General features: G+C 45.7%; 5 protein-coding genes across 5 annotated transcripts; 2 read left to right on the forward strand and 3 right to left on the reverse strand.

Annotated features, from left to right (window-relative positions):
- Window positions 1–35,757: 35,757 nt before the first annotated feature.
- On the forward strand, window positions 35,758–39,490 carry LOC123425208. Its single transcript, XM_045108883.1, has 3 exons — window positions 35,758–35,935; window positions 36,531–36,978; window positions 38,870–39,490. Exons 2-3 carry the CDS (start codon window positions 36,616–36,618, stop codon window positions 39,128–39,130), a joined length of 624 nt encoding a protein of 207 aa, XP_044964818.1. The 5' UTR covers window positions 35,758–35,935; window positions 36,531–36,615; the 3' UTR covers window positions 39,131–39,490.
- A 1,273-nt stretch (window positions 39,491–40,763) lies between these two features.
- LOC123425606 (glutathione S-transferase T3-like) lies at window positions 40,764–41,841 on the forward strand. The gene is made up of 2 exons (XM_045109300.1): window positions 40,764–41,174; window positions 41,252–41,841. The coding sequence occupies exons 1-2, from the start codon at window positions 40,764–40,766 to the stop codon at window positions 41,828–41,830; spliced, it is 990 nt and encodes a 329-aa protein (XP_044965235.1). The 3' UTR covers window positions 41,831–41,841.
- Window positions 41,842–41,923: 82 nt separating this feature from the next.
- LOC123429660 lies at window positions 41,924–43,507 on the reverse strand. Its single transcript, XM_045113671.1, has 2 exons — window positions 43,109–43,507; window positions 41,924–43,036 (listed from the first exon to the last, which is right to left on the reverse strand). The coding sequence occupies exons 1-2, from the start codon at window positions 43,342–43,344 to the stop codon at window positions 41,995–41,997; spliced, it is 1,278 nt and encodes a 425-aa protein (XP_044969606.1). The 5' UTR covers window positions 43,345–43,507; the 3' UTR covers window positions 41,924–41,994.
- Window positions 43,508–43,678: 171 nt separating this feature from the next.
- LOC123429661 lies at window positions 43,679–44,837 on the reverse strand. Its single transcript, XM_045113672.1, has 2 exons — window positions 44,139–44,837; window positions 43,679–44,048 (listed from the first exon to the last, which is right to left on the reverse strand). The coding sequence occupies exons 1-2, from the start codon at window positions 44,408–44,410 to the stop codon at window positions 43,865–43,867; spliced, it is 456 nt and encodes a 151-aa protein (XP_044969607.1). The 5' UTR covers window positions 44,411–44,837; the 3' UTR covers window positions 43,679–43,864.
- A 1,804-nt stretch (window positions 44,838–46,641) lies between these two features.
- On the reverse strand, window positions 46,642–48,229 carry LOC123429662 (protein FAR1-RELATED SEQUENCE 8-like). Its single transcript, XM_045113673.1, has one exon. The coding sequence runs from the start codon at window positions 48,215–48,217 to the stop codon at window positions 46,871–46,873; it is 1,347 nt and encodes a 448-aa protein (XP_044969608.1). The 5' UTR covers window positions 48,218–48,229; the 3' UTR covers window positions 46,642–46,870.
- Between the last annotated feature and the right edge of the window lie 23,407 nt (window positions 48,230–71,636).

Genomic DNA, 71,636 nt, shown 5'->3' on the forward strand with positions numbered 1-71,636 from the left:
GCCTCACTAGTCAGGCGGGGAGCCTCCCCGGTGGGAGTTGATACGTCCATTTTGCATCATGTTTTCATGTTGATATTTATCGCTTCTTTGGCTGTTATTTCACTTCACGATACTATCCTTATGCCTTTTCTCTCTTATTTTGCAAGGTTTACATGAAGAGGGAGAATACCGGCAACTGGAATTCTGGCCTGAAAGTGGAGCAAAGTTGAGATACTTATTCTGCGCAACTCCAAACGCCGTGAACATCGACGGAGATTTTTTTCCCAATATATAAAAAATACTGGGCCGAAGAAGCGCCAGAGGGGTGTCAGGGGGTGGCCACAAGCCTGCACGGCGCGGCCACCCCCAGGTCGCGCCATGGGGGCTTGTGGGCACCCTGCTGGCCCACTTGCCCCCCTCTTTTGCTATATGGAGGGTTTCGTCCAGAAAAAAATCACACAGGAGCTTTTTCATGGTTTCGCCGCCGCCACGAGGCAGAACTTGAGCAGAACCAATCTAGAGCTCCGGCAGGACGATCCTGCCGGGGAAACTTCCCTCCCGGAGGGGGAAATCGTCGCCATCGTCATCACCAACACTCCTCTCATCGGAGAGGACTCTTCACCGTCAACATCTTCATCAGCACCATCTCATCTCCAAACCCTAGTTCATCTCTTGTAACCAATCTCCGTCTCGCGACTCCGATTGGTACTTGTAAGGTTGCTAGTAGTGTTGCTTACTCTTTGTAGTTGATGCTAGTTGGATTACTTGGTGGAAGAGTTTATGTTCAGATCCTTGATGCTACTCAATACACCTCTGGTCATGATTATGATTATGCTTCGTCAGTAGTTACTTTTGTTCCTGAGGACATGGGATAAGTCATGCTAATAATAGTCATGTGAATTTTGTATGCATTCGGTATTTTGATATGTTGTATGTTGTTTTTCCTCTAGTGGTGTTATGTGCACGTCGGCTACATAACACTTCACCATTATTTGGGCCTAGAGGAAGGCATTGGAAAGTAGTAAGTAGATGATGGGTTGCTAGAGTGACAGAAGCTTAAACCCTGGTTTATGCGTTACTTCGTAAGGGGCTGATTTGGATCCACTAGTTTAATGCTATGGTTAGACTTTGTCTTAATTCTTCTTTCGTAGTTGCGGATGCTTGCGAGAGGGGTTAATCATAAGTGGGATGCTTGTCCAAGTAAGGGCAGTACCCAAGCGCCGGTCCACCCACATATCAAACTATCAAAGTAACGAACGCGAATCATATGAACATGATGAAACTAGCATGACAGAAATTCCCATTTGTCCTCGGGAGCGTTTTTCCTCCTAGAAGACTTTGTCCAGGCTTGTCCCTTGCTACAAAAGGGATTGGGCCACTTTGCTGCACCGTTGCTACTTTTGTTACTTGTTGCTTGCTACAAATCATCTCACCACACAATCACTTGTTACCGACAATTTGAGTGCTTGCAGATATTTCCTTGCTGAAAACCACTTGACAGATACTTCTGCTTATCGTTGGGTTCGACACTCTTACTTATCAAAAGGACTACGATTGATCCCCTTTACTTGTGGGTCATCAGGAGCCCCTAGTCCTGACCCAAGGGGGGCACCGAGCATGCCTTCCTATGCGATGGGTGGCAAGACCCCATCCCCGGGCATGGAGCCCGAAGTCCCAGGGCGCTCCATGGGGAGGAGCTGCTTCTCCTTCTTGTGTGGGTCCCCGTGAGGTGGCTCGTATTCTTCGCCGTCCGAGCGTTCCGCCGCCGTAGCGCGGTAGGCGCGCTCTAGAGTACAAACAACATCCTTCTCGTCGTAGGCGATGGTGATGACAGCGCCGCTCCGTGGCATCTTGAGGATGTTGTAGCCATGGTGGGTCAGTGCCATGAACTTGCCGAGAGCCGGGTACCCAAGGATCTCGTTGTACGGCATGTGGATGTGCGCGACATCAAAGTCGATGATCTCAGTGTGGTAGTTTTTGCACTCGCCGAAGGTGACTGGTAGACGCACCTGCCCGATGGGCATGGTGGACCCTTCAGTGACTCCTGAGAAGGGCTTGGTCGGCATGAGATGTTCCTAAGATAGCTGGAGTGTCTCGAAGGTCTCGACCAAGAGGAGCCTCGCTCCACTGTCAATAAGGGTCTTGGTGACGAGGACGTTGTTGACGGTGGGGGTGCACATCATGCGGAGCTTGACGGCCATGAATGAGCACCTGAGATGATCACTTGGGTCGAAGGTGATGGTGGTCTGGGACCAGTTGAGGGGGTGCATTGCTTCAGGCTTCGGGAGAGCAGCATTCACCTCCCAGGAGAACTGCTTGAAGGCGCGGTTCGAGGCCGTGGTCTGGGCGCCGCCCAGGATATATGCCACCGCCCTGACCTCCTGGAAGTCCCCAGCCCCATCATTCTGTCCGTGTTCATCCCTCCTTCTGGGGAGCGGAGGTAGCCCAGCCTCCCGAGGGCGAACCTCACAAGGCTGACCACGTCGTTGCCCCTCCTGAAGGTCGTCGCGCCAGCGGTCCTCGTGAGGCTGGCCGCGCCAGCGGTCTTCCTAAGGCTGGCCACGCCAACGGTCTACATGAGGCTGTTCATGCCACCCCTGGCCCAGCTCCCGGTCATCCCAGCAGCCTCCACTGCAACCACCGCCGCGTGCGGGGCCTCTGCCTCCCCGTCCAGGGCGCGTGCTGAAGTGCTCGTCACAGACCAGTCAGAGCTCGTGGCACTCGGAGGTATCATGGCCGCTGGTGCCATGGAATATGCACGTTGGCCCCTGCTGACGGAAGCTCTCCCCCTCGGTCGTACTTCACCTCAGGCTCAGCTGTGAGCACCACCGGAGCCTTGTGCTTCACCTCCTTGGCCTTGATCTTCTTCTCTTCTGGTTCCGCCGCCTGAGTCCCGAGGAGAGACACGCGAACTTCTTCAGCCCTGGCGCACTTGTTTGCCAGGTTGAATATCTCCAGTGTCGTGCTCATTTCATCACTCATGACGGGCTCCTCCTTCATCTTGAGTTCGGTGACTCCATCGGAGAAGGCCGAGATGACGGCCTCATTCAATGCCTTGGAGATCTTGAGGCACATGGCCGTGAAGCGCTGTATGAACTTGTGTACGGTCTCCCCCACCTGCTGCTTGATGTCGTTCACGGTGGGAGCACGGTCGCTGGTGCCCTGGAATTGATGATGAAGCATTCGCGTAGATCATCCCAGGAGGTGATGGACGCCCTTGGGAGGTTGAGGAGCCAAGAGAGCGCGCCGCCCTTGAGCGCCATAGGGAGCGAGCATGCCATGACCTTGTCCTCCCCCTCCTGCCGCCCTGATACTTGGCGTGTAGAGTTGCAGAACTCAGCCAGGTCCAGGGTGCCGTCGTAGCGCAGGGGTAGGTTAGGCTTGAACTTACAGGGCCATGCAGTTGGGTAGAGCTCAGGGGCGATGGCGAGGCACCCCACCGGCCCAACGGGTGCATCGCGCGCGGGGGCGACCTGGTCCTCGTGATCTCCACTGGGTCTGCTTCGAGTGGGGCACACTCAAGGCGTGGGATTTGCAGCGCCGGGAGCGCGCACGTCGGTGCGCGACCGAGGAACCACCTGACAACTTGCTTCCTCTCCTAGCCCCACCCTGGGTTTGCGAGGCCGGTCGCGGGGACGCGCTTCCTGTGTGGGCTCAGGGTGCGCGCCACACCGCGGAGGTGGGGGTGGCGCGTCTTGCTCCTCGTCGTTCGCCAGGGACGGTTGGGGTCAAAACAGGTAAGAGAACATAGCGGAATCACCGGCAGCGGCAACGAGCTCCTCGGTGCGCTGGAGCCAGTCGTTGTGGCGGTCAGGGGCGGGCCGGTAACGGAGCAGCTTGGTGGCCATGGAAAGCATGCGTCGGCCATGCGGCATCTCCGGCGAGGCGCGTGAGGCCGACCCGGAAGCCCGGACGAGCGACGGAGTGGCAGTGTGGCCATCGGGCTGCTCGGTAGCCGGCTGGGAGGAACCTTGCTGTTCTTGAGTGTTGGGGACCATGGCGGCATTCGCCATGGGTGATGGTTAGCGGCGCACGCCGGCGGGGCCCACGGGCACCTTCTGAGCAATAGGGGTGGCGTGGCGCTCGACGCTCGCCCGACGAGCGTCAGCCATCGGAGCGGCGAAGCTTGGTGAAGGTGGAGCTTGGAGGAAACCTTGACACGCCCCCTACCTGGCGTGCCAAATGTCGGATTTCGGGCTCTGCAAAACCCTGAAGATTCGAACTCAGGGGCGTGTATGAAGATCTCTCGGAGGCTTGCATCACCTAACTCGCTACTCGCTAGGGGTGGCAGGGAACTCACTCGATGGTGAGGAAGACACATAACATGACAGTTTACCCAGGTTCAGGCCGGTGAGAAGCATAATACCCTACTCCTGCTTTGGTGGATTGCCTCTCATGGAGGTTAGTGGATGAACTAGTATAGTGCTCGAGGGCCTCCGGAGGATGGGTGGCCTTTGTGTGATGTCGGTGGGCGAATGAATGAATCGGGGATCCCCTATGAAGTAACCTATCCTCTATATATAGCGGCGTCCCGGGTCGACTTCCCCTATCGCAAGGGCAGGAAGGGATCCCACAATGGCCAATTTTGAAGGGGGACAGGGGAACATGCTCCCCTGCCCAAAGGTGGTCTTCGCCTACAAAGTGGCTGCCAACGCTGCAGGGACGGGTCCAGGGATGACGTGTGTTCTGCTTGCGAGCGGCGATGGCCTCGTTGCGCCATAAACGAAACTTTGGAAGATGCCTTCGGAACCCCGGTCTGCCCTTGCCCCCTTTGCACTAAAGGGGAAACTACTCCGCCCTGCAATCCGTTGCTCGCCTATTCTTTCCCCACGTCATCCTTGACTCCTGAGGCCGGGTCTTGCCTCAGAACCTCCACCGCTCCGGAGGGGTCCTGAGGAGACCCCCTGCAGGTCTTGGTGATGCTCCTCCTAGCGAGGCTCGCGCCCTCACAAGGGCCTTGCCCTGAGTGGTGTCGCGCCCGATCTTGTTTGCTTGATGAAGTGGGCCATCCCTAGGCCACAAGCAGGCAGGTCCAGGTACCCCCATTCCCAGAATGTCGACACTCGCTGCCCATCTTGTTTGCACTGCCCTCTAGGTTGTCAAAGGCTAGCACATAGTCTTCCTTCGGGAGCGGCGTGCCATCGGCGGCCCAACTCGAGGACGTACGTGTCCCATATGGCGTAGGACACAAGATCGCTCGCCCACGCCACCAAGGGCTTGGTGACCGCCATCAGCGCCACCTTTGTGCCCACATGTCGGGTGGCCAACAACCATAGATCAAAGTCCAGGTGCCAAGACATCAAGAAGTTGAGTGACACCTCCACACCGGCTCGCGCGGTGGAGGCTCTTTAGGTGTTGATACACGCCGACCCTACCTCCACCAATTGCGTCAGTTGGATCACGGTGCTGGGACACACAGCGTCATGCCAAAGGGTGTGCACCAGACCGAGGCCAACGATCTGGAGCCGGTGCATGAGACTCACCACCCTCTGCAGACGGGCCTCGACGGTGATGCCAACCTCTTGCACGGTCTACCCGGCAAGCAACCCAATGTGGACCCCCTCGACGTGTTGCTCCTTTCGATGGGCCTTTATGGCCGCATCCACCTATCACTGCGTCTGGGGGAATAACCCTAGGGAAAGAAGGAAAAAGAAGTAAGGACAAAAGGCAGAAGTCCAAAACCAAGGCAATACGAATAAGGAGGAAGGACTCACGGGCGAGGAGCTGGTCGATCTAGTGCGTCTCCTGCATCATGCCCTGCTCCTTGACCGACCAAGCGTAGGCTCGCATGTCGTAGTCCACCCTTGCCACACACTCCTCCTTGAGGGTCCTATCCAACACTGTCTCCTTGTCTTCCATCGCCTGATGATGAGCTTGGGCGAGGCGGTCCAACTCCCCCTAGTGGACTGCCTCGAGCTTCCTACTCTCCTCAACCGGCGGGCCGCCTCCTCGTGCAACCGACCGCACTCTGCGGATAGGTAGTCGCGCTGCTGGCCGGCTACAATCAGCCAGCGCCAAAGGGCGTCTGACTCAAGGGCAGAGGATTCACAAAGCCAACGCTCCATGGTAGGCTCCCTAGAAGAAAACAAAGGAAGAAAGATGCAAGCAACCACATACCTTGCGCTCACTCCAGGTCCACCTCCTTGGTGGCCAACCAATCCTCGGCCTCCCAATGTAGGGCCAACAACTTGTTGAAGGCAACCATCCCACGGTCGTGAAGGCCCTGCAGATGAAAAACGGTAAAGGACGCCTCATAAAGACTCGACCCGGCTACCTCACAGTCGGCCCAAGGCTTCGGGGCTACATGTAGTGGGTGCACTAGTGGGCCCCAAGTGAAAAGCGTCCGGAAGAAAGCAAAAACAAAGAAAACACGCGATGGCACTTACCGCCACCGATTGCTCGAGGTGTATCATCCGGCTCTGTGCCTCCCAAGCGGCTTGCCTCGTCTTCACTTTGCAGTCGGCAAACTCGGCCTTAACCACGATCATCGCGGCCGTGAGCGAACCTTGGGCACCCCCGCTGGTGGCGTCGCTCGCCACAGGCCACGACACCTGTGGCTGGGTGTGGGAGCCGGTGATGGCGCCGTTCCGGGCCGACCGCCTCGGCACCACCATAAGGGATCCGGATCGTGCCGAGGTCCCCCGCATGGTCACCTTCTGGCTCTAGGGGTGCTTTCACCTCCGGCGCATTGTCATTGGGGGTCATCTCCATGTCAACGCCCGCGTGCACCTCCTGCGTGGCTCGAGGGGCGGCTTCAGGCCATCGTTGTGTGTTGTCCACCCACTTTGAGCGCCTCTCCTAGCGCGATGGCTATGCAGGCAGGCTATCTTTCCATGACGCCGATTCGTCTGCCCTCTCTTCGACACGACCTACCACGGGCTTGCTTTCTCTCGCCACGTCCTCCCAACGGCAGCACTCCTCCGCTGTCAACTCCCGCTCGACGATCTCCAGCTCCTGCCACACGACACACTCATGTTCCCCCTCGGCGCTCGCGTTCCTCCCTGGTGTGTTGATGCCTCCGCCAGCGGTCTCCCCCTCCTTGAACACCCTTCCAAGGTCACGGAGGGCCCTGCGCGGAACAGAAGGTGGGTTAAGAAAAGGAAGGAAGGAAAAAGAGCCAAACCACCAAGAAAACAAAATTAACTCACCCGACGGTCATAAGGACCACATGCCTCGGCGCTGGGCCTGTGGGGGAGACGCTCACCCTTTTTTCACCTCCTCCCCAGCCGCGCGCTTTGCGGCTGGCCGAGAGCTAACCGACTGTTTCCCCTATGTGCGCACGATTGCCTCCCACTTGCTGGGCATTGATACGGGGCCGTTCCACCGGGTCCACCTTGTAGGTGTGGTGGCGTCGTCCTCCGCGGCCTCCAAGTCCGCTACGTCGTGCGCCTCTTCAAACTCAGAGTCGTCATCATCCATCCAGTCTCGCAAGGGACAAGAGAAGGGGAATTCATCGGCTAGCTTAGAACTGTCGACTCCCGTTCCGCTGGCTGGAGCTTCCTCGTCCGTCGGCTTCAACCCCTCAAAATCCTCCATCTCCTGAGGGTCTGAGTCCGCCCTGTCAGCCGGTCGTACCCCCGTAGTCCTGCAGGTTTGTCAACAATTGTGTCCAAGCTGGGTTGTGGGTCATTCGAAGCCGGTCGCAGGTAAAGAAAATCAAGGGAGATGGTGTGTTGCATACCTGGGGAGGCGTTGCCCCATTTCCACCCCACCTCCGGCAGCTTGGCGATGGTGATCAGGTTCACCCGCCTCGCAATGGCAACCGAGTTCAGCTCCTTCGTGGAGAGCCGGCATGGGTCGAACCACCCTCCCCATTATGTAGATGCGGTGCAGGCGATGCTGCAGCGGAAACACCCTACACACTATCATGGTGGTGATGAGCTCGACGGCCTTAAGGCCGTCCGGCTCGGTCAGCTCCGTGAGTCATACGGACACCTGGTTCACGAACGCGACGGTTTGCCGCATATCCATCCCCGAGTTCAGTTGCATAGTTGGTGGTCTGTTGATGAAGGGGGGCGAGTTGATGTAGTCCAACCCCGAGTCCATGTTTTTGATGTAGAAGAACGAGCGCTGCCAGTTCTTCACCCGCTCATGGAGCGGAAGTTTTGGGCCACCGGCTCCGGGCCAATTGTAGACGAGGGCCACCCCGTAGGCGGTCATCTTCTTTGTCCCTCTCGCCTTGTCCTCTACCTTCTGCTTCTTGAGTTAGAAGAGCCAGCACCATAGGTCAAGCCTCGGCTCGATCCCGAGGAACCCCTCGCATAGCGTGACGTAGGCAGCGAGCTGCATGACGGAGTTGGCCCCAAGGTAGTGGGGCTTCAGTCCGAACTAGGTGAGGAACCGGCGGAAGAGCTGCTCACCGGCAACTCAAACCTAAGGGCGAAATGCTCGGTGAAGCCGACCACCTCGCCGTCCTTGGGCACAGGGACGCATTCCGCTCCGGGGATGCACACCTTCGCGAGACCCGCTGATACGTCTCCAACGTATCTATAATTTTTTATGATTCCATGCTATTATCTTGTCAAACTTAGGATGTATTGTATGCTTTTTCTATCTTTTTTTGGACTAACTTATTAACTCAGTGCCAAGTGCCAGTTCCTGGTTTTTCCGTGTTTTTGACACTTTTCAGAGGAGGATTTTAAACGGTGTCCAAACGGACTAAAACTTCCGAAAAGATTTTTTCCGGAACAGAAGATACGCGTAAAACTTGAGAACCAAGGCAGGGGCCAGCAGGGGACACCACAAACCCCCTAGGCGCGGCCAGGGGGCCGCGCCTAGCAGGCTTGTGGGCCCCCTATGGCACGTTTGCCCTACCTCTTCTACCCATAAATTCAGAAAAAATCCAAAACTAAAGAAGGGAGCCACGAAAATACTTTTCCGCTGCCACAAGATTCTGTCTCCGCAAGATCCCATCTGGGCACGTTCTGGTGCTCTGTCGGAGGGGGGATTCGGATACGAAGGGCTTCTTCATCAACACCATGACCTCTCCGAGGATGCGTGAGTAGTTCAACATAGACCTTCGGGTCCATAGCTAGTAGCTAGATGGCTTCTTCTCTCTCTTGGATCTTCAATACAAAGTTCTCCATGATCTTCATGGAGATCTATACGATGTAATCTTCTTTTGCGGTGTGTTTGTCGAGATCCGATGAATTGTGGATTTATGATCAGATTATCTATGAATCTTATTTGAGTTTCTTCTGATCTCTCTTATGCATGATTTCGTATCCTTGTAATTCTCTTCGAGTTGTGGGTTTTTTTGGCCAACTTGATCTATGATTCTTGCAATGGGAGAAGTGCTTGGTTTTGGGTTCATACCGTGCGGTGACCTCTCCCAGTGACAGAAGGGGCAGCGAAGCACGCATCATGTTGTTGCCATCAAGGGTAAAAAGATGGGGTTTTCATCATTGGTTTGAGTTTATCCCTCTACATCATGTCATCTTGCTGAAAGCGTTACTCTGTTCGTCATGAACTCAATACACTAGATGCACGCCGGATAGCGGTCGATGTGTTGAGTAATAGTAGTAGATGCAGAAAGTATCGGTCTACTTGTCTCGGACGTGATGCCTATATGTATGATCATTGCCTTAGATATCGTCATGACTTTGCGCCGTTCTATCAATTGCTCGACAGTAATTTGTTCACCCACCGTATTATTTGCTATTTTGAGAGAAGCCTCTAGTGAACACTATGGCCCCCGAGTCTACTTCACACCATATTTTCAGCCTTGCAATTTTACTTTGTTGCACTTTCCGCCTTCATATCTCACTTTGCAATCAATCTTGAAGGGATTGACAACCCCTTTATAGCGTTGGGTGCAAGCTCTTTTGTGTTTGCGCAGGTACCTTGGACTTGGCGCGATTCTTCTACTGGATTGATACCTTGGTTCTCAAACTGAGGGAAATACTTACTGCTCCTGTGCTGCACCACCCTTTCCTCTTCAAGAAAAAAACCGACGCAAGCTCAAGAGGCAACAGAAGGATTTTTGTCGCCGTAGCAGAAGGATTTCTGGCGCCATTGCTGGGGAGGAGGATCAAGTCAAGAATAGTCTCCCGTCAACGTGCCAATTTCTGGCGCCGTTACCGGGGAGGATCAAGCCAAGAACTCATCCAAGTAAGTGTCACAAACTCATCTCTTGCATTTATTTTTTTGCCTCTCGTTTTCCTCTCCCCCACTTCTGAAAAACAAAAATTTACAAAAATATTTGTCTTTTTTCGTTTGCCTTTCCTTTGCTTGTGAGATATGTGCCTTCAATATGCTTGCATCTTTGCTTGCTGAAAATCTATTGATATGGATCCTTATCCACTTCCTAATCTCTTTAAGAGATCCAATTATGTTGATCAAATTGCTAGTGAGTTGAGTGCACTTGACTATCTTTATGGAGTTTTGCTTGAGATGCGTGAATCTGAAAATCGTGATGAAGAAATTTATGAAGTGATTCATGAGGGCTACTTGAATGAAAAGCATGATTGCAATGGTTTCACTATAAATCCTATTAGTGTCAATCATGCTAAAAATATGCAAAAACATAAGCTTGGGGATGCTAGTTTTGCTATGTCCACTACTTGTTGCAATGATCGTGATTGGGGTGATAATTTTTCTTATGATCTTGAAAATTTGTTTAACCTTTGTGATGATTATGATATTTGCAATAATACTGAAAGTGGGTTTTGAGAAGTCATGACTTTAGTTGATGATAATCCCAATATTTTTGAAGAGCGTCAACTTTGCATGCATGTGGATCATGAAAAGAATATCCTTTGTGATAGCTATATTGTTGAATTTTATTATGGTCCCACATGTAATTGCTATGAGAGAGGAAAATATTGTGGTAGAAACTTTCATGTTACCAAATTACCTCTCGTTATGTTGAGATTACTATTGTCTCTTTCTTCTTCCTTGCATTTGGTAAGTATTGGTTGTCTTGCCAATTTGTTTTCCTATTAAATGCCTATGCATCGGAAGTATGTTAGACTTAGATAAGTTTGTCACATGTTTCATGATGCTCTCTTCGTGTCCGATTGCTATCTTTTATGTGAGCATCATTGAATTATCAATGCCTAGCTAAGGGCGTTAAACAATAGCGCTTGTTGGGAGGCAACCCAATGAATTTATCTTTTTCTTTCTGTTTTGTTGCGTCCACACCAACATAATTCTGTTATGATTGTGTATTTTGTGTTTGAGCCAAGCAAAACCTTCATGACTAGTCTTGGTAATGGTTGTTTGATCCTGCTAGAAAAAGACAGAAACTTTTTGCTCACGAGATTATTTTGCATTTTTATTCAGAAAGATCTTTTGAGTTGATTCTTTTTTTTGCTGGTTGATATGCCTTTTGCCCAGGCAGTCGTAATTTTTTAGAATTTCTGAGGTACGAGAAGTAATTTCTCACTTATATCTTTTAGAGCACGGCGGTGCGTGACTTGGTAGTTGCTTTGTGCTATGAAAGTAGTCCCAAAGGTGATAGGTACCCAAAGAGGATACAATAAAACTTCCACCTTCATGTGCATTGAGTAGAAAGAGAAGTTTGATTCCTATCAATTAGTTTTGAGACGTGGATTTGGTAATATTAAGAGTTATGTTAGTAGGTGATAACCCACAAGTATAGGGGATCGCAACAATTTTTGAGGGTAGTGTATTCAACCCAAATTTATTGATTCGACTCAAGGGGAAGCCAAAAAATATTCTCAAGTATTAGCAGTTGAGTTGTCAATTCAACCACACCTGAAAGATTTAGTATCTGCAGCAAAGTATCAGTAGCAGAGTAGTATGATAGCAGCAGTAGCAACAATAACCAGTAGTAGCAACAGAGTAACAGTAGCAGCAGTGACAGCAGTAGCAGCAAAGTAATGTAGCAAGGACGAGTAGTAAAAGACTCGTAGGCATTGGATCGGTGATGGATGATTATGCCGGATGCTAATCATCATGCAACAGTTGCAACACGGAGAGATACGTAACTAGCTCCAGTTCGTCAATGTAATGTAGGCATGTATTCCGTATGTAGTCATACGTGCTTAGGGAAAAGAACTTGCATGAAAGCTATTGTCCATCCCTCCCGTGGCAGCGGGGTCCTAATGGAAACTACGGGATATTAAGGTTCTCCTTTTAATAGAGAACCGAAACAAAGCATTAGAACTTAGTGAATACATGAACTCCTCATACTATGATCATCTCCGGGAGTGGTTCCGGCTATTGTCACTCCGGGGTTGCCGGGTCATAACACATAGTAGGTGACTACAACTTGCAAGATAGGATCAAGAACACACATATATTGGCGACAACATAATAGGTTCAGATGTGAAATCATGGCACTCTGGCCCTAGTGACAAGCATTAAGCATGGCAAAGTAGTAGCAACATCAATCTCAGAACATAGTGGATACTAGGGATCAATTCCCGTCAAAACTAACTCGATTACATGATAGATCTCATCCAACCCATCATCGTCTAGCAAGCACGATGAGATTACTCATGAACGATGAAGAGCATCATGGAATTGGCAATGAAGGAAGGTTGATGATGACGATGGCGACGATCTCCCCTCTCCGGAGCCCAAAACGGACTCCAAATCTGCCCTCGGATGAAGAACAGGAGGTGGCGGCGCCTCCGTATCGTAAAACGCGATGAACTCTTCTCCTTGATTTTTTTCCGGGCGAGACGGACTAAATAGAGCTGGATTTGGAGGCGGTGGAGCGTTGTGGGCCCCACAAGCCTGCCAGGCACGGCCAGGGGGCCCGCGCGTGGTGGGCTTCTGGGCTCCATGCTCCACATCCTCCGCTGATTCTTGCGCCAGTATTTTTTATATATTCCAGAAAAATTCTCCGTAAATTTTCAGGTCATTCCGAGAACTTTTATTTCTGCGCAAAAACAACACCATGGCAATTCTGCTGAAAACAGCGTTAGTCCGGGTTAGTTCCATTCAAATCATGAAAATTAGAGTCCAAAACAAGGGCAAAAGAGTTCGGAAAAGTAGATACGAAGGAGACGTATCAACTCCCCCAAGCTTAAAGCCTTGCTTGTCCTGAAGCAATTCAGTTGACAAACTGAAAGAGACAAAAGAAAAACTTTTACGAACTCTGTTTGATCTTGTTGTTGCAATTATGCCTAACTCATATCCAGAATTTCAGCAAGATCACAAGCAAACCACATAAGCAAATGCCATCTAGGTCTCACAGTAAACTCATATCAATGGCATAATCAACTAGCGAGCAAATAATAATAAGTCTCAAACATCAACACTTCAATCAAAACAATCATGAAGCAGTACGAACAGATGGTATCTCGCTAGCTCTTTCTGAGACCGCAAAAAAATAAATGCAGAGCACCTTCAAAGACCAAGGGCTGACTAAACATTGTAAATCATGGCAAAGAAGATCCAGTCACAGTCATACTCAATCATAGTTAAAAGCAAAGCATAAAAATGACAGAGGTGCTCTCTAATTGGTGCTTTTATAAGAAGAGGATGACTCAACAGGAACATAAATAGACATGCCCTTCGCAGAGGGAAGCATTGATTTGCAGAGGTGCCAGAGCTCAAGCTTTGAAAACAGAGATAACAATTTTGGGTGGCATGCTTTCATTGTCAATGCAATGACTAAGAGTTCTCACCATCTTCCACGCTACACATGTTATAGGCAGTTCCCAAACAGAAAAGCGAAGTTTTGACTCCCCCACCACCGATCAATCACACTCCACGACTAGCCGAATACTCGGGTGCCGTCCATACCAACATCAATCCAGGGGGAGTTTTGTTTGCAATTATATTTTCGATTTGAGCATGGAACTGGGCATTCTAATTACCGGCCCCTTTCTCATGAATGATAGTGAATAAATACATATCGAGGGTAACATTCCTAGCACGGAAGATACTGATAGCACCCTGTCACCGCATGAGCGGTTCGGGCATGCAAAACAGATTATTTCTTGAAGGTTTAGAGAGTGGCACATGCAAATTTACTTGGAACGGCAGGTAGATACCGCATATAGGTAGGTATGGTGGACTCATATGGAACAACTTTGGGTTTATGGAAGTGGATGCACAAGCAGTATTCCCCCTTAGTACAAGTGATGGCTAGCAAAAGACTGGGAAGCGACCAACTAGAGAGCGACAACAGTCATCAAAATGCATTGAGATTAACCAACATTGAGTGCAAGCATGAGTAGGACATAAACCACCATGAACATGAATATCATAGAGGCTATGTTGATTTTGTTTCAACTATATGTGTGAACATGCGCCAAGTCAATCCACTTGAATCATTCAAAGCAGGATATCATCCTATCATAGTACATCATAGTCATCTCAAAATTCACGTTGACATCCAAGACAAACCATTATAAGCTCCTAGCTAATTAAGCATGGCATCAGAAACTATGATCTCTAAGTTGTCAATGCAAACATGTTTCTCTCACAACAAAGCTGAATCAGGAAGGATGAGCTAGTCATATTTACAAAAACAAAATAGATCGAGTTCATACCTACTTTTCCAAGCTCAGTCACATCATCATATATCATCATTATTGCCTTTCACTTGCACGACCGAATGATGTGAACAATAATAAGCGTGCTCGTGCATTGGACTAAGCTGGAATCTGCAGGCAAACACAAAGGAGAAGACAAAGTAATATGGCTCTTTAATAGATAAACAGATATGCATGCGAGAGCCACTAAACATTGTAACCATGGTCTTCTACCTTGACCCAAAGAAAAAGAAAAACTATTTACACGGGAAAGCTCCCAACAAGCAAAAGAAGAAAAAGAAAATCTTTTTGGGTTTTCTCAAACTAGACAGACACACGAAAAGAAAAAAAGGAAAAAGAAAATAAACTAGCATCGATGATACAGTGGCAAAGTGTGAACACCGACGAACAAAGTGAAAGCATAAGCAAGAATGTAAAGTCGGTGAGAAACACGTACTCCCCCCAAGCTTAGGCTTTTGGCCTAAGTTGGTCTACTCCCAAGGAGGGAAATAACCACCTCTGGGGTACTCCGGAGTGGACTGAGGATGCCACTGGTGTGTGAGCTCCTTTGGCTCCCACTGATAAACTAGCGTCTGGTACTCGACTGGTGGCTCGGGCACGGGCACCTGTGGTTGGGCTATGCCCCAATATGCGTAGATGTCCGAGGGCATGATAATGTACCTGCATGCATGAAGATTGAACAAAGAAGGAGCAGGCAAAGTAATAGTCTCATGAGTACCCTAACAAAATACCAGGTTATAAATCATCCTTCTATTTATATTTCTATCAAGAAAGTCATGGCGAACCATGCTATAATAATCTAGATATCTCTCGGGAAGAAGAAACTCTTCTTCCTTGTCAAGTCTAATAGGTATCTCAAAATGTCTAGCAAGACGAGTAGCATAGATACCTCCATAGATAGCGCCTTTAGAACGGTTCGTGTTCAACCGTTGAGCTACTATAGCGCCCAAGATATAAGTTTTGTCATTATAAAGGGCTTCGTGCAAGACCGCGAGATCTGGGGAGCTAAGGGACCCAGCTTTCGCATGGCCAATCAAACATTTTCCCACTAATAATGAGAAGTACCGAAGCACGGGAAAATGTATGCTTGCAGCTCTAGCACAAGACACTCCTCTCTCCTCTCCTACAACAATTGTATCAATGAAAGCCTCCAAGTCCCGTGGACGAGGTTCATGAATATCCCCAACATAAGGTAATTTGCAAACATTGCAAAAATCCTAGAGTGACATGCGCTAGGGGATATCATATAATTTGAACTCAACCATAGGAGGATTCTTCCTTGGATAGAAATTAAAGCTTTGCACGAAAATATTAGTAAGGAGGAGGTATTGCGGACACTTATCTTCAACGAAGGCGGTAAGGCCTGCGTTCTCCACCAAGTAATAAAACTCCTCATAAAGTCCGACGGCGAGTAAGAACACATCGCTTGGCCATTCGCACGCTCGAACTTCTCCAAATCGAGGGACCGGATACTTGGGGTCATGGCTTGAAGAGCCTCTTAAGAACCTCCTCATCTTTTCCCTTTTCTATCTCTGAAAATTTCTGAAATTTTTAGTGAGTGTAAGGAAAAGTGAACAAGGCTCAACAAAACTCATAGCAACTACTCCCACAAGTGCCTAGAGGCCATATTACGCATCAAAACTACTTGGGGCCAGCTAAAATTAGCATGCAAAGCTCAAGAACAGGGTCACCAAGGCAGCAAAAATACGCGAAGTATAAGGCATTAACTAATTGGACCAATGGAGGAGTCACTTACCAAGGAGCAATTTCCCCAAAACAGTTCAGAGAATGGTGCTTTGAGCAAGGAGATCGAAAATCCCAGGAAGAAGAGCAAGAACACGGGTTTGAGCTGTGAAACGATTTTTTCTGGAGCTAGGATAAGCAGATGGGACCTAGAATGAGTGGAGGGGTGCACGTGGGCCCCACAAGCCAGGTAGGCGCGGCCAGGGGGTTGCCCGCGCCTCCAGGGCTTGTGGCCCACTGGTGCAACCCCCAAACTAGCTCTTTGTCTCAGTATTTTTCAAAAATTCCAGAAAAAATCATACTTGATTTTTAGGACGTTCGGAGAACTGTTATTTTCAGGGTACTTTTCTATGGGACGCTAAAAGCAGAAAACAGGGAGAACTAAACTAAATCTATCATTTTTCTTCTAAGCAACCGAAGGTGAAAGCTTGGAACAGAGGTTTGTGACTCCTCGATTCATCCATCTCATGGTCATCGGAAGAAATCCGTCAATGAGGTTGATCAAGTCTCCTTGACAAACTTTTTCGAATTGCAAAAGAGAACGGAGAATTTTCGAATAGTCACTAGGTTACCTCAATGGGGATGTGTATCTCCCCAACAAGAAAATCATACTTCATCTTAACAAGAGGAATGGGGCATTCAAAGCTCCCAATAAGAATCGATGAAGTTTTTTCGATAGCATTGATGCAATGTACTCGATATTGTTTCTTCGGAAAGTGCACCGTATGCTCATTACCGTTGACATGGAAAGTGAATTGCCTTTGTTGCAATCTATAACAGCCCCTGTAGTGTTTAAAAAGGGTCTTCCAAGGAGGACCGCCATGGCATCATCCTCGGGAATATCCAGGATAACAAAGTCCGTCAAGATAGTTACGTTCGCAACCACAATAGGCACATCCTCGCAAATGCCGATAGGGAAAGAAGTTGATTTGTCGGCCATTCGCAGAGAGATTTCAGTGGGTGTCAACTTATCTAGTTCAAGCCTACGATAAAGAGAGAGAGGCATAACACTAACACCAGCTCCAAGGTCGCATAAAGCAGTTCTATCGTAGTTGCCTTTAATGGAGCAAGGTATAGTGGGCACACCAGGATCACCTAGTTTCTTAGGAGTTCCACCCTTGAAGGTATAGTTAGCAAGCATGGTGGAAATCTCAACCTCAGGTATGCTCCTCTTATTAGTCACAATACCTTTCATGTACTTAGCATACAGAGACATTTTGAGCATATCTGTCAAACGCATTTGCAGAAAGACATGTCTGATCATTTCAACAAAGCGCTCAAAATCTTCATCATTCTTTTTCTTGGATGGTTTGGGAGGAAAGGGCATGGGTTTGTGAACCCATGGTTCCCTTTCTTTACCATGCTTCCTAGCAGCGAAGTCATTCTTATCGTATCTTCTATTCTTAGGCTGTGGGTCATCAAGATCAACAGGTTCAATCTCCACATCCTTATCATTGCTAGGTTGAGCATCATCATGAACATCACTATCGATATCATCATTAGGCTCATGTTCATCACGAGATTGTGTTTCAGCATCAGAGACAGAGACATCGTTTGGATTCTCGGGTGTAACAGCAACAGGGTTGCTAGCGTGCCAATTCCTATCATCTTTCTTCTTCTATCTAGGATGACTAGGTACATCAGTGCTAAATTCTTGACAATATTGTTCAATTCTCTTAGGATGACCCTCAGGATACAAAGGTTCCTGGGTCATTCTACCGCCTCTAGTGACGACTCTGACAAAATTGTCATTCAACTCATTGAGCAAGTCATTCTGAGCCTTAAGTACTTGTTCTACCTGAGTAGTAACCACAGAGGCATGTTTACTCAAATGTTTAAGATCATTGACATTTCTGTCCACACAAGCACTTAAATGACTAAGCATACGAGCATTCTATTCCAATTGTCTGCTAACATAATCATTGAAACTTTGTTGTTTGGCAACAAAGTTATCAAATTCATCCAGGCATAAGCTAGCAGGTTTATCAAAAGGAATATCACTCTCATCGAATCTACGCAGATAATTTACTTCTACTACCTGTATCGGGTTATCAAGACCATGGATCTCTTTGATAGGTGGTAGATTTTTGACATCTTCAGATTTAATGCATTTCTCTTTCATAGATTTCTTAGCTTCTTGCATATCTTCAGGACTGAGGAATAGAATACCTCTTTTCTTCGGAGTTCGCTTAGGAGGTGGTTCGGGAATATTCCAAGCATTCTCATTGCACAAGATGTTATTCAATAGGATCTCAGCTTGTTCTACAGTTTGTTCCCTAAAAACACAACCGGCACAACTATCTAGGTGGTCCTTAGAAGCATCGGTTAGTCCATTATAGAAGATATCAAGTATTTCATTCTTCTCAAGAGGGTGATCAGGCAAAGCATTCAGTAGCTGGACGAGCCTCCCCCAAGCTTGTGGGAGACTCTCTTCTTCAACTTGTGCAAAGTTGTATATTTCCTGCAAGGCAGCTTGCTTCTTATGGGAGGGAAATATTTTTCAGAGAAGTAGTAGACCATATCCTGGGGGCTACGCACACAACCAGGGGCAAGATAAGTGAACCAAGTCTTAGCATCATCCTTTAGCGAGAAAGGAAACAGCTTGAGGATATAGTAGTGGCGGATCTTTTCCTCACTAGTGAATAGGGTGGCTATATCGTGTAGTTTGGTAAGATGGGCTACAACCATTTCAGACTCATAACCGTGAAAAGGATCCGATTCGACCAGAGTGATTAACTCAGGGTCGACAGAGAATTCATAATCCTTATCGGTCACAAAGATAGGCGAAGTAGCAAACTTCGGGTCGTATTTCATCCTAGCATTCAGAGATTTTTCTTTCCACTTGCACAGTAAATTCTCAACATCATAGCTATCCTTACATGCAAGAAAATCCTCAACTATCTCTCCCTCCATAACATAACGCTCAGGCATATTGGGCAATTCACATCTAGGAGAGCTAGTTCTAACAGGCAAAATAGCAGGTTCTACTTCAATAGTATCAGCAGTTTCAGAAGTACCATCACATCTAGCAGCAACTCTAGCAATTTGTGCGTCAAGGAATGCACCAAGTGGCAAATCAGTATCAAGCATAGCATCATCAGGCAAAGCAGTATCAATCATAGCATCATCATAAGTATCATGGGCGGCAGAAGTAGCATCATCAAGCACATGCGACATATCAAGATTTCTAGCAGGAGGTGGTGTCGCAAACTTACTCATAACTGGAGGTGAATCAAGTGCAGAGCTAGATGGCAGTTCCTTACCTGTCCTCGTAGTTGAGGGCAAGACTTTGGTTCTTGGATCTATCGGATTCCTCATAGTGACAAGCAGACGTAAATGCCAAGTGACTCAGGGAATAGAGTTATGCCTCCCCGGCAATGGCGCCAGAAAATAGTCTTGATAACCCACAAGTATAGGGGATCGCAACAGTTTTCGAGGGTAGAGTATTCAACCCAAATTTATTGATTCGACTCAAGGGGAAGCCAAAAAATATTCTCAAGTATTAGCATTTGAGTTGTCAATTCAACCACACCTGAAAGATTTAGTATCTGCAGCAAAGTATCTATAGCAGAGTAGTATGATAGCAGCAGTAGCAACAGTAACCAGTAGTAGCAACAGAGTAACAGTAGCAGCAGTGACAGCAGTAGCAGCAAAGTAACGTAGCAAGGACCAGTAGTAAAAGACTCGTAGGCATTGGATCGGTGATGGATGATTATGTCGGATGCTATTCATCATGCAACATTTATAACACGGAGAGATATGTCACTAGCTCGAGTTCGTCAATGTAATGTAGGCATGTATTCCGTATGTAGTCATACATGCTTAGGGAAAAGAACTTGCATGACATCTGTTGTCCATTCCTCCTGTGGCAGCTGGGTCCTAATGGAAACTACGGGATATTAAGTTTCTCCTTTTAATAGAGAACCGGAACAAAGCATTAGCACTTAGTGAATACATGAACTCCTCATACTATGGTCATCTCCGGGAGTGGTTCCGGCTATTGTCACTCCGGGGTTGCCGGGTCATAACACATAGTAGGTGACTACAACTTGCAACATAGGATCAAGAACACACATATATTGGCGACAACATAATAGGTTCAGATCTGAAATCATGGCACTCGGGACCTAGTGACAAGCATTAAGCATGGCAAAGTAGTAGCAACATCAATCTGAGAACATAGTGGATACTAGGGATCAATCCCCGTCAAAACTAACTCGGTTACATGATAGATCTCATCCAACCCATCACCGTCCAACAAGCCTATGATGAGATTACTCACGAACGGTGAAGAGCATCATGGAATTGGCGATGAAGGAAGGTTGATGATGACGATGGCGACGATCTCCCCTCTCCAGAGCCCAAAACGAACTCCGGATCTGCCCTCCGGATGAAGAACAGGAGGTGGCGGTGCCTCCGTATCGTAAAACGTGATGAACTCTTCTCCTTGATTTTTTTCCGGGCGAGACGGACTAAATAGAGCTGGATTTGGACGCGGTGGAGCGTTATGGGCCCCACAAGCCTGCTAGGCGCGGCCAGGGGGCCCATGCTTTGTGGGCTCCACGCTCCACATCCTCCGCTGATTCTTGCGCCAGTATTTTTTATATATTCCAGAAAAATTCTCCGTAAATTTTCAGGTCATTGCGAGAACTTTTATTTCTGTGCAAAAACAACACCATGGCAATTCTACTGAAAACAACGTTAGTCCGGGTTAGTTCCATTCAAATCATGCAAATTAGAGTCCAAAACAAGGGCAAAAGAGTTCGGAAAAGTAGATACGACGGAGACGTATCAGTAGGGTGTGGTGAACCTAGAAATACTTGTGTTGAAGTTAGTGATTCCCATAACATGCACGTATGGTGAACCGCTATGTTAGGAAGTCGGAGCATAGTTGATCTATTGATTGTCATCCTTTGTGTTGCGGTCGGGATCGCGCGATGGTTTACACCTACCAACCCTTCCCCTAGGAGTATGCGTTTATCACTTTGTTTTGATTACTAATAAAAACTTTCGCAACAAGTATGTGAGTTCTTCATGACTAATGTGAGTCCATGATATATATGCACTTTCACCTTCCACCACTGCAAGCCTCTCTAGTACCGCGCATTTTTCGCCGGTGCACAAACCCACCATATGCCTTCCTCAAAACAGCCACCATACCTACCTACTATGGCATTTTCATAGCCATTCTGAGATATATCGCCATGCAACTCCCACCATTCCGTCTCATGACTTGTGCCATCACTCTCATATTGCCTTTGCATGATCATATCCCGGTACACTGCCGGAGACATTTCCTATAGAGTCATCATTGTTCTAAGCTTTGAGCTGTGAGTAAATAAAAAGTGTGATGATTATCATTATTAGAGCATTGTCCCATGTGAGGAAATTAAAAAAAGAGGCCAAAGAGCGCAAATAAAAATAAATAAATAAAAGGCCAAAGATCCCAAATAAAAAAAAAGAGAGAAAAAGAGAGAAGGGACAATGCTACTATCTTCTTCCACACTTGTGCTTCATAATAGCACCATGTTCTTCATGATTGAGAGCCTCTTGTTTTGTCACCACCATATGCTAGTGGGAATTTTCATTATATAACTTGGCTTGTATATTCCAAGGATGGGCTTCCTCAAATTGCCCTAGGTCTTCGTGAGCAAGCAAGTTGGATGCGCACCCACTAGTTCTCCTTTTGAGATTTCACATACTTATAGCTCTAGTGCATCCTTTTGTATGGCAATCCCAGCACATTCATACTGATATTTATTAATGGGCATCTCCATAGCCCTTTAATACGCCGAGTCAATGTGACCATCTCCTCCTTTTGGTCTCACAACCACCACCACACTCTATTCCACGTATAGTGCTATATCCATGGCTCACGCTCATGTATTGCGTGATAGTTAAAAAAGGTTTGAGAAAGTAAGAGTGCGAAAAAAAATACTTGGCCAATACCAGGGTTGTGCATGATTTAAATTAGTTGTGTGGGGGATGATGGAGCATAGCCAGACTATATGATTTTGTAGGGATAACTTTCTTTGGCCTTGTTATTTCGAAAGTTAATGATTACCTTGCTAGTTTGCTTGAAGTATTATTGTTTTCATGTCAATAGCAAGCTATTGTTTTGAATCTTATGGATCTGAACATTCATGTCACATGAAAGAAGTTACAATGGACAACTATGCTAGGTAGCATTCCACATCAAAAATTCAGTCTTTATCACTTCCCTACTCGAGGACGAGCAGGAGTTAAGCTTGGGGACGCTTGATACGTCTCCAACGTATCTATAATTTTTGATGGTTCCATGCTATTATCTTTTCAAACTTTGGATGTTTTGTATGCCTTTCATATCTTTTATTGGGACTAACTTATTAACTCAGTCCCAAGTGCCAATTCCTGTTTTTTCTGTGTTTTTGACCCTTTTCAGAGGAGGATTTTAAACGATGTCCAAACGGAATAAAACTTCCGAAAAGATTTTTTCGAAATAGAAGATATGCGTCAAACTTGAGAACGAAGGCAGGGCCAGCAGGGGACCCCACAAGCCCCTAGGCGCGGCCCTACCTCTTCCGCCTATAAATTCAGAAAAATTCCAAAACTGAAGAAGAGAGCCATGAAAATACTTTTCCGCCGCCGCAAGCTTCTGCCTCCGCAAGATCCCATCTGGGGAACGTTCTTGTGCCCTGTCGGAGGGGGGGTTCGGATACGGAGGGCTTCTTCATCAACACCATGACCTCACCGATGATGCGTGAGTAGTTCACCATAGACCTTCGGGTCCATAGCTAGTGGCTAGATGGCTTCTTCTCTCTCTTGGATCTTCAATACAAAGTTCTCCATGATCTTCATGGAGATCTATCCGATGTAATCTTCTTTTGCGGTGTGTTTGTCGAGATCCGATGAATTGTGGATTTATGATCAGATTATCTATGAATCTTATTTGAGTTTCTTCTAATCTCTCTTATGCATGATTTCATATCCTTGTAATTCTCTTCGAGTTGTGGTTTTTGTCTGGCCAACTTGATCTATGATTCTTGCAATGGGAGAAGTGCTTGGTTTTGGGTTCATACCATGCGGTGACCTCTCCCAGTGACAGGAGGGACAGCGAGGCACGCATCGTGTTGTTGCCATCAAGGGTAAAAAGATGGGGTTTTCATCATTGGTTTGAGTTTATCCCTCTACATCATGTCATCTTGCTTAAAGCGTTACTATGTTCGTCATGAACTCAATACACTACATGCATGTTGGATAGCGGTCGATGTGTGGAGTAATAGTAGTAGATGCAGAAAGTATCGGTCTACTTGTCTCGGGCGTGATGCCTATATGTATGATCATTGCCTTAGATATCGTCGTGACTTTGCACGGTTCTATTAATTGCTCGACAGTAATTTGTTCACCCACCGTATTATTTGCTATTTTGAGAGAAGCCTCTAGTGAACACTATGGCCCCCGGGTGTACTTCACAACATATTTTCAGCCTTACAATTTTACTTCGTTGCACTTTCCGCCTTCAGATCTCACTTTGCAATCAATCTTGAAGGGATTGACAACCCCTTTATAGCGTTGGGTGCAAGCTCTTTTGTTTTTGCGCAGGTACTCTGGACTTGGCGCGATTCTCCTACTAGATTGATACCTTGGTTCTCAAACTGAGGGAAATACTTACTGCTCCTGTGTTGCACCACCCTTTCCTCTTCAAGGGAAAAACGGACGCAAGTTCAAGAGGCCACAGAAGGATTTCTGTCGCCGTAGCAGCGTACGACCAAGATTAGGGACTCACGGGAGGATATCACAACACAACTCTAGACACAAATAAAACATACAAGCTTCATTACAAGCCAAGGGCCTCGAGGGCTCGAATATATAAGCTCGAGAACACACGAGTCAACGGAAGCAACAATATGTGAGTATAGACGTAGAAACAAGTTTTGCCTTAGCAAAGGCTTGCACAAGGATACATAGATCGAAAGAGGCGAGGCCTCCTATCTGGGAACCTCCTAAACTACTCCTCGTATTCAGCAACCTCCACATAGTAGTAGGCATCGTTAGGGTAGAAGTCGTCGTCGACGGGATACGCCATCTCCTGGGCTCCATCATCTCGTCGTGGCAATCATATCAAGGGGAAAATAGGGAGCAAAGAAATGGTGAGTACTCATCCAAAGTACTCGCAAGACTGACATCAAAACTATGCTAAGTATGCATTAGTATCAAAGGAATGGGCTTATATCTGTACTGACTGCAAGAATGCGAGAAAAGAGAGAAACGACTAGTCCTATTGAATACTAGCATCTTTAGTGTCTTGGAGCATTAGAAGAGTGTAGAGAAATAACACATATATAGTCATATTGTTGCAACAATTTTAATTATGTTACACCCATATATTCTTCCTTGATTCCCTGTGAGAAAGCAATCTCGGAGCAAAATAGGAGCCGCGGTGGCACGCGAGCCTAGGCGAGCACATGCGTCATGCGTGGGCACTGCGGGCGCGGCCAGGGCGCGTGGCGTGCGGGCGAATGATACGTGCGCGGGCGTGCGAGCGAGGCGGCAACGGTGCACGGGAAGTAGTTGCACGACCGGGGCTCGTGGGAGGGAGCATGGGGGGGCTCGTCGAACTGAGGGAGGGGAAGGAGCGATGGGAGGCTGGCCTCACGTTCGATGGAGGGGAGGGCAGTGGGCTCGGGGGCAAGGCAGGGAAGGACGGTGATGAGGATGGACGCCGATGAGGTGGAGTCAGCGACGGCTGGTGGGGCACCGGAGTGGCCGGTATCTGGCCGCGACGGGGAGAGGGGAGAGAGCCATCGGGTGGGTGAGGAATCGGGGAGGGGTGAGGGGGAAGTGGGGAGGCAGGGGTTAGCTAGGGATTGTGGTGGTTTTATACACCCGGTGGGGAGGTGGGCTGGATGATGGGGTGGCAGCTGGGCCGACCAGTTGTGCCGAGGCCCAGGAGAGGGGGGGTCCTTTGTTTGATTTTTTTCTTTTCTATTTTATTTATTTTAGTAACCAAAAACACTTTTGCAAAATATGGGATATGGCCCATTAGTTATGTTGGTAAATAAGGCATTGCCACAAAAAATGTTTGGGGCACCTTTGAATTCATTTGAAATCCACATAATTAAAAGGCATTTAATTAAATAATTTGGACTCTATTTTAATTATTTTTGAGGCACCAAAACACTTTGTAAAATATTGGTTATGATTTTATAAGAGCCTAGGGAATATTTGGAACCCATTCATGATTTTTATTTACTATTTTGTAAAACCTTTAATTGCACTTTCCAAATGAATTTGAATTGCAAGAAAATGAATTAGGGTTTGATTTCAAGAGTGATCATACTTGTATTATCAAAATGGATTGGCTTAATCCTCAAGTTGCTATAGCTTAATTACAAGGATTACTATAGCACTTAATCCAGGGTGTCACACCTGCTTTGCACCCCTCCCCTCAGAACCCCTCACACTGTTAGTGGGGGAGTGCATCGGTTGTGCATGATCTCCACTCCCCTCGCCCCGCACTGGCGTATTAACGCGCGTGGGAAAACCAACCGCCAACCTCGGCCCAAGCGAATCCCGCGCACGGGCCGAGCTCGAGGTTGGGCGGCCCCCAGTCCACAGTCTTGTCTTGTCACCCACGTGGCTGGGCAGGGCTCTTCTTACTACGGGCGACGTGTGGCGTCCCTGTTTCTCACTACCGAGGCATCGCGTCACGTCGCTCGGTTTTGACCGGGTGGGTCCCCGGACACGACACGCGGATGCGCGATCTGGCTCCCACACTTCACCAACAACATTCGCGGGGGACAAGCCGGCGAGGTCCGTCGCCTCGAGCCGGCGGGTCTCTCCGGCTTTTGGGACTACTCTCACAGGGATAACCCTGGGGTAGCCTCACGACGGTTGGTGCCCCCTTCAAAAAACATCGGGGCCTACTTCGTCACTAAAGCGTCGGCTCCAGTTGGCCGACTCGTGCTGCACGAGCCGGCTTGGGGCGGAGCCCCTCGCCTCCCAGCTCCAGGGCGTCCTCCAGCCGGCGAGCTTGCGCCCCACTCACCGCCCATATGACAAGACACCACCATGATGGTGGGACACGATGATAGAGCCAACCATTCCATGACATCGTGTCCGCATGGCTACAACGGAGCCAGTCGTATCGCTGACCACGGGCGACTGCGACCAGGCGAGGCGGCACAGTGGTCGCGCTCTGCCAACCACCCTATGACGCCAGGCATGCATTGCAATAGTGGAGCCGCCCATACCGCTGACCGTGGCCGACTACGACTAGGCGAGGTGGCATAGTGGCCGCATAGTGCCACCTACTCCATGACGTCATGCATGTGTGGCAACCGTGGAGCCAGCCGTACCGCTGACTGAAGCTGACTGCGACTAGGCGAGGTAGGCCACCACTTTGACGGGACCCCGCACCTGGCGGACCCTACAAGCAACAAGATTTCTCCAACGGTGGGACCCTCTAACCGGCCAAATAGGCCGCCGGTCGGGCTCCACCATTGCTATCCACACATATTGTATGTCGGGGGGCTGACCTATAAAGCCCCCTGATATCCCCTCATGGAAGGGGTTCCCCGCTCTCTCTCTCTCTCACACACACACGCACATAGAGAGGCAAGCAAGGCAAGCAAGCCCCTTCTTCCTCGTCCACCCAACAACTTGAGAAGCACCATTGTACCACTTGTCCACCACATACTAGATCCAACTGTTGGGGAACGTTGCATGGGAAACAAAAAAATTCCTACGCACACGAAGACCTATCATGGCGATGTCCATCTACGAGAGGAGATTAGATCTACGTACCTTGTAGATCGCTAAGCGGGAAGCATTAAGAAACGCGGTTGATGTAGTGGTATAGCTTCGTGATTCAAATCATCGTCGTCCCACGAACCGTTCCGATCTAGAGCCGAACGGACGACACCTCCGCGTTCAGCACATGTACAGCTCGATGACGATCTCGGCCTTCTTGATCGAGCAAGAGAGACAGAGAAGTAGATGAGTTCTTCGGCAGCGTGACGGTGCTCCGATGGTGGTGATGATCTACTCCTGCACGGCTCCGCCCGAGCTCCGCAGAAATCCGATCTAGAGGTAAAACTACATGGTATAGGCTTGAGTTGCACGTGGCAAAGTTTTGTCTCAAAAACCCTAAAACCACCAGTATATATAGGAGGAGGGGAGGGCTAGCCTTGGGGCACAAGGGCCCCAAGGGTGCGCCGGCCGAAGGGTGGAGGAGGACTCCTCCTCCAATTCGGTTTGGGAAGGAGGAGTCCTCCTCTTCCTTCCCACCTCCCTCTTTCCTTTTCTTTCTTCTTTCCTTTGGTATTTTTACTTGTGGCGCCATAGCCCTCTTGGGCTGGCTCCACCATCCTACTAAGGGCTTGTTGCGCCACCCTAAGGCCATGGGCTCACTCCCGGGTGGGTGGGCCCCTCCCGGTAAACACCCGGAACCCATTCTTCACTCCCGGTACACTGCCGGTAATGCACAAAACTTTCCGGTGACCAAATGAAACCATCCTATATATCAATCTTCGTCTCCGGACCATTCCGGAAATCCTCGTGACATCCGTGATCTCATCCGGGACTCCGAAAAAACATTTGGTAACCACACATATAACTCAACTATACTAAAACATCATCGAACCTTAAGTGTGTAGACCCTGCGGGTTCGAGAACTATGTAGACATGACCCAAGACACTCCTCGGGCAATATCCAATAGCAGGACCTGGATGCCCATATTGGATTCTACATATTCTCCGAAGATCTTATCGGTTGAACCTCAGTGTCAAGGATTCATATAATCCTGTATGTCATTCTCTTTGTCCTTCGGCATGTTACTTGCCCGAGATTCGATTGTCGGTATCCGCATACCTATTTTAATCTCGTTACCGGCAAGTCTCTTTACTCGTTCCGTAATACAAGATCCCGTGACTTATACTTAGTGACATTGCTTGCAAGGCTTGTTTGTGATGTTGTATTATCGAGTGGGCCCCGAGATACCTCTCCGTCACACGGAGTGACAAATCCCAGTCTTGATCCATACTAACTCAACGGACACCTTCAGAGATACCTGTAGAGCACCTTTATAGTCACCCAGTTACGTTGCGGCGTTTGATACACACAAGGTATTCCTCCGGTGCTAGTGAGTTATATGATCTCATGGTCATAGGAACAAATACTTGACACGCAGAAAACAATAGCAACAAAATGACACAATCACATGCTACATTCATAATTTGGGTCTAGTCCATCACATGATTCTCCTAATGATGTGATCCATTTATCAAGTGACAACACTTGCACATAGTCAGAAAACCTTGACTATCCTTGATCAACTAGCTAGCCAACTAGAGGCTTGCTAGGGACATTGTTTTGTCTATCTATCCACACATGTATCTATGTTTTCATTCAATACAATTATAGCATGAATAATAAATGATTATCTTGAAACAGGAAATATAATAATAACTATTTTATCATTGCCTCTAGGGCATATTTCCAACACCAACATGACTAGAGGTGTTACCTTCCATGGAGGGCCCCGAACCTGGATACATTGTGTGTCACCACCGCTTGTCCGCAATCCCGCTCCCGGAGCCCGCGGGCGCCCATTGACCCCAACCATTCGAGTTAAGCCACCCCATGGCATTTGTCGTGACAAAACGATGACACCGCATCAATTAATTCGGGTCAAAGGGAGTACCATGGTTCAGGCTTGGTTGCAAGATTATAAGGGGTTAATCACGACACGAATGTTATAAGTTGTGAATGTTTTCTTTTTTAGGGAATGGTTAAAGTTGTGAAGTTTAACATGAAGGATAATGAGATTGCTCGTTTCTTGGCCGAGGAGGTCGTAGAGACTTTCTTGGGGGTGTTATACGAGATTCAGTATGATACTTTTGTTGGTTAATTAGTACAAACCATCTTTTCACAAGAAAAGAAAAAGGATACATATATAGATGATACATTTTTTTAAAGAATAATGTGTCCATTTTTATTGATTAAAGTTCACAAAAAGGAGGGATATAAATAAGATCATGAAGGTAGCCGAGCCAAACACGATAACCCAATACAGATAGTGGCAATACTTGGCTAGGTTATCGACATCAACATTCAAGGAACGACCAATGGACCAAAAGTTACAGCTGAAAAACTTAATTTTTCTACACTCATGATCTCCTAGTGATAGAACTATACATGCCTACTGTACCTTTCACAATGTCACCAAAAACTTGTTTTGAATCCGAAGCGGCAATGATTTTCTGCAATGAAAGATCATCGACCAGAGAAAGTGCTTCATGACAAGCAATCGCTTCAAGAGTAGCCGGATCAATTACTCCATGAATAACAATGGCAGATGATCCTAAGTACTTGTCATATTCATCGTGACACACAACCGCTGCTAAACCCCCAAGTCCCCAATGCCCGACCTTGCTGCCCCACATCAACATGTGTCTTTGCATAGCCAGTGGGTGGTGTTGTCCATTTGATACTAGCAGCTGTTCGACATCCAACAACATGACCCACCGAAGGTTTAGAAATTATCTCTCCCAAACTCCGAAAGATATTTCCATGGATAGTTTGCCTCCTCGCATACCATATTGCCCACAATTGATAACTTAACGAAGGCGTCATCATGAGATAGTACCTCAAGCATAGAGAAGAGCAACTGCTTGGCGCTGCGATAGATTGGTGCAGTCACATTTTTTTTTGAGAAACAGCAACCAGATTTTTTCGAGGGGTAAGACCAAACTATTCATCAAAAGCCACAACTGGTGGGATACAAATCGGGTCATGGGGTTGTCCTAACCAGACATGACGCTCTTGACCCCTACTAAGAGATAACTTAGCTAGGTTGTGTGCTTCGGTGTTCGCATCACGACCTTCAAAGCAAAAATTACAATGAAAAAGAGTAGCTCTAAGAGAAATTTCATGTACTATGGATCCATTCCGACCTCTGGCACCGTTCTTTATATCGGCAATTGCTTGTTTGGAGTCGGAGGCTATGATCACATGTGTTAGGTTGACATCTTGTGCTAAAGCCAAAGCCTCGCGACAAGCAATGGTCTCAAGTATCGCTGGGTCTTCCATACCTGCGATTACAAGGGCCGAGCTCCCCAGGTAGTTTCCTTGTCTATCCCGACTGATGGCTGCCGTTGATCCTCCTCTTCCCCTCCTTACACCAGCATCAACGTGAATCTTAACATAATCCATCGGTGGGGATCTCGGCCGCATAACCCGGGGATATGGTAACCTCTCAGCAGGTGTTTGTTGCTTTATAGTTTGCAGCTTCGAGATAAACCTCTTGACAAAAGCATTTGTCCCTACCGGTGATTGGAAGATACCTTCATGGATGGCTTTGCGCCTTGCAGTCGATATCGCCCAAAGTGTTACAACCAGAGTGACAAAAGCTCATGCGATAACGCTTCCATCATCGTAAACAACCCCTGCTTGGCGTTGGGTTCCGTCATTGCTACTATGGTCTGTGAAAGATCACCATCCACTAATGCCCAGCTACATCTGGATGTCGTGCAAACAATAAGGGAATGCCTCCACAAATCTGGCGAGCCGCATAAACCACAGAGTGAATTTTCCGCCATGTGTCGGTGTGATCTAACATCTTCTATTGGCAATGAATGTTTGGTAGTCTCCATAGGAACATCTTAAGTTTTCCTGGTACTTGTGTTTTCCACATGGTCTTCCATGTGCCTTCTTCAGAGATAACAGAGGAGGTCGCAGCACTACCTTCGAGCCATGCTTCGCGTCAGTTTCGCGTTGTGATGAGCATGCGATATGCCGACTTGACAGAGAAGATACCGCTTGGTTCGAACTGCCAGCTCCAGAAATCTTCAATATTCCGTGTGCACAAGGGAATGCTTTTGATAGTGCGAGCATCCATAGGAAAGAAAACTGACGAGATGCGTGCATGGTCCCAGGTAGCCGATGTGTGATCAATAAGTTTTGCAACCATTGTCGGCGGATCTGCAACTAGACACCCATATGGTTGCATCATCTCATCTCTGGGCAGCCATGTGTCTTCCCAAATCCTAGTTGATTCACCATTCCCTATTCTTCGTATCAATCCTTGTTTCAGAACATCTCTTCCTTCAACTATAGCTCTCCATATCTGACTCGGATGGTTACCAAGTGTAGCCTGCAGAATCGTAGAGTTTGGGTAATAGATACTCTTCAACAGCCGAGCGCTGAGCGAGCCTCGTGATTGCAACAACCTCCACGCCTGACGAGCTAGCATGGCAATATTAAAGATCTCAAAGTCTTTGAAACCTAAACCTCCCAATCCTTTTGGTTGTGTCATTGCTTTCCACGAGACCCAATGGGGCTTCCGTTTACCATCTTTACTGCCCCACCAAAACTTCTGAATGAGCATGTTTAGATGTTCGCATAGGCCTCTTGGGAGATTGAAACAAGACATGGAGAATACCGGGATGGCCTGTGCCACCGATTTGACAAGCACCTCTTTCCCCGCGGTTGACAAACAATTCTCAATCCAGCCCTGCACCTTACTCCATAGGCGATCTTTTAAGTATTTGAAAGCCCCATTCTTAGAACTTCCAATATCTGAGGGCATACCCAGATACTTTTCATTTAAAGTCTCATTTGGGACGTTGAGCAGAGTCTTGATTTCCCCTCTAACATCTTCTGCCACTCCTTTGCTAAAGAAGATGGATGATTTTGTAAAGTTAATACGCTGACCTGAGGCTTGGCAATAGCTGTTCAAAACTAGGTTCACCTCATTCGCTGCGAAACTGTTGGCTTTGCAAAACAACAGCCTGTCATCAGCAAATAAGAGATGGTTTACAAGTGGTGCAGAGGATGCAACCTGTATACCATTCAAGTTGGATGACTCACTTCTGGATTTCAACATGCACGAAAGTCCCTCTGCTGCTAGCAAAACAGATAGGGAGAGATTGGGTCCCCTTGTATAATCCCTCGTGTTGGCTCAAACTCTTCAGATTTCTTACCATTGATCATGACAGAGAATTTCACTGTAGTGACCAGCCCCATCACTATGTTCACCCATCGTTCAGTGAAGCCCAGTTTTAACATGATTGCTCTGAGATATGGCCATTCCACCCTGTCATAGGCTTTCATCATGTCAAGCTTCAGAGCAAAAGCTTGATGCTTCTTAGCCTTTTTTCTTTTCATAAAATGAAGACACTCATAGGCTGCAATGATGTTGTCAGTAATCAACCTTCCTGGCATGAAGGCAGATTGTTCTTCAGAGACGATGTGAGGTAGCACGACTTTCAGGCAATTAGAGATTACCTTCGAAGCAATCTTATATAGCACGTTGCATAGGCTGATTGGACGAAATTGGGTTAGCAAGGTGGGGTTTTTTTACCTTTGGAATAATAACCAAGACAGTCTCGTTGATGCATTATGTGGATTCCGTGCCCTCCACTATTTTTAGCACCACCTTCGTCACTTCATCCCCGCATATCTCCCAGTGTCGTTGGAAGAAATGGGCAGGGAATCCATCCGGTCCAGGCGCCTTGATGGGAAACATCTGAAAAAGAGTTGTTTTTTACTTCCTCGTTACTATATGGTGCATTCAGCGTGTCGTTCATCGCCTGTGAGACCTTTTGGGGGACTGTATCCAGCACCTGTTCCATGTTCTGGACCCCCTCTGCCATGTATAGGGTTTTATAAAAGGAGGTGGCCATATCTTCCATCTCTATCGCATTCTCAGTTATTTGCCCATCCGGCTTCTGCAGCGATCGAATGTGGTTCTTTCTCCTTCGTCGGCTTGCTCGTTGGTGGAAAAATGGGTATTTTTATCTCCATGCACAAGCCAGTCGACTCTAGATCGCTGTCGCCACAAAACCTCCTCGCGATGGAACAGTTCAACCAGCCGATCACCTATTTTTGTTTCCTGCCTTGTTGGTTCGGTTCTGCCCGGTATTTCCCGGAGTAACTTGAGCTCCTGTTTCAGGGTTGCAATTTCCTTTCGAACATTACCGAAGTGCGTTCTCTCCCACGAGGTTAGTTCACCTGACAACAAATGGAGTTTGTCTTTTACCTCGCCCACTGAATCTCCCGAGCCGACAGCCCAACTGCTTCTCACCTGATCGGTCAATGACTGCTCCCGCTCCCAACATACTTCATACATGAAGGGCTTCGGGCCACGTCTGCGTTCCTGCCTTTCTTGCAGCCGAAGCAACATGGGAGTATGATCGGATGTAGCAGCCGTGAGATGTTCGACTGAAACATTCGAATAGGCTATCATCAGTTCTGTGTTCGCGAGACCCCTGTCCAATCTAACCCTCGTGAAGGATCCCCCCGCAACCTTCTTCCCAAACGTCCAGGGTTGTCCTTTGTATCCGATGTCTGACAGCCCACAAGTGTCCAGCGCGTCTCGGAATGCATCCATCTGTGCTTGGGTGCGGCTGCCCACTCCATCATGTTCATGTGCATAAATCACCTCATTAAAATCTCCTATGACCACCCACGGCTCATTGCATGTGCCTGTAATGCCTCGCAGCATATCCCAGGTTCTGTGTCGCTCATTTGCCTGGGCCTCTCCATAGACAAAGGTGATTCTTGTTTCTATGCCCGTCAAATCTTTCACAAGAGTGTCAATATGGTATTCTGTATAACCAAGAATTTCCAGCTTTATTTCCTCATTCCAAAAGATACCAAGCCCCCCACTTCTACCAGAGCTGCTAACCACAAATTTTTTGTTGTATCCTAGAGATCCTACCAAACCCTCCACACGGGAACCTTCTATTTGTGTTTCGAGAATGCACACAACAGAAGGGGCAAATTGCTTCGAGAGGTCCCGAAGCTCTCGAACTGTCGCATGTTTTCCAGCCCCGCGACAGTTCCACACTAAGCAACTCATTGCGCTAGGCGCGACCCACTCTGGGGGCCCGCCAAACGCGCATCAATTTGTGTAGTTGCCGCCTTGCTCTTCCGATGGTTCTTCTCTGCTATGGACAACGTTGGTTTATATCTCTTTGGTTCATGCTTGGACGAAGGACTTGCTGGAACGGAAGCATCCGATAGCATGGGGGCATCCCCCTGTGATGGTGCTACTCCTGGAGCAGGAAGTAACGATGAATTGGCTAGGGTTACTCTTTTGCGGTTCATGTCTACATCCTCCATATCGGCATCAGCATCATCTATCTGCACGAACCTATCATCATGATTTTGTTCCGATCCCCGACCACCACGGCCAAAGCGTCCATTACCTCGACCTCCTTGGTTTCTAGTTCCTCCTCCAGCCCTTCCTTCACCCGGCCCGCGCCCCGGTCCCATGAACCATGCAGCACGTAAGTCCTTGAAGACGAGAGCTTTGGGTGGGTGAACCCCGTCTCTACACTCCTTGTGCAGGTGCCCTAGATGGCCACAATCAGCACACCAATCTGGTAGCCTTTCATATTTAATTCTGAAGATCTCCCTCTTCCTATTCTTTACTAAAGAAACAACATTCTTCAGTGGTTCTTTAAACGTTTATCTTTACTCGAACACTAAGGCCCTGTTTGTTTCAAAAGTCCCGGGACTTTTTTTAGTCCCAACTTAAAAGTCCCTAGTCCCTACCCGTTTGTTTCCAGGGACTAAACAAGGACTAGAGGTCATTAAATGACATGTAAAAAGACCATGTTACCCCTGACCATATTATTAAATAACACTTGTTCATAAGCAAATATTACAAAAGCAGAGATGGAAAAGCCCCATCCTGCGACACCTCGAATGGCAGTTGATGAGGCACCACGGGCTCGACCAACACCACGTCCAGTGCCCTGGAACAAGGGCCTCCCACGCCCTCTGACGCCTCCGCCAACGGAAGCTGCGGCAGGGGCGACAAATGGACGTCTATGAGCGCTGCCGATGCTCACAGACTGGGTCAGGCCTCCTCCTCCCTGAGACACAGCCCTACCACGACCAGGGCCAGCCGAAGGAGGACCATGGACGGCCTGTTCGTCAAGGAGAAGCTGTTGGTAGGAGCCCAAATCGGGGAAGTCATCCACGTTGCTATTCAGATAAAAAAAACCGAATCCCCTTCTCAGATTGCCGCCGGCGGAGGAGCCCTGAGATGTCGGTTGATGCGAGCGGAACGGAGAGGGGAGTTGCGTCTCGTCGTCTTCATCCATGGCGGCGGCGGGCGAGGGAACTGGCGGCGGCGGCGGCGGCCGAGGTGGGAGACGCGAGCGGGAGCGCGAGCGGCTGGTAGAGACGCGAGCGGCTGGAGGGAGACGAGCGAGCGGATAACGCGATGCGATGCGGGGCAGGGTAGGAAAAAGTCCCAAAAAGTCCCTCCCACAGGTACTTCTCCAAATAGTCTCAAACACCCCACTTTAGTCCCTAAAAGTCCCTCCTGTTTGTTTCACATGAAACTTTTTGAGACTTTTTTTAGTCCCTACACCAAAAAGTGCCTGGAAACAAACACCCCTAAAGAAACAACAACCAGATGGTTGGTACATTCTTTTTAAGACATAAAAAGGTAGTGAGGGAGTCAAACAAACCAGCCCAAGCCCAGTGACTGTACAGGACCCCCTACCACACATGCCGCCAAGCCCAAACCAATGGAATCCTAGGAGAAGCATCATGGCAGGGCACGTGTACTTGACCTGGCCCGGCGGCCGCCCCCTCCTCCTCCTCCTCCTTCGGTTCGTATCCTCACTCGTTCGTCTTCGCTTCCCGCCCGCCCGAGCCGACCCAGCACCAATGGGGGGAGCGTGACCGGCTTCCTGGACAAGCGCGACGGGAAGAAGGGCTTCCATCACCCGGCCACAAGGTGACCAACCTCACCGTCGCGTCCGGGGTTTCAACTTTGCTGCGCGTTTCAGGGCGGGTTTTGGGGGATTTTTGTTTTTGTTCTTGGTCGGGTCCCGGCAGCTGCTTGCCCAATCAAAGCTGCTTCTCTGGACTTCTCTTCTCATTCTCCCGGGATCGACAGGAGAGGTCAGGACTGGAGCCCGAGATTTGATCTGCTTCTGAACTTGTTTCTGTGCCTGTCGCCTCCTCTGCACGTACGGAGTAGGAGTATTTCCTAAGATCCTGATCCGCCTGTTCGTCCGGCGCCGCTGTAGATTTCGGAGATCGCTGCCATCCCGCTTAATAAACTATGCCGTTTCTTGTCGATTCCTGCCGCATTTTTTTGGGGGGTTTTGAACTTCATCGGATTCCTCTCATCTTTTTTTTTTTTTCCTTTTTTCTTTTCTTGGCGATTTTGAATTTCATCGGATCCCTCGTGCGGCTAATCACGAGCTCGCAAACCGCTGCCCGCTTGGCTTGGCTGCATGCAGGCTTCCCGAGAAATTTAAGGCGATTCTTTTTCTCCATTTCCTCTCGGTGGGAGCCCTAATTTCAGTTTCGGTTTTAAATTTCAGTTTTTTTTACTTTCCCCGGAACTGTCGCCGCACTCCCCCACAAATCTCGCCGCGGCCCTCGGTGCTCTGCGCGAGCGAGCGAGCGATGGACTTCGACTTCGACTGCGCCGCCGCCTCGCCCGGCGGCCAGTGGATGGGCGAGACGGCGTCGCGGCGCCGGCAGCGCCGCCTCTCGTCCTCGGCGTACCTCACGCCGGCCTTCGACGCCGTCGCCGCCGGCCAGGGGGGCATCTCCCCTTCCTCGTATTCGTCGGGCGGGCTGGACCTCGGGTTCGACGCGTCCCTCCTCCGCCTCCGCCGCACCTGCTTCTCCGCCAACGCGGAGCTGGACAGCCGCCGCCTCCTCTACTCGCCGCAGTCACCGCCGCCGCAGCAGCAGGCGCGGACGCGGCGGATGCACGCGATGGCGGACCATGAAGCGGCCTACCTCTATGCGTCGAAACGTCAGGTGATTATAAGCTGCTCTCCAGATCTAAGTTTCACTGGCATTTCTCGTCTGATGAAGTATTGAACTGATGCCTGGAGTAGTGGTTAGTGTCTTTAGCCCTTTGTTCTACTAGCCTGGTTATAATATTGTGCTTGCATAATTCAATACTGTTGATATCTGTAATGCCATGGTTACATGATTTCAATACTTTCTCCCGTTAATCACAATGAGAAGACTCGGGGTGTGGTGATGCAATGCAATGCAGAATTCTATATTGTGTTTATAGGAGGAAAAAATTCCATATTTAGTCAGTTGTTTCTTTTGGATGGACAATATAAGAGAAAAATCCCTGGGCCTCTGCATCCCAAAAAGTCTCGCGGCAAGTTAGTTCTTTGTCAACTGTCATACTACTACTCCTGGAGTATATACATAAGAGTTGGAGTGCATGACCTATATACATAAGCGTTGGAGTGCATGACCTATTTCTGAAAGTGAAGGTTGTCTGATGATGTACAAAACAGGAAACAACTTAAATTTTCATTTGGGGATAGTGTCATCTACTATGTTCCTATGTCCTAACACTACTCATCAGACTAGACTATGGTCATAGTATAGTCCATTAGTTTACTGTACATGGCAGTTCATGTTGTGTTCTTTATTAAACTAATGCCATGATATTTGATAATGCATATAATTTACTAAGTTACTACCTACTGCAAATCTTATGAACTTACAATATGAGTGCATGACTTCATTCTGACAGCGAAGGTTGTCTGAGAATGTACAAAACAGGAAACAAATTGAACCAGGCCATCCAATTTTCATTCGGGAATAGTGTCATCTATGTTCCTATGTCCTAATGCAACTTATCATACTGTATGTAGACTATGGCCATAGTACAGTCCATTAGTGTACTGCAACAGTTCAGCTGTGGTCTTTATTAATTTGATGTCGTGATATTTGATAATGCATTTGAGGTTGAGCTACTAGTTACCACCTATTGCAAATTCTACTTAGTTCCTTACTTTGTCATAATGGATGCTGGTTTAGGTTCTGCTTCAGTAGTGCAGTTACTTGTAGCTCGGGTGCACAATTGCTTGTTCCCTAGCTCTGTATTGTTGCTAGGAAAGAATAATTTCTGATTTGTCAGATAGGCATGGCTTCTTAGATGATTGACTTTTTGTTTGCTCTTCTAGAATAGGGAGAAAGAGTTACTACATTGTTCTGGTACTGTGCCAAATTATTTTCTCATTTCCTTAGCTAGCCACTCTTGCATTGCTAGCCAGGGAAGAAACAATTCCTCATGTTTCAGATAAACATAAATCAATTTGCCCTTAAATGTTGTTGAAATCAAGTCAGTCACCAGACTGCAGCATATCGGCCTTGTTATAGATCCAGCTCCTTTGTCAAGTTGTGGTACAGTTTTTATATGCCTTTACCTTGAACCAACATATGCGCTTGATTTTGGATCTTCTTCCATCATTAAGCTCCTGATAAGTGGTTAATGGTGATTCTGGTACAGTTGCAATTTTTGGAAATGGAATATTTCTTTCTAGCTCAACAGCAGGATCTCCAGTGTCAGGATTTAAACACATTCATATACGCAGAGACAATTTTATCTTTTTGTGTCACAAAGGGTATGCGAGCAATCGATTCTCCTCTATCTAAACACCCAATGCTGTATATTGTCTCCATTTGCTCATTACCTGCTCTGCTATGGTATTCTTCTTTTCATCCTTCAGCCGGAATGCTTCCCTGTAAACCAACACAACCATTAGATGACAGTACTAGCATCATTTTAAGCTAGTTTGGTTACTACCCAAATATTTCCCTTTTTGACTTACTTTCTCATCGAAATCTACAGTGTGCTATATGCAGTAACATCTCTTTTGTCTTGGTTCATGTTGCTTAGGCTGGCGGGCTCACTGGTGCACCAGGTTTTCCCGAACTCAAGCACACATTTTCCAACTTCCGATCACCAGATGGTGCCGTCATCCTAGGAAACAAGCTGGACCTTATGTCGACACCAAAACCTGGAGCGACACCTTCAGCGCAGATGATGGCTGCAGCAGCGCAGCCAACCGAGGAGGAAGACGACCTCATAGCCGAGGCCCTCTACGGCCGCAGTGGCCGACGCAGGCTGCCCATCTTCAGGGAAATCTGCCCGGAATAGAGCGATGTGGCGACGCCAATCCTCCCCCGACATGGATGAAATGGATTGCTTTGCCCTGCTGTATATTCCGAGTACCCTCCTGTGTCCATAGACCTGTCAGATGTGATATTATGTTACTCCGGAAGGAAGAAGACCGTTTCATAGTTTCATTTCATAGTGGAGAATCTCTCGCCCTCCACTCTAGGTGAGAAAATCATGTTATGGGGGTTTAGCACCCGGCAGCTGACCCATTTGCTTGCCGTCTGTTAAGTTAAAACTTTTTTTTGCAAGGAGCTGCAACAAAAGCTATTGTCCTGTAGGCAGGAGGGTTTTTCATTGTTGGAACTGCTTATATTTTGTTATAAAGACATCTCGTCGACATGGCTGCAGAGTGTTGTCAATGCAACACTGCCTACCATTGCAACAATAAATGCAATTCCTTGCCGTCTCATATTCACAAGCAGGTTACAGCAGAGAAAGACAGAATCGAAGGATACACATACTCATTTTAGAGCAAGTACAATAGGATGACGTAGGCGGGCTGTAAGACTTAAAATAATATATTTGTGATGAGTTGGAAGAGAGATAAGAGGAGAGAGAAGAGAAGCGGGCTACAAACTAACAGCCGGCTGTAACACGTGCTCCTAGACACTTTGTGAGAGAGGATGGTGGGCCTTCTATCAATAAAGTATCATTTATTTACATCTACCTATTGTACTTGTGGGCTATAAGCTTGGTTATAGATGATGTGTCAACATCATATAGCCAGCAGCTGGCTGTACTATTAACCATGCTCTTACAGCACGTCGGAGCACCGTCAGGTAAGAGCATCTCTAGTGAATCCTCTATATGGACATGTATTGTAAATATACAAGATTTGAGCCGTTTTTTACAGTCCAAAGAGTCCCAGCGACTCGTGTAAACGGGCGTGGAAATATGCACGACGAAGCCACGACGGTACGAGGCGTCCAAACATCCACGACCAACCCACGCTCGTGCGCTCGGCTGCTTCGTCCCGCGGCGCTACCTCGCCCAGATCGCCGTCGTCGCGTTCTTCTCCGGCCGGCAAGGTAATTTCTTCTCCTGGCGAGCGCACGAGCGTGAGGGCGGGGACGAGGGGCCGAGCTCGGGAGGAGCGGCCGGCGGCGGGCGGGATGGGGGCCGCGGCCGGAGGCGGGCGGGATGGGGGCCGCGGCCGGCGGCGGGCGGGATGGGGGCGGCGGCCGGCGCCGCCGGGATGGGGGCAGGGGCGGAGGCGGGCTGGGGGCGGCGGTGGAGGCGGGCTGGCATGGGGGCGGCGGCCGGGATGGGGGCGGCGGTGGAGGCGGGCTGGCATGGGGGCGGGGGTGGAGGCGGGCTGGCATGGGGGCGGCGGTGGAGGCGGGCTGGCATGGGGGCGGGGGTGGAGGCGGGCTGGATGGGGCGCTGCGGCTGCTGCTGCTGCTGAAGTGCTGAACCTGCTGCTGAACTTGCTAACTTGCTGCTGCTGCTGCTGAACTTGCTGCTTCTGCTGCTTCAATTTGATTCAACCAAAGAATGCAGATATTTGTTAGTTATTGTTAGTTAAGTTCAGCGCGATTCTTTTTGGACTAAAATATTTGTTAGTTATTGTTAATTAAATTTGATTCAGATCATGGTCTAAATTTGCTTGTAGATGGATGATGACGAAGCCTTCTTGGACATCATTGATTTTGGTTGCACACAAACGCAACCAAAGAGTCCAATTGGAGAGCAGCCAACTCCATCAACTCAGCATCGTTCTGCAATAACAGAGAAAGAAAAATCCCACAAAGGAAAAAATTGGTCTAGTGATGAGGACAAGGTTCTCATAGCAGCATGGGCAAATACAAGTTTGGATATTGTTGGGACAGATCAAAACCGAGATACTTATTGGGCTAGAATTTCAGAGTACTACAATAGACAGAAGGAATCATCATGGCCGGAACGAAATGATAATGCAATCAATTGCCGTTACACTTTCATTAACAGAGAGACCTCTAAATTTTGTGGTTGCCTTCAGCAGATTTTAAATAGGCAAGAAAGTGGAAGGACTATAGAAGAAAAGGTATGCAATATTCTATATGTGTTGTGCAATATTTTATATGTGTTGTGCATATTTTAACCATATATTTATATGTGCAGACAAACGATGCACACATTTTGTTCAAGGAAATGGATCCTAAAAAAAAGAAGCCTTTCACATTGATGCATTGCTACATAGAGTTTTCGAAGTATCCAAAGTGGCAGACAAGAGAGCTTGAAACTTCTGTGAAGAAACAAAAGAAGACCATTGATGCAAGTCCGGGCACAGCTACCAATGATCCGGCTGATGCATCCTCGGTACGTACTGATGCTACCTCGATACGCACTGATGCTCTTGAACATGAGACTAGACCTGATGGTGTGAAGAAGGACAAGAGAGGTAAGGCTGATGACATTGCTTGCAAGTTTTCATTAGAAACTGTGTGGGCAGCAAAACAAGAGAAGGATGAGATCAAAGAGGCGGCAAGAAATGCTCGCTACGCGCAGCAACTTGAATTGCGAAAAGAGGAGATTGCACTAAAAAAGAAGGAGGATGCACGAAACGAGAGGGAGGATGCACGAAGACAGTTTGAATTAGATGAGAGGGTCATGCTCATGGACACTAGTGGTATGACTGATGCGCAAAAGCAGTTCTACCAAGCTAAGCAGAAGGAGATCCTTGCTCGCGGCCTAGAGTAATTTACTGCTTTCTACTAGTTGTTGTAAGAACAATTTACTGCTTTCTACTAGTTGTTGTAAGAACAATTTACTGCTTTCTGCTAGTTGAAGACATGGATTACATCACTCAACTTTATTGATAGCTGCATTACAAAGACATGGATTACAAACTTATAACTAGGACATCACTCGTTTCCAAACTTTTGCCACACATGGTCAATTAGATCAAGTTTAAGCTGATCATGTTCATTGAAATTTCTAATCCGTTGAGTCATCTGAATAAACGAGCTCAGTTCTTCTGCATGAGTACGAGAGACTGTGACTCTTTCTCCCATTGCGTCAAAAGTGCATCTTTGTCGACCAGTTTGTCGCTCCTCTTCTACTATCATATTGTGCATTATGACACAAGCTTTCATTACATCACTGATTTCTTTACGTTTCCATCCTTTAGCAGGTCCACGAACAATGGCAAAACGGGATTGCAGAACTCCAAAGGCTCGTTCCACATCTTTCCTAGCCCCCTCTTGCTTCTTGGCAAAAGTTTTATGCTTTCTGCTAGTTGGAGCTGGTATGCTCTTCACAAATGTTGCCCACCGTGGATAGATACCATCTGCAAGATAATACCCCATTGTGTACTGACGGCCATTGATGCTATAATTCACTGGAGGAGTGTGGCCTTCGGCTAGCTTTGTAAAAACAGGAGAACGTTGAAGAACATTTATATCATTCAGAGACCCTGGTAAACCAAAATAAGCATGCCAAATCCAAAGATCTTGTGAAGCAACTGCTTCCAAGATCATAGTGGGCTCGTTCACATGGCCTCTAAACATGCCATGCCATTTTTTGGGGCAATTTTTCCACCCCCAGTGCATGCAATCTATGCTCCCTAACATACCGGGAAATCCTCTTTCCTCCCCTATTGCAAGTAACCTAGCGATGTCTTCTTCATTTGGAGATCTCAGGTACTCTTCCCCAAAAACTTCACAAACTTTGATTACAAATTTCTTGCAAGACTCTAAATTAGTAGCCTCAGCGGACCGAATGTACTCATCAACACCATCAGCTGCTATTCCATATGTGAGGATCCGCATTGCCGCGGTCATCTTTTGTAGAGGATGTAACCCAAGAGCTCCAGAAGCACTTCTTTTTTGCGTAAAATAACCATCATAGTCATGCTCAAGTATACCATCAGCTATGCGGTTGAACAAAGTACGCGACATCCTAAATCTATGCATAAAAAGTCAATCAGACAGGGAAATGAAAAAAGAACCAAAGCAGAGAAGTGTACTAATTACGAACCTTCGTCGAAACAAATGTTCGGGAAAGCGAGGAACTTCTTTGAAGTAGTCGTTCCAGAGAAGAAGAAATCCGGCATCTCTTCCTCGATCGATTGATTGACGTCCATGCTTGGAACCGCCATGGCGTCGAGCGTTCTTCCTCTCTTCCTCCTCGCGCTCGGCGAATGCTGCAAGTATGAGTTCATCGTCGCCAGATGAAGATGACGAAGAACTCATGTCCCAAGTGGATGTGTTCATTGTGTTGCGTGAGAGACGATAGAGAAATCTAGGTGAGAAGAGAAGTCACAGGTAGAAGTGTGCTGGAAGAAAGGTGATAGGGGTGGTTTATATAGATCAGAAATATGGTCGTTGGAAATATAGCCGTTTGAAAATATAGCCGTTGGAAATATAGCCGTTTGAAAATATAGCCGTTCAAATATACACGTCCTGATTTCCACATCCTGTATACACGTTCCACTGAAAATCTGGGACGTGTAAAATTTACCAAGGTGTATATGGACGTGTATATGAAGATATACACGTCCAAATTTACACGTTCCATTAGAGATGCTCTAAAGGGCGCTGATCACAAGAAGGATGAAAGGTACAGATATAAGGAGCATTTGGAACCCAGAGTCAAAACGAATTTCTCCCATGTTACAACATCTTTTCTTCTCGCACTAGCAGAAAGCTACAGGTACATAAAGTGAAAAAAGGAGGGCGGAGTGGAGGGGATACGGCTCGCAAATTTTGGCGCTTGCGTCGACCTGCATGCGGATCACAGGTCACCGTCGGACGGCGACGGCGAGGAGACCTTCCTCCTCACCTTCTCGGTGGTCCTCCCGATGGTCTCGTCGGCGGCCCTCGCGGCGGACTCCGCCGTGTGCTCTACGGCCTCCTTGCCCATCGCCAGGCTCTGCCTCGCCGCCTTCTTCATCGACCCCGGGCTCCTCAGGTCGCACCTGGATCAGTCGCCACGCAAATAAACAACACGCCATGAGACGAGTCGAGGACACGCCGTGTACGGAGAAAAGGAAGAACGCGGCATGTACCTTGGCTCGAGTGGGCGGAGCCTGAGGCACGCGAGCTTGGCCCACGCCCGGAGCGCGTCCAGCCAGCCCTCGTGCCCGGCGACGCCGATGGCGAGCTCCACCGGCTCGGGCGGCGGCTTCTCGTCCGCTGCCGCTGCCGGCGCCGGCGGCGAGAGGAAGAACACGGCGGCCGAGGCCACGAGGAGCAGCGACGCGAGGACGACGATGGCGGTCGCCGTGCTGCTTGTCCCCGCCGGCGACGAGAGCCCGTCGTTCTTGCCCTTCACGCACATTTTTGCACCTGCAGGCTGGTGGTGGTGGCGGAGAGGAATGATCGGGTTCGGGAGGAAGGAAGGAGGGCTCGGCGGCGCTCCTGGATTGGCTCGGACGGTCGGACCCTACGTGGTGGTGTTGGCTGCGAGTTTTGCTCGCGACAGCTGACACGCGAGGCGACACGTGCGGGGCCGTGGATGGAGGCGGTCCGCTGAGCGCCGAGCGATGTGGCCGACTACTTTTTTCTTTTTCTTTTTCTGGAGAGCTTGGCCGACTTCTTTTTTCTTCCCTCTTTTTTTTTTCGAGGGCACTTTTTTCTTCCCTCTTGGTGGATGACTTAGGGGACACGTGGCACGGCACGCACACGCAGCTGCTTTGGTAAACACAAACGAACCGCGCTGTACCGTTGTCGTGTCATTTATAGCAGTTAGCACCACGTGCCAAAACAACTCACTAGCCTGGGTTTACTAGTCCAATCGGATTTAAAGCCAAATTTGCCCATCGATTTAACTTAAAACATTAATGCCTATCATAACAAATTATAAGTATAGAATTTGTATTAATACCACCATGCCTACGGCATGGTGCCGTAAGCCTTGTCATGATCTGACCATCAGTACCGCTGGCCTCAACGACATTGCCGGCATGCATAATACTCCCTCCATCCTAAAATAACTGTGTTGAATTTAATATAATTTTATATTAAAATTAGTATAAAATTGAAACATTTATTTTGAAACGAAGGGAGTAGTATCTGACGCTAAACACCGTTTCGAACGCGCCGGTTGTACACCTCATCCACTCACATCTAGGCAAGAGAGAAAAATAAGTTACATCTACGGTGCATACCACTAGGCCCTTCAGCCAAATCATCTTCAAAACGATGTCTCAAAAAGGTACCATGATACAAGAGTAGTGTCATCAACAAGGTAACGATGCCCCCGACACCTCTGTCGACGGCATGAACCATGTTTGAGCCTAGTTTTCGCAGATGTCTCGCCTCCCAAATCCATATGACAAATTTCTTTTGTTTTCTGTTGCGTTACCCTACATTGCGACGACCGAGTGCACAAGCACAAACGGGGACCCCATGCTGCAATTGACAATAGCAAGTGAGAGGGGGATACGCGTTGGTGCTCGTGGGGCTACCACCGCCGACGAATGCAGACTCCATGTCTCGCGAAGGAGCACCTGATGGTGGAGGTGCGCTGTACATGGCCGCCTTGATTTGATGGAAGAAGCGAGGGACATGGGGGTTAGGAGATTGGGACAAAGAGGGCCCAGAACCAACGACCGAGAGATGGCTCATCCAACGTGTGTGATGCGATTGGACAAAATTTGGACCGGTCGACCCGCGCTAGGGCTGCCCTATCCTTTTTCGCGGACCTTTATGCATCACTTCTTGACATCATTTTCTCTATGTGTCTTCTGTGGTTTTCTTGTGCTAGCGCGTTGTAATCTCCATGCTTGATGGAATGTGATTCTTGTTAAAAAAATTTAAAAGATGTCGAGATAAACAGATGAAAATGAGGATTACGTGTTCATTCATTTCATAAACGAAAAACGAGCACACATATATGCAGTGGAAAGGCTTGGCTACATATGTAATGGTAGGTAAACAAAATGGCATATTTTTCGAGCAAGTATGGGCAGGGGCCGACCTAGAAACTATTTTAAGTGGGGGCAAACAATAGCAGTGGGGGCACACTTTGTACAAATTTACATAGTTTTGGTAAAAAATTCTGAAATTTCAAAAAAATATAACTGGAGTTTCATATTTTGAGTGGGGTCCTAGGCCCCCACTCCCATGAACGTGGGTCCGCCCCTGAGTATGGGGAAGTGGAGTTCTTTTGGGTTTCTAGAATAAGCTACCCCATACGCAGCTTATTCTATAAGCTCAACTAAAAATATTTTTTTAAAAGTCTACTAGTAAAGTCTTAATTAGTAGGCTTTAAAATAAATAAATTTAATTGGGCTTTTAAATTAAGCTAAGTAGAGACAACTCATTTTAGCTTATTCTAAAAGGTAGCAAAAGAACTGATCCTTAGTCGACTCAAATTTAACCAAAAGTCTGAATCAAATGATACAACATATGAAAAATAAAGATAAAAATAAAAATAAAAGCAACTTTTTTTTACACGGACCATCATGCACGATTCTATGAATATAGGATCGACCGAGACTTGCTCACTCGACCAAATTTAGCAATGCCGTTCCCCAGTAGATGATCAGCCAGTTTCCGCTGGTTCTCTAGCCGCACAAAGCATCAACACTTGAACTAAAAGGTCCAGATAATTAAAATGACAGCAATTGGCATCCATAAATAACCTACTTCATGGGCATCTCATACTGCCCGACACACTTAATTAGAACACTGATTTAATACGCGCTTACCATTGGATACTGGTAGAAGCTAGAGATATTGTAAGTCACAAGACCAATGGATACGAGTAGAAGATGGATGATCTCAGTTAAGAAGATTATTGCTCTCTATCCTCCAGCCAGCCCTGCAAGAACTCCTTGATCTCCTCAAACTCCTCGGCGTCCTGCGACGCCAGGTCGAACACCTGCCGCCCCAGCGCCTCCATCTGGCCGAGCCTCTCGGACCTTGTGTCACCCCGCCGCAGCAGCCGTCCCAGCTTGCAGCACTTCGGTATGGAGGACGCCTTTTCGTGCTGCAGCACGTGGAAGATGTGCCGGCATGGCAAGCCGTCGCGTTCCATCTTCCGGCAGCTGCATTTGAAGATGATGCTCGAGTGCGTCTCCTTGTCGTCCTTGGCGTGGTTGTGGGACTGTAACACGCTGAAGAGGTCGCCGTGGAGATCCAACGTGTAGACCTTGTGACCTGATCTGCCGGAGCTGCTGCTCAGGGTGTCAACGATCTCGAAGTCGTCCAGCGCCTCGATCTCCTCCAGCACGATTGCGAAGTTGGCCGGCGTGAAGGACCTTGCCGCGTCTTCCTCGAGGCACTTGTGCTCGGTGGTCAGCTCAACGCGGGACTTGTCGGCCTCCTCGTCCAGCTCAGCCTCTTGCGCGCGCATGTTCTTGCCACTGGAGTCTGCGCGCTGGAGCAGGGCGAGCAGCGTCATGTCCTCGGAGAAGCGCGTGAGCAGGCCTGAAGATAGGCAGAGGCACTCCATGCCCTTGTCTTCATCTCTCGCCAGGCCGAGGAAGAACTTGTCGCGGACGAAGGCGGCGGCCCAGAGCTCCCTCTTCACGTACATCCTGCAGAGCCACTCCTGGTTGCTCGCCGTCCTGTGTCTGGCCACCAAACTGCGCCACCGCTCCTCGAACTCCACCGGCGAGCAGCCGTCCTCGAGCATCAGCGACCTGAAGCCGTCCTGGGCCGACCGGCCGCCGAGGTGCTCCCCGATGCCTTCCTCCAGGTGGCACGAGCAGATCCGGTGGTTGGACTGCGGGAGCACGGTCTCGACAGCGTGGATCAGCGCGTCGCCGCCGTCGGTGATCAAGGACTTGGGCCTCTCCTGGCCCATGGAGATCATGAAGGCCCGCAACAGCCCGACATACGAGTTTGGGGACTGGTCCGCGAGGACGCCGCAGCCGAGGAGCACGGGGCGGCGGTGGTGGTTCATGCCGACGAAGGAGACGAATGCCGCGCCGTACCTGTTCGTCTGCAAAGTGGTGTCGATGACGACGACGTCGCCGCAGCTGCTGACGCGCGCTTCGGCGTCGGCCCAGAAGAGCCTCTCGAGGCGACCGGCGGCGTCCACCTTGTAGTCGTGGAAATGGTCGGGGTCGTCCTCGTTTTTCCTGCGGCGCAGTTCGGCGAGAACCGCCGCCGTGTCGTCGCTATCGATCAGCGCCATGGACAGTCTTGCGCGACCTAACAGGTGGCCAGAAATTCAATTCGAAAAATCAAACGAGAACACGATCGATCGACACGCTGAAATGCAAGATCGAACGAGTAAAGCAGACCAAGTAGGGAGATTGGCGAGTACTAACGGGGACGGGGGCGGCCGACGCGGGAGGGGCGGCGGCGGCGGCGGCGGAGATGGCTTTTGAGTTTTGGGCAGCACCGCAGCAGGAGGAATTGTGGCGAGAGAGAGCGCAAGCGCGGAGAGATAGGGCCTAAATATTAGGGCGTGGGCCGTGGCAACGGATTAGATCGGGTACTCCGGATGGTGTTTTTTTTCCTCTTAAAAAAAAAAAAAACTCGATGCACGCTAGCAGCAACAGTTTGCGCGGTTGTAGCACGAGCGCATCTACCACCGCGCTGCCATCTTGCCGCCTTTGTTGTGATATCGCGGGGATTCAAGCAAGGACGTCGTTGGGTCTCCGTGCAGGTCGGTATGGTTGCAATTCTGACACCCGGCGGTTCCAGCGCGCGAGATAATTGCAGGGCATTATCACACTTAAACATCATGTAATGAATTAGTATCAATAATCATTTTTTTACGTGTCAGTATCATCTTATAGCCTAATTGTTGCAATACGATCTGACAGTCGTCTAACACATATTGACGATGTATCTGACGTAGCGGGCCCGCATGTAAGTGTCGGCACGAACCGGTTCGGTCGGTCTTTGTGTCTCGCTCGAACCTGGTCGACCGAGCCAGTCGCCTCCTTCCCGCATCAGCTCTTCTTCTCTGCTCGCACTTTGCCCCTCTCGTCGCTGAAGCTCGTCGGCCGCCACCACCTCCGCCGCGCCATGGTTTACGAGGATGAGAGTAGCAACGACCTGTCGAGCCTGGACATCAGCTCTTCCTCGGACGGCATGATGTACCGGGTAATTTGTAGAGCTAGGGTTAGGTTTAGGGTTTTGGTTTCTTCACATTGGGGATTTATCTTTGTTTTTTGGTTCTTCTTTAGATCCCTGCTAGCATCGACGACGAAGACTACATGGGCATCAAGAATTCTGTCCTGGATGTTTGCTTGAAGCATGGGCTGCCGCCTGAGCGTCGCGTAGCATTCGAAGGATTTGAGACAGGCAGAGGATTTTTAGTGTGTGCTCAGCCGGTTAGTTCTATCTTCTTTAGTGTGAGACATGCATGAAGTTGCTTCTGTTTTTTCTATCTGGTTGTTCCCTTCAATTTTCTAGATGCAACTTAGTTAGATTAGCTCAAAGATTCAGACTGTAATTGTTTATTACAGCGTTGTCATTGTTTATTACAGCACTGTCATTGTTTGTTTAGCTCAAAGATTCAGACTGTCATTGTTTATTACATCACTGTCATTGTTTGTTTAGCTCAAAGATTCAGACTGTCATTGTTTATTACAGCACTGTCATTGTTTATTACAGCACTGTCATTGCTTGTTTAGCTAAAAGATTCTGTCTTGTTACAACACTGTCATTGCTTGTTTATTACAGCACTGTCATTGCTTGTTTATTACAGAATTCTAGCTTGTTATTTTTTGGTTATTTTGTATTGCTGAAGTACTGGTTATTTTGTATTGCAACCACCTCAAAACTGTGGTTTTGTTGGTTGGGTAGACCAAGAGTGGCCTCCCACAATGCAAAATGCATTGTTAAAACCGTGGGAAATGTTGGAAGACAACAAGAGTGCTAGGAGGGATGATAATTTGGAGAATTTATTGAAAATTCACCACCTCACAGAGGAGAAAGGAAATCTTGATGCAAACTATGACAAACTAGTAGAAGATGTGAATCAACTGCTCAATGCCCAGGAGGAGAGGGTCTTGGATTTGAGCTACATGAAGGTGAATGGCCATGGTGCAGAGAGCTCTAGTTTTGTTGTGTCTGTCATGAAGTCTGAGATTGAGAAGAAAGAGGCAGAGATAATGAAAGTTAAAGGGAAGTATTCAGTGCTTATGAACCTTGCAGAAGCTCAAGGCAGAGTCATTAGGACCCAGAAGGCAAATCATTTGAAGGAGAAGGAGAAGCTTAGTGAAGAGAACTACAATTTAAAGCTTCAGGTTGATAAACTGTCAAAATCTGAGGACAAACTTAATGATGAAATTGTGGTGCTCAACCTTCACATTGATGGTCTGAAGAAAGGAATTGAGAATCTGATTAAACGCAGGGATGAGCTGAAGTTCTAGATTGCTGATCAGTTGAAGGCATTGGAGAAGAACCAAGAGAAGTTGAAGATGATCAGTGACATTTTGGATGGATGAGCTGATCAGATGAAGATGAAGTCCACTATGCTATGGTTGATGTGTTGCTATGTTGCTCTTTTGTACCAATGTTGTAATGCAAGATGATCAGAATCTCTAGATTATGTATGATTAAGTGACTCCACTATGCTATGTTTGTAACTGTACTATGCTATTGTTGGTGTGTTGCTCTTTTGTAGCAATGTTGTAATGCAAGATGAGAAGAATCTCTGAATTATGTATGATTAAGTGACTTTATCTTTGTTCAACCCAAGTATGTTGATAGATTTGTTTATCTTATTTGTTGTATCTTATTTGTTGATAGATTGGTATATCTTATTTGTTTAAGTGACTTCTTATTTGTTGCAAATGTTTTTAAGTGTCCATGAAAATGAAGCACCTGTTGCATTGATAGATTGGTATATCTTATTTGTTGTATTATGAGAAATCTGCTAGCTAAAGAGAGCTCTTAATTTGTTGTATTATGTGTTTAAGTGTCCATGACAATGAAGTGTCCTAACCTGTTGCTATAAACAGATCATGACCATCAATCACACATAAATAGATCAGATCATTAGCTCAGCAAGAAATTAGTACTTATCATACAACCAACAACCAATAAATTCACTTAATACTTATCGCACATCAGTTACTACTGGTAGTACAACCAGCAAATACACATCATAGAACTTAGTACTGATCAGTTATCACACATCACTTAGTACTGATCATACAACCAGAAGATACTCTGAATACACATCATTAGTCATGGTTACCATTGGCAGTAAAAAATTCCATCCAACCAGAATGGTTTCTTGATGTAGGAGCAGCTGATGAACCTCCAGGAGATGATGATGAAGCTCCAGCAGCAAATCTTGTGGCAGGAGCAGATGATGATGAACCTCCAACAACAAATCTTGGGTTAGTGAAAGGCCTATTAACACTGCCACTGGTTGCTGATCTTTTGGTTGATCTTGCAGGGGGAGGCTGTGATCTTGCTTCCCTCCTTGGTCTTGCAGGTGCAGGTTCTGATCTTGCAGTTGCAGGTGCAGGTTGTCCACTTCTAGCCTGTAATAATTGATTGAACACATGAACATAATAGTTGCAAAGCAAATAAACACAAAAGAAAATACTTGGAAAGCACATTATGAGAAAATGTGCTTACCACATGCTTGTTTTTCCTCAGAGCCAACTTTGCTCTCAACTCTTGTCTGCAGTTGGTGTACCTGTGGCCTTGGAGCCCACAGTTGCTGCATGTTATGGTGGCCATTCTTGAACTATCCTTTGGTTTTGGAACCTCATATTTTCCCTTTATTCTCTTCTCTTTCTTTCTTCCCCTCTTCACATGAAATGTGGGTGGCTCTATGTCTGGTCCACTTGTCCTTGTCCAATCATGTTCACCAGGAACAGGATATATCATTGGCTCATAAAAAGCAAGGTAGAAAGGTTTTTTAAAGAATTTGGACACATATTCCTCTGGAAATCTTTTTGCCTTGTTAATTGCTGATATTGCATGGTTGCAAGGTATGCCAGACAGGTTGCACTTTCTGCAGCCACATGTATGCAGTTCCAAGTTTACAGCATGTGTTTCCTGCCCACTACTCACCTACCATAAATTAACACCAGCTTGGATAGGTTTGCAGTATCTAGCCCTTTCCTTTTCCACCTCTAGCTTCTCAGCATAATGTGGTGTAATCTCCCATAGAGTCGCCTTTCCTTTCTCTCTATTCCTATGCCACCTCACCATCTGCTTGTCCTTAATACCATCAATCATAGTCCTAATAGGTTTTTTTCCTAAAATCTAGGATATAATTGTTGAACACCTCAGACAGGTTGTTAACAACCAAGTGTGTCTTGCAGTTAGTGTGAAAAGCATGCCTAGCCCATGTGTGCTTAGGTATTCCAGTCAGCCACTTCCAAGATTCCTCACTCTCATTTTTGAGATCATTCATGGCTATGTTAAACTTGTGTTGGTTGTAAGCATAGCTGGCATTATCCATGCATTTCTTTAGATCTTCCCTCCTAAAACCAGCATTCTGGAAATTTGCATAGAGATGTCTAAGGCAAAATCTTTGATGGCAGTTTGGGAATACTTGATTTACTGCAGTTAGCAGCCCCTGATCACATAGCATCCTAAATTTAGCTACTATACAACTACAAATGCAGAACTTAATAGAAATGCAGAACTTAATAGAATGCAGAACTTAATGCAAATGCAGCAAAGCACATACCTTCTGTCTATCAGACATGATAGTATAAGGACCAAATTTACCAATTTCACCTCCTAGACATATCTTCAATTGGTGCAAAAACCAACACCAGTTAGCTGTGTCCTTGATACGTCTCCATCGTATCTACTTTTCCAAACTCTTTTGCCCTTGTTTTGGACTCTAATTTGCATGATTTGAATGGAACTAACCTGGACTGACGTTGTTTTCAGCAGAATTGCCTTGGTGTTATTTTTGTGCAGAAATCAAAGTTCTCAGAATGTCCTGAAAATTTACTGGGAATATTTTTGGAAAATATGAAAAATACCTACGCAAAGATCCACCTGAGGGGGTGGGCTAGTGGGCCACAAGCCCTGCCTCCGCCACCCCCTGGTGGCGGTGGGCAAGCTTGTGGTGCCCACACGGCTCTGCCGCCCCCAAACTCAGCTCTATAAGTTCACTTTCGTCCCAGAAAAAATAAAAAGAGAAGATTTCGTCGCGTTTGCGATACGGAGGCGCCGCCACAACCTGTTCTTCATCTGGAGGGCAGATCTGGAGTCCGTTTTGGGCTCCGGAGAGGGGAAATCGTCGCCATCGTCATCATCAACCTACTTCCCTCTCCAATTCCATGAAGCTCTTTGCCGTTCGTGAGTAATCTATTCGTAGGCTCGCTGGGCGGTGATGAGTAGGATGAGATCTATCATGTAATCGAGTTAGTTTTGATGGGGATTGATCCCTAGTATCCGATATGTTCTGAGATTGATGTTGCTACTACTTTGCCATGCTTAATGCTTGTCACTAGGGCCCGAGTGCCATGATTTCAGATCTGAAATTATTATGTTGTCACCAATATATGTGTGTTTTAGATCCGATCTTGCAAGTTGTAGTTACCTACTATGTGTTATGATCCGGCAACCCCGGAGTGACAATAACCGGAACCACTCCCGGTGATGACCATAGTTTGAGGAGTTCATGTGTTCACCAAGTGCTAATGCGTTGGTCCGGTTCTTTATTAAAAGGAGAACCTTAATATCCCGTAGTTTCCTTTTGGACCCCGCTGCCACGGGAGGGATGGACAATAGATGTCATGCAAGTTCTTTTCCCTAAGCACGTATGACGACACACGGAATGCATGCCTACATCACATTGACGAACGGGAGCTAGCCACATATCTCTCCGTCTTATAACTGTTGCATGATGAATATCATCCAAACAAATCACCGACCCATTGCCTACGAGTTTGTCCTACTGCTGCTGTTACTTGTCTTGCTCTGCTGCTGTTACTTGTCTTGCTCTGCTGCTGTTACTACTGTTGCTGCTGCTGTTACTACTGTTGCTACTGCTGTTACTACTGTTGCTACTGCTGTTACTTGCTCTGCTGTTACTCGCTATTGTTGCTACTTGCTACTGCTGTCACTACTGCTGTTCCTTGCCACTGTCGTTACTCGCTACTTTGTTGTTACTACTTTGCTTGCACATACTAATCTTTCAGGTGTGGTTGAATCTGACACATTCAGCTGCTAATACTCGAGAGTATTCTCTCACCTCCTGTTTGACGAATCAACAAATTTGGGTCGAATACTCTACCCTTGAAAACTGTTGCGAACACACGCGCTGGTGGGCCATCAACAACATTCTTCTAGTTTCGTTGCCGGGGAGTGCTAGCAGCATTCTTCTGGTGCCGTTGCAAGGGAAGGTTTGTTGTCACAGAATCAACATTCGTCTAGCTATTGCCAGAGAGTGTCAGTCAACATTTTTCTGGCGCCGTTGCCGGGGAGGTATTGCTATATTCTCTGAGTCACTTGGGATTTATATCTGCTGATCACTATGAAGAATCTGAAGGATCCAAAAACCAAAGTCTTGCCCTCAACTACGAGGGGAGGTAAGGAATTGCCATCTAGCTCTGCAGTTGATTCACCTTCAGTTATGAGTAAGTTTGCGACATCACCTCCTGCTAGAAATCTTGATATGTCGCCTGTGCTTGATGATGCTTATGATGCTACTGCTAGAGATGCTATGCTTGATACTATGCCTGATACTTCTTTGCCTGATACTGCTAGAGATGCTATGCCTGATGATACTATGCTTGATACTGCTAGAGATGCTATGCTTGATACTGCTTTGCCTAATGTTCCACTAGGGGTATTCCTTGATGCTCATATTGCTAGAGTTACTGCCAATGCCCGTGATGCTTCTGAAACTGCCGATGCTATTGAGATAGAACCTGCTTTTGCTCCTACTACATCTAACTCTCCTAGATATGAATTGCCTGATATACCTGAGGGTTACGTTATGGAGGGAGAGATAGCTGAGGATTTTCTTGCGTGTAAGGATGCCTATGACGCTGAGAAATTACTTCTCAAGTGGAAGGAAAAATCTCTGAAAGCTAGGATGAAATACGACCCGAAGTTTGCCACTTCACCTATCTTTATCACCGATAAGGATTATGAATTCTCTGTCGATCCTGAGATAATCTCTCTAGTCGAATCTGATCCTTTTCATGGTTATGAGTCTGAGACAGTCGTAGCCCATCTTGCCAAACTACACGATATAGCCACCCTTTTCACTAATGAGAAGAAGATCCGCCATTACTATATCCTTAAGCTGTTTCCTTTCTCTCTAAAGGATGACGCTAAAGCCTGGTTCACCTCTCTTGCTCCTGGATGTGTGAGTAGTCCCCAGGATATGGTCTATTACTTCTGTGAGAAATATTCCCCTGCCCATAAGAAGCAAGCTGCCTTGCAGGAAATATACAACTTTGCTCAACTCCAAGAAGAGAGTCTTCCACAAGCTTGGGGGAGGCTCATCCAGCTACAGAATGCTTTGCCTGATCACCCTCTTAAGAAGAACGAGATACTTGATATCCTCTATAACGGACTTACCGATGAATATAGAGACCACCTAGATAGTTATGCCGGTTGTGTTTTTAGGGAATGAAGTGTAGAACAAGCTGAGACCCTACGGAATAACATCTTGATCAACGATAATGCTTGGACTATTCCCGAACCACCTCCTAAGCCAACTCCTAAGAAAAGAGGTATTCTATTCCTCAGTCCCGAAGATATGCAAGAAGCCAAGAAATCTATGCAAGAGAAAGGCATTGGATCTAAAGATGTCAAAAATCTACCACCTATCGAAGAGATCCATGGTCTCGATAACCCGATACAGGTAGTAGAAGTGAATTCTCCGCGTAGGTTTGATGAGAGTGATATTCCTTTTGACAAACCTGCTAGCCTATGCTTTGATGAATTTGACAACTTTGTTGCCAAACAACAGAGTTTCAATGATTATGCTAGCAGACATTTGGAACAAAGTACTCGTATGCTTAGCCATTTAAGTGCTTGTGTAGACAGAAATGTCAATGATCTGAAGCTTCTGAGTAAACATGCCTCTATGATTACTACTCAGGTAGAACAAGTACTTAAAGCTCAGAATGACCTGCTCAATGAATTAAATGTCAATTCTGTCAGAGTCATTACTAGAGGAGGCAAAATGACTCAGGAACCTTTGTATCCTGAAGGTCATCCTAAGAGAATTGATCAAGATTCTCAAGGAATCACTGCTGATACACCCAGTCATCCTAAGGAGAAGAAGAAGGATGACAGAAACCTACATGCCAGTTCACCAAATACCGTCACACCTAAAGAACCTAATGATATTTCTGCGTCTGATGCAGAAACACAATCTGGTGATGAACATGAACCTGGTGACAATATGGACAGTGATGTTCATAATAATGCTCAACCTAGCAATGATGAAGATGTCGAGATTGAACCTTTGGTTAATCCTGATAACCCACAACCTAAGAGATACGATAAGAATGACTTTACTGTTGCTACTACTGTTACTTGCTCTGCTGTTACTCGCTATTGTTGCTACTTGCTACTGCTGTCACTACTGCTGTTCCTTGCCACTGCCGTTACTCGCTACTTTGCTGTTACTACTTTGCTTGCAGATACTAATCTTTCAGGTGTGGTTGAATCTGACACTTTCATACACTTCTAGCTCTAGTGCATCATTTGCATGGAAATCCCTACTCCTTGCATCGATATCTATTGATGGGCATCTCCATAGCCCGTTGGTACGTACCACCATATTCTGTTCCACCTATATGCTATGTCCAATGGTTCACACTCATGTATTGCATGAAGAATACAAGAAAACTATTAATATAATAAGATGAATGGGGGTAAGCATTATTTGAGGATGGTACACTTTGAAAGATTAATGATTTTCTTGCTTATACTTATAAGTATGGCTATGTTGTTAATTCATCATTTCTCAATGATCATACATGAAAAATATTACAAAATGGGTAGCATGTCACATCGAAAAATCTGTTTTTGTCATTTACCTACTCGAGGATGAGCAGGAATTAAGGTTGGGGATTCTTGATACGTGTCGAATGTATCTATGATTTTTTTTATTGTTCCATGGTGATATATTACCATTCTAGGATACTTTTGGGGTATTTATATAACAATTTATATTATTTTTGAGCACTGATGACCCACAAGTATAGGGGATCAATCGCAGTCCTTTCGGTAAGTAAGAGTGTCGAACCCAACGAGGAGCAGAAGGATCTGACAAGTGGTTTTCAGCAAGGTAAAATCTGCAGGCACTGAAATTGTCGGTAACAAGTGATTGTGTGGTGAGATGATTCATAGCAAGCAACAAGTAAAAAAAGTAGCAACGATGCAGCAAAGTGGCCCAATCCCTTTTGTAGCAAGGGACAAGCCTGGAGAAAGTCTAATAGGAGGAAAAACGCTCCCGAGGACACACGGGAAGTTCTGTCATGCTAGTTTTCATCATGTTCATATGATTCGCGTTCGTTACTTTGATAGTTTGATATGTGGGTGGACCGGCGCTTGGGTACTGCCCTTACTTGGACAAGCATCCCATTTATGATTAACCCATCTCGCAAGCATCCGCAACTATGAAAGAAGAATTAAGACAAAGTCTAACCATAGCATTAAACTAGTGGATCCAAATCAGCCCCTTACGAAGCAACACATAAACTAGGGTTTAAGCTTGTGTCACTCTAGCAACCCATCATCTACTTACTACTTCCCAATGCCTTCCTCTAGGCCCAAATAATGGTGAAGTGTTATGTAGTCGACGTTCACATAACACCACTAGAGGAAAAACAACATACAACATATCAAATTACCGAACGAATACCAAATTCACATGACAACTATTAGCATGACTTATCCCATGTCCTCAGGAACAAAAATAACTACTCACAAAGCGTAATCATATTCATGACCACAGAGGTAATGAGTAGCATCAAGGATCTGAACATAAACTCTTCCACCAAACAATCCAACTAGCATCACCTACAAGGAGTAATTAACACTACTAGCAACCTTACAAGTACCAATCGGAGTCGCGAGACGAAGATTGGTTACAAGTGATGAACTAGGGTTTGGAGATGAGATGGTGCTGATGAAGATGTTGATGGTGACGTGTACCCTCTAATGAGAGGAGTGTTGGTGATGACGATGGCGACAGTTTCCCCCTTTGGGAGGGAAGTTTCCCCGGCAGGATCGTCCTGCTGGAGCTCTAGATTGATTCTGCTCAAGTTCCGCCTCGTGGCGGCGGCGAATCCACGAAAAAGCTCCTCCCTGATTTTTTTTCTGGACGAAACCCTTTATATAGCTGAAGAGGGGGGCAAGTGGGCCAACAGGCTGCCCACAAGCCCTCATGGCGCGGCCAGGGGGGTGGCCGCGTCGTGCAGGCTTGTGGCCACCTGCTGGCGCCCCTGTGGCGCTTCTTCGGCCCAGTATTTTTTATAAATCCGTAAAAAAACCCTCGTTGATTTTTACGGTGTTTGGAGTTGCGCAGAATAGGTATCTCAACTTTGCTCCACTTTCAGGCCAGAATTACAACTGCCGGCATTCTCCCTCTTCATGTAAACCTTGCAAAATAAGAGAGAAAAGGCATAAGAATTGTACCATGAAGTGAAATAACATCCCAAGAAGCGATAAATATCAACATGAAAACATGATGCAAAATGGACGTATCAAGCACTAACCTATTGACCCACTGCCCAGTGCCAGTTGTTGTTTTCTGCATGTTTTTTACTTTTTAGGTTTATCGTACCAAACGAAGTCCAATTGCCGTGAAATTTTTTAGTATTTTTTGTGGAACAAAAGAAGACCTCGAAGATTCATAAGAAGGCTAGGGGGCACCCGAGGGCTCCACAAGCCAACACGACACAACCTCGGGGTGCCATGATGTATTGTGGGCCCCTCATGGCTCTCCCGACTCCGTTCTCTGGCTTATAAATTCTGATATATCCTAAAACCCTATAGGCTGTCCTGAAACACCTTTTACATCGCCACAAGTCTCAGTTCCACCAGGAGGCCATCTGGAGCCCCGTTCTGACATGTATGGCCTCTTCATCAACCTTGTTGCCCTCATGATGATGTGTGAGTAGTGCACCACAGACCTACGGGTCCATAGTTAGTACCTAGAAGGAAATCTCTCTCTCTCTCTCTCTCTTGATCTTCAATACAATGATCATCCCATCTTTGCTTTTATCCATCCGATGTAATACTTTTGTGCGATGCATTTGTTGTGATTCAATGAACTGTGGGTTTATGTTCAGATTATTCATGATAAACATTTGAGTCTTCTCTGAATTCTAAATATGATTCTAATGTGCATGATTATGATAGCTTCGTAATTCTCTCTGATCTATTGAAATAGTTTGGCCAACTAGATTGATATTTGATTGGTGAGAGAGTTGCATTGTAGTAGCTTCAAGATGGCGAGTTTCGATATCCCAATGAAAAACTAGGGGACAAGATGCGTATTTGTGTAGCTGATACTAAGGATAACACGATGGGTTTATTTATATTGCTTGAGTTTACTTTATCTACATCATGTCTTTGTTCTCCATGCATTACTCTATTTTACTTAATACTCTAGATGCATGCTGGATTGCGGTTGATGAGTGGAGTAATAGTAATAGATGGCGAAAGGAGTTGGCCTATTTATTTATGGATGTGATGCCTATATACACATGATCATTACCGTGAAAATCGCATAACTATTCTATCAATTGCCCAACAGTAATTTGTTTACCACCGTATGCTATTTTCATGAGAGATGCCACTAGGGAAAACTATGGACCACGGGTCTATTTACCATATATTTACAAAACATACACAACCTTGCTATCATTTAATTGCTTTTATTTATTTATAAATTTATAATTATCTACAGTTATCTACACATCTCATTTTCTTGCAAATAACGAGACCAAGGGGATTGACAACCCTCTTTCCCGCGATGGGTGCAAGTTGTTTGCTCTTTTGTGTGCAGCCACTCAAGACGGTCGTTGTTGATATTCCTATTGGTTCGATATATCTTGATTTCATAGCTTAGGGAAATACTTACCCACATGGTGCTATGATTACCCGTTCCTCTTCACGATAAACCGAGCGCAGATCACAAGTATCAAAGATCATAGTCTTCAAGTGTAACAAGTCTTCGATTCACTTAGAATAGAATGAATTCGGTGACGCTCAAAAACTCTTGCTCTAGGTGCTTGGATCCATCCTTGCAGGAAAGATCTCTCTCAATGTCTTCGAGGTGCGTTGCTCCAAAAAGAAAATGTCGTATCTAACTTTGAGCAGCCTCCAACTTATGATGGGGGGGGGCTATTTATAGCCAACACGCAACCCGACATGATATGACCGAAATTACCCTCGGTGAGTGGCCAACCAACACGTGTTCCACCAGTTAGATTTCAAAGACACATGTGGCAACATTACTTGATCTACAAGCAATGCTGACTCAACCAACTCTGGAAGAGATTTCTTCTCATAGTTTTCATTCGAAGACATGGGTGTTTGGGGTTGAGCATCATGTCAGCATCTGACTTCGATCACCTCAACCCAACTTAACAGTATGGTGGTTCCTATGACCCAGGAAAGAAGAAACAGAACAACCACAAGACTTCATCTTCGTGTTTCGCTATCTTCAACCGATCATCTTCGCATACCACCAATGGCTTCGGCCATCATCAATGTCTTCGGACATTTTTAGGGGTCGTATTTGACGGATAAACTAAATCTCCATGAACTTCTGTATGTGTTAACCTGTGAACTCTCACAAACACATTAGTCCCTCAACCACATTTGTCTTCAATACTCCAAAACCAACAAGGTGTGTCACTTGTTGTACTTACAGATCCATTCGACCACGAAATCCACTAGGGCTTGAGATTTGATTTCTTTTTTGGCTTGGAACTTGATCTCGAACGGAAGGAGCTTAATTGCCCATTTTTTCACTTGGCTTGAGGTGTCTCTGTTGTTCAATATCTTTGACAGGGAGGCATCGATGATCACCGTCTCTGAGTGGTCTTGGAAGTAATGAACCACCTTATTCATATTCAGATAATGTCGTAGACTAGCTTGTGGGAATGTGGGTGCCTTTGCTTGGAAGGGGTCACAACCTTTGATATGTAGTATATGTGGCGTTGGGCCTTAAATGCCTTTCATTGTTCTTTACGTTCCATCGCGAGCACGGTACCGACCACTTGGTTTGTGGCTGCAATATACAAGAGCAGATGCTCTCGGCTGCCCGGAGCACCTAACACACGCTGGGTGGAAAGCAAAGCTTTGCGTTCCAGGAATGCGAATTGTGCCTCGGTCGTCCACTCAAACTTGTTAGATTTTTTCATCAGTCCGTAGAAAGGCAGTGCCTTCTCGCCAAGCCTTGAGAGGAATCTACTCAGGATCGCAAGGCAACCTGTGAGCCTTTGCATGTTGTGTAGATGCTCTCTTTGTTTCATTCAGACTATAGCGCCGATCTTGTTTGGGTTAGCATCAATCCAACATTCAGAAACAAGGAAATCGAGTAACTTGCTAGCGGGAACCCCGAAAATGCACTTAGCTAGATTGAGCTTTATTCCAAAGTGCCGCAAGTTTGTGAAGGATCCAGCGAGGTCAGTGCAGAGGTCGGAACCTTGCCTAGACTTCACGACGACTTCATCCATGTATGCCTCCACTTTCCGACTTATCTATTTTTACAAACATTTTTGGATCATGGGCTTGAAGGTAGCTCCGGCGTTTTTGAGGCCGATTGGTATAGTGATAAATCGGCACCTAGGAGCCAAGCGATCTCTTCGCAAATCGCCTTGCACTTGTCTGTAGAGGTATGGCGCAGATGCTCTTTGACGGGCTTGATCTTCGGGTTGAGACAAAGACGACGCTCAGTCAATTATCTGGGAACATCCGACATGTAAGACACCTTCCATGTGAAGATGTTCTAGTTCGCATGGAGGAACTAGATGAGCTCGCCTTCCTATATCTCACCGAGTGTCGTGGAGATGTTTGTCAGTGCTACATTTGGATATGACGGGTGGATGTGGACATGCTTCATCTCGCCGGTCCACTGAAAATTGGACTATGTGGCCAACTTGTTTGACCTTAGTAGCTCTGCAACATCCATAGTCTTCTTGTATTCAGCAAGCTCGATGACTACTATGTGTTCATTGATACGTATCCAACGTATCGATAATTTATGAAGCATTCATGCCATATTTACCTATGTTTACAATACTTTTATATGGTTTATATGCACTTCATGTGATTTATTTGGACCTAAGCCACACTGACGTTGTTTTCAGCAGAATTACCGTGGTGTTGTTTTTTGTCGAGAAAATAAAAGTTCTGAGAATCGCAAGATTTTTTTAATCATTTTTTCAAGAGAAACTAAGGAATACTACAGAGAAGAACCACCAAAGGGGAGCCACCTATGGGCCACGAGCCAACAGTGCGGGCCCACCCCTAGGCACGCACTGTTGGGTCGTGGGGCCCACGTGGCTATGGCTAGCATGATTCCAACGCTAAAAAATCCTATATGTACCAAAAACGTGAGAAATAAATAGAGGAATTCCGCTCCGCTGCCGCAACTCTGTGTATCAAAGAAAAACCCCATCTAGAGCCTTTCCACTATCCTTGTTGAGAGGGGAAGACATCACCGGTAGCTATCTTCATCATCTCGGCCGAGGCCATGATGAGGAGGCAGTATTTCACCCTCGGGGCTGAGGGTATGTACCAATAGCTATGTGTTTGATCTCTCTCTCGTGTTCTTGAGATGTCCCAATGTTGATGTATCATGGGCTTTGTTAATATAGTTGGATCATATTGTGTTTCTCCCTTGCTATATTGATGTTATGAATTGAATCTTTCTCTATGAGATCTCGTTATGTTGGATTGAATATTTTGGGTTTTGAGAACACTTGATGTATGTCTTGTAAAATTTTGGGGATATCGCTTATCGGGAACTTATCGGTCGACCCAGGATAAGGGGTAAATCGTCCGGTTTATCGACATATCGGCTGATTTATCGGCATATCGGTCACTTTATTGACAAATTTATCTTATTGGCCAGACACAGGTAAGCGATAAATGAGACAATTTATCGACATATCGGGGAATATCTTGAACAGAGGTCTTGTATGTGGATACCCGTGGTTACAATGGGGTATTCTATTGATTCACATGATATATGTTATGGCGTCAACTTGCGGATTCCGGTGACCTTGGGGATCTATGCATTGGAGTTGATTGCACATTTTCATCCTACTTTCTCTGATAGAAATTTTGGGGGTACTATTTTAAGTTCTCTGTGTTGGATTGAATATGATGAATCTAAAAATTATTCGATACTTGTCGAATTATTAACCCACGGATACTTGAGGTGACATTGGAGTATCTAGGTGACATTAGGGTTGATTGATATGTATCATAGGTGTTATTCTAGTATGAACTCTTGTGTTGTTTGTGAAACTCATAGGAATAGCTCAACAGATTGACCGGAAAGAATACCTTTGAGGTGGTTCGCTTCCTATGACTACTTATTCTTATGTTCTCCGCTAATAGGAACTTTGGAGTGATTCTTTGTTTCATGTTGAGGGATGATCATAGATTCAACTATGTTAGCATTGTTGAGAGATTGCACTGGTGAATGTATGAACCTTAGGCCATATTTCAAAGCATTTGTAAAACATTTTTCACATTGTTTTCCACTTGATACCTTGCTGTATTTATATTTTCAGATTATAAAAACCTATATCTACCATCCATATTGCACTTGTATCACCATCTTTTCGCCGAACTAGTGCACCTATACAATTCACCATTGTATTGGTTGTTTTGGAGACATAAGAGATTTCTTGTATTTGATTGCAAGGTTGTTTAAGAGAGACCATCTTCATCCTACACCTTTGACGGATTGATAAACCTTAGGTCATCCACTTGAGGGAAATTGCCGCTGTCCTACAAAACTCTGCGCTTGAAGGCCCAACAGAGTCTACAACAATAAAGTTGTGTAGTAGACATCAAGCTCTTTTCTAGCGCCGTTGTCGACGAGGTGAGTGATTGAAGGTATATCCTTAGATCTTGCAATTAAATCTTTAGTTTCTTATTTTTCACTTGTTTGGTTTATGAAACAAAACTACAAAAAGTGGAGTTTAGTTTGCCTCATTTGCTTCATCTTTTTAATGTCTTTCTTGAAAATGATGTTTCAGAAAGTTGTGCTCAATTGGTAAAGGAATAACTTATGAAAATACATAATGAGAATTCCTTGAATGATGAGCATGATTGGAATGTTGCTAATATAAATCCTCTAAATATCCATGATGCTATTGATATGCAAAGCCACAAGCTTGGGGATGCTATGTTTGACGAAGATGATAATAATAAAAGTGGATGATGATAGCAAATGAGGCAACTCCTACTTATGATGATGATATTTACTACGATGATAGCATGCCTCCTATGTATAATGATTATATTGATGAAAGTGGGTTTGTAAGAGTGTCAACTCTAGGTACTAATGATCCCATTATTTTGGGGGTGTTTAATCTTTTCAAAACAATAAAAGTGGATTTGGAGAGGTCACGACTTTATTAAATCATGAGTCCACTATTTTGGAAGAGGTTTATATTGACTATGACAACGAAGTTCCTATTTATGATGATTATGGTGATGACATATATGCTATAGATTGTGATACTAACCATGAAACTTTTCATCACGATTTTAATATTCAATGTGGCTAAGTCAATCAAGTGTCTCATGATAGTTATTTCTATGAGTTTGCTCCCACTACTATGAATGCGGAAAAATTTGCTTTTGTGGAGAGTAATGAAAATTCTATGCTTTTAGATCATGAAAAGAACTCTTTATGTGATAGTTAAATTTTTGAATTCATTCATGATGCTACTGAAAAATATTATGATGGAGTAACATATGCTTGTAGGAATTGCAATAATATCATGTTTCCTCCGTGTGTGTTCATAATTTTGAAGTCATGCTTGTTTTGCCTCCCTATGCTAGTTGATTGTTGCTCCCATAAATTGTTTGCTTACAAAATCCCTATGCATAGGAATAGGGTTAGACTTAAATGTGCTTGTCATATGCTTCATGATGCTCTCATTGTGTTTCAATCTATACTTTTATGTGAGCATCATTGAAATCATCATGCCTAGCTAAAAGAAATTAAAGAAATGCGCTTGTTGGGAGACAACCCAACACTTTTACTTTTTGTTTTTGTGTGTTCATATGATTAAGCTACTGTATTAATCATGTTTATGTCTTTTTTTCAATAATGGGCCAAGTAAAATTTTTGGTATAGTGTGGATACTTGTTGATTTGATTTTGTGCAAAAATAGGAACTTCTGCGCCCGTTATGAAAATTCTCACAATTTACTCGAGCGTTAAAAAATTCTGAAATTTTTACAAAGTTTGTATATGACAATTCTCTGTGTTATCCTAATGTTTAATTATTTTGTGAGTTAGGATAGTATGGTGTTCATTCACATCTTCATACACTATTATGTTTTTGAACAATTCTGTTTTGCGTGCATAGCTTGCTTGTTTTACAGTTTCCATAGATTATATTTAGTGATGTAAATTATGGTAATGACAGAATGGAGTAGGTATTACGTGAGAACAATTATGAATCTTTTCTTGGCAGTACCTTGGTGAATCATCTATCTTTATTACACTAACCTGTAACATCCCAAAATTATAAATTTTGGAATGTTATAACAATAAATAATTAGGATTTTTTTGCTCGAATGATGTGTAATTGATTGTTTGAAATTGAGTGAAACTTTTAAAGTTTTTAAAAATTTAATGAGAGGGAATAAAATTATTTTCCCAAAATTTTCTATTTTCAATCCGTATTCAATTTTGAGTTTGAATATTTTCAAAACCCTCTCATAAAAAAATCAAATGAGAGGAGGAAAATGACACTCCAAAATCAGAGACAATGTCTTGATTCAAATCTTAAGTATTTGCAATTTATTTGAAATTCAAATTTCTTTTCAATTTAAAGTTATTGCAAAAAATATTTGTTTTAAAAGTAGTTTATTTGGTCATGAAAATATGTTCATGTTATAGAAATTTTATTCTAACAATTTTGATATATAATATGCCTATATAAAATGTTCTCTTAATTTCGTTTCTATTTTTTTATTCGGTGTTTCTTTAAAGAAAGGTACCGTTCACTCATACACTGTTCATCCGAGGGAGAAAAAAAAGCTGGCCGGATTTGCCTATGCAGCCGGCCGAAGCTTACTTGGCCCTTGGGCATTTGGTTCCTATTTTCTTCACATTACGTATATGTTGTGTACATTCATCTATAAATATACATCCATAAAAGCATCCAAAAATCATCTACTCCGGGTTAAATCAATCTTTTGGTTTAACTAGATTTATTAAATAATAATATTCTCTTCTCTTTGGCGGGATTTATTGAAGTCATCTCCTCTTTGGAATTATCTCTTGTGTAAATTCTAAAGGTATTCTCTTCGTAATTTTCTTTTATACTCCTGTAGTTTATTGTTTTAGACTAGTATTTCTAGACTAGTATACGGTAGAGTAACTAGATTATTAATTAGTCTTTGTATTTACATATTAGTATTTAAATTCTTTTAGACATAACACTTTTTCTTCCGCAAAACACCTTCGCTCAAATTAGATGAAATCAGCGCCTAGATTTTAGATGAAATCAGCGCCTAGATTTTAGTCTTGACCTCACCTATCGAGTGAACCTATCAAACCAACTTTTCAAAATTTTCAAATTTCGAAATTTGTTCAGATTCATATTCAAACTTATTTTGATCATATCTTTTTACCCGTAACTCCGTTTTATATAATTCCAATTGCAACGGATTTGTATCAAAGTAATCTTTTTGTTTGTATCAATTAGTGTTATCTTTCCAACATATAATTTCGATCACAGTCATTACTCCACTAGTCCACAATAGTGTTGCCACACCGCGTTCTAACTAAACTCAATGTCATATTGAATTACTTATATCTTTTGATTCGTTATTCAAAATCTAGTAATTCTTTTTTCTACATGTTCTGATTGACCTCCCACTTGACGTAGCTTCATCAGTTTCAACCTTTGAACCTTTCAAATTTGAGCGATCCAAATTTGAACTTGAACCTTCGTTTGATCATACCTTGAAAACAGTAGCACCTTTTCCATTGATTTCTTTTTCCCCTAAACACTCGTGTTATGTACTTTCTATTCATAACAACCATGCTCCAATTGAAATACTTTTGACCTCTATGGAATTCAAATTATATTCATACTTCATTTTGCTATAACTTGCGTTGTAGTACTCCATTTCAATTAATTCTTTTTTTGCAACTAAATTTCTCCGCATAGTTGGGATCGACTTTCATAGTATCTCCACCCTAAGCGTATATATCAGTAGTTCTTCGTCCATTAACTCTTTTGATCTCATTCCTGCACCTTCACTTTACAACACACTTAAACCTTTTTTTATGAAACCTTATTGTGTTGTTATTTTGCACCAAGACATGTTTTTTTCTTATGTTCTTTTGGTTCTTCCTTTTGGCATGGATGTTTATTGAATGCTATTTGTTTACGATAGAATGCTCGAAGTGCGACGAGTAGAATTATCAGGATTATGAGAGCGTCTATCTTCATCAAGTAATACCAGGCAAGTTCACATTGATCATCTTTTACCTATTGTTTTATTACATTAGTTCAACCCCCTCCACCCAATGCATGCAAGTAGGTACTTGGAAATTTTGGTTCCTGAAGTCGTATCATGTGTTAGGCACTTATAAATTCTTGGTACTTGGCCGGGACATTAATTTGCTATGCTCCTAGTAGACGGGGTATGGTTGAGTGTTTACCATGAGTGTTGTGAGAACATAATAATCAAGACCTGAAGACTTCAAGACTTTCAAGACCTCATGATGCAATATACCTCTGGGTGAAGGACGGTTTTGATGGGCTCCCTGGAGAAACCAGTGGATGACCCAGGATGCATGGGCAAGCGCCATGACATCTTGCGGAAAGCTTCACCCAAGCACGAAGAGATGGATGGATAATTCAAGACCCGAGGCTTACCTGCACAGCCACAAGTCATTATGGGCTCTGGCTTGGTTGGACATCGTGGTGACTCTGGACGGGCGGTGCTACAAGATGTAGAAGAACGGTAGGATTGGATGGGCACCGACAGTGGCTTAGAGGAACCCTTTCAAAAACCATGTTTTGATCATCCAGTTCTCAAACACCCTAAAGTGCGAGGACTCCAACGGAGGCGATCAAATATTGTGGGGAACGTGTGCAAAACTCTGCAGAGTACTCAAACCTAATCGATTAGCCGTGTCCATGGTCATGGACAACTTGAGCCAAAGGAACTAGAGCTATCTGGAATTCTCAACACCATTAATCTATTTGTTGTGGGTAATATTGATAACTTGGGTATGAGAAATGGTTGGTGGAACCTTCTCATTAACAACCAACAATGTAGTAAATTTTGCTTTTACCTCTCGCTTGTGTTAGGAAAATTTTGCTTTACGCAAAACTTAAACTACAACCCCACCTGCCATATATGCATATAGTATAGATGATATTTTCACCCTCTATTTTGTGACTTGCCGGCATATTCAATATGCTGACCTACACGGCTGCAACGTCTTATGTTGCAGATAATTTCTACGACGAGTAAGAGTACGATTCAGGGTTACGGTCTGCACTCAACCTGTCGTTGGTGTTTATTGGGACTCTAGTCCTCTCGACTGTTTCGGCTGAGATTCTGAGCTATATATCAGTTTTACGTTATTTACATGTGATTGCACTTTGATATATACATGGATGTACTCTGTGTGCCAGCATACTGATCCAGGGATGGCACATAACACAGAGGCTTGACTTGTTCTGAGTCGGGTCGCTATAGATATGGTATCAGAGCACATGTTGACTGTAGGACGTGACCCTAGAAATTGGATATCCCTTAGGAAAGGATCTCTCTAAAATTTTATTTCCAAGAACATCCTTTATTTCTCATCTCTTCTAATTTCATCAAATGTTCTCTCTCACCTCAAATAGTTAGACAATACCCTTTCCCCTTTGACCACATGAAGGATCAACTGAGTCCCACTTCAAAGTAAAGAGGATTTCACCATGCATTTGAAGAATTGAAGTTGCGCCAATTGAATACTCTCAAGACCCAAAGAATTCGAAGACCCTGAAGCGTTCCAATATTTATATGGCAATTAGAAGTCCAAACCCCTGTTATATACCCATGTTAGACACGATGTTTTGTGAGCCGTCATTTGTGTGTGTTTTCCGACAGCCACAAATAAACCCTATTCTCAAAAGTATTGTTTGTATTTTGTGTATCTCCCTCTATCCCTCTCTCCCTTACCCATCTCATCCCAAACCCCTTGGACCCAAAAGATGATGAATGAAGATGGACTTGTGTTTTCTAGATCGATGACTCACTTGGAGATGGAACAATGGATTCAGACCATAGAGGATCACCTAAGGAGTAACTTTATTGCAAGAAAAGATATGGTCTAATATGCTCTTCGGTACTTCGTAGAAGGTGTCACAACTTGGTGGAAGATGCATGAAGCTATCCATGGAAGGCAAGGTGCAATCACTTGGGAAGAATTCAAGAAGACTCTATTAAGATCCTATCTCATTCCGAAGCATTATGACAACCAAATGAAGAAGCCTTGTGCATGCAAGATCTGTGGAGAAATAGGACACACCCAGGAAGAACAGAAGGATGGATGCCCTCATTGTGAAGAAAATCACCTAGCGGAGGAATGCCCAACTACTCAGGTGACTTGTTTCTTGTGTGAAGGAACCACCCACTACCCAGCTTAGTGTCACATTTACCCCAAGGTGCAACAAGTTGTCAAGCAGCAGAAAGAAGCAATGAAGGAAACACTCAAGAAGAAGATTTTAGAAGAACATGTGATGAAGGAAATTATTGAAGACCCTGAAGGACAAGGCCTAACCAGATATTTTCCCCAATGCATGTTACTCATGTGGAGAAGAAGGACATTTTTCAGAGGATTGCATGAAGGAAAGACATAAATATCTGGGAGACTTCCCGACAGAAAAAGTAGAGTTTGATCCACTTGAAATAGAAGTATTGTCCAGAATGAAGGAGTCCGGAGAGAAGAGAAAGTACACCAACCAGAGTCATATCCCTGCACACAAATACCTGAGTCATATCAGATGTTTCAAGTGTAAGGAAATGGGCCACTACATCAATATGTGCCCAGGAAGGAAGCAGGAAAACCAAGGAGTAAGAGCAAACACCAAGAAGCCCCGAGACTTGCCGGAACTCATTTCTTTTTGTTGCAAGGAAGCAGGACATTATGCTACTAAATGTCCACAGGGGAAGAAAGATAAATTGGAATAGTTAAGTTTTGACAATGGCAATAAGTGTAACATGAAGCACTCTTGTTTTCATGAGATTATGGAGTTGAATTTTGTAATGGAAGGCTTAAAGATTGTAATAACTTCATGGATCAATGTAATTTATGTGTCATGATTTCCTATGTTGAATTGTATAAGTTGTTTCTCTATGAACAAACATCTGTGACCATTTTCAAGGATATGAGAAAATATGGTATACACAGGCATGAGTATATTTTATTTTAAGTGTGGTAGTAATCGGTAAAACCACAGGATCCAATGAATAGAAATGTACCATGCTTACCAAGTAACCAAATCCATTGAATACAGTTGAAGGAAATGTTGGACCATATCAAACTATGTAGGTGACAAAATTTGTAACACAGTACTTATGAAGTTGGAATTTTAAGAGTAGAATGAGGATGAAATGAAGGAATGATTATGAGGATCCAATACCTAAGGGTAAAGAGAACAATGGAATGGAAAATTAGTTCAAAGAGTAGAATCTGTACCAAGGATGCATCCCGAGATTTTCATGAAGGTAATCCCAAGAGCATGAAGTAATAAGCTATGCTGGATCAGCATACGTTTTCTTAGGAGCATATGAAAACCTGAGAGTAGCAAAGAACACGATAGATGGTTTGTTCAGCTTGCAGAACCCATGGATTCGCACAAACTCCGTTCGTGTACAAGAGCAACTCTGCAATGCTTGTGAGTACGCCCAAGTGTTAGAATACGAGATTCGCTAAACCTTATACAAGGTAATGATTTCAGTGCGACATGGCTTGGCCACCATGATGACTTACTCTTATCATTCCTCTTGTGATTCGGAATGGTAAATCTGAGAGACTTACCCATAGTAGAGAGGCGACATTCTTTGAAGCTTTTGTTTAAGCCTTAGAATGGTATGATGAAAGCCCCATGTACATGGCATTTGTTGTCACACATAGGAACTTTTACGGTGAGGATGAAGCCAAGACCCTTCTCACTGCAGGATAACCACAAATGGTAGACCACCATGAGAATCATCGATAGGTTACTTAGAATGGTCATGAGACTTGTCAGTTAAGAAGACCTAGTGCCGGAAGAACCTTATATCAACGAAAGAGCACTCGATTTTAATGGAAAACATTATGAGTATAACAGAAGATCATCACCAAAGTAGTTACCATGAAGAATGTGAGGAGCTAGATGCCAAGACACGAGAGGATTGTTAAAAATTTGAGGGACCGGT

Source organism: Hordeum vulgare, chromosome 2H (genome assembly GCF_904849725.1).
Source record: "Hordeum vulgare subsp. vulgare chromosome 2H, MorexV3_pseudomolecules_assembly, whole genome shotgun sequence".
Taxonomy (NCBI): Eukaryota; Viridiplantae; Streptophyta; class Magnoliopsida; order Poales; family Poaceae; genus Hordeum; species Hordeum vulgare.

Bases quoted from the DNA above. Each gene is read 5' to 3' on its own strand.
- LOC123425208 (XM_045108883.1), top strand. From the start codon at position 36,616: ATGGACTTCGACTTCGACTGCGCCGCCGCCTCGCCCGGCGGCCAGTGG. The intron at 36,979-38,869 runs GTGATTATAAGC...CATGTTGCTTAG, and splicing joins TCTATGCGTCGAAACGTCAG to GCTGGCGGGCTCACTGGTGC.
- LOC123429662 (XM_045113673.1), bottom strand. From the start codon at position 48,217: ATGGCGCTGATCGATAGCGACGACACGGCGGCGGTTCTCGCCGAACTG.
- LOC123429660 (XM_045113671.1), bottom strand. From the start codon at position 43,344: ATGAACACATCCACTTGGGACATGAGTTCTTCGTCATCTTCATCTGGC. The intron at 43,037-43,108 runs GTTCGTAATTAG...TTTTATGCATAG, and splicing joins GAACATTTGTTTCGACGAAG to ATTTAGGATGTCGCGTACTT.
- LOC123429661 (XM_045113672.1), bottom strand. From the start codon at position 44,410: ATGTGCGTGAAGGGCAAGAACGACGGGCTCTCGTCGCCGGCGGGGACA. The intron at 44,049-44,138 runs GTACATGCCGCG...CGACTGATCCAG, and splicing joins CTCCGCCCACTCGAGCCAAG to GTGCGACCTGAGGAGCCCGG.
- LOC123425606 (XM_045109300.1), top strand. From the start codon at position 40,764: ATGGATGATGACGAAGCCTTCTTGGACATCATTGATTTTGGTTGCACA. The intron at 41,175-41,251 runs GTATGCAATATT...TTATATGTGCAG, and splicing joins GAAGGACTATAGAAGAAAAG to ACAAACGATGCACACATTTT.